The sequence below is a fragment of the Topomyia yanbarensis genome, chromosome 3 (genome assembly GCF_030247195.1).
Source record: "Topomyia yanbarensis strain Yona2022 chromosome 3, ASM3024719v1, whole genome shotgun sequence".
NCBI classification, from domain to species: Eukaryota; Metazoa; Arthropoda; class Insecta; order Diptera; family Culicidae; genus Topomyia; species Topomyia yanbarensis.
The window spans coordinates 2109141-2181229 of record NC_080672.1 but is presented as its reverse complement, the minus strand read 5'-3'; the positions used below and the strand labels follow the sequence as shown (position 1 = coordinate 2181229).

General features: G+C 37.7%; 2 protein-coding genes and 3 non-coding genes across 5 annotated transcripts; 1 reads left to right on the top strand and 4 right to left on the bottom strand.

Annotated features, from left to right (window-relative positions):
• Positions 1-21164: 21164 nt before the first annotated feature.
• Positions 21165-21237, top strand: Trnav-aac (transfer RNA valine (anticodon AAC)). The gene has a single exon. It is a non-coding gene; the product is annotated as a tRNA-Val (tRNA).
• Positions 21238-24576: 3339 nt separating this feature from the next.
• LOC131692967 (uncharacterized) lies at positions 24577-29869 on the bottom strand. The gene is made up of 3 exons (XM_058980409.1): positions 25526-29869; positions 24857-24985; positions 24577-24810 (listed from the first exon to the last, which is right to left on the bottom strand). Exons 1-3 carry the CDS (start codon positions 29867-29869, stop codon positions 24577-24579), a joined length of 4707 nt encoding a protein of 1568 aa, XP_058836392.1.
• Positions 29870-30043: 174 nt separating this feature from the next.
• On the bottom strand, positions 30044-30859 carry LOC131692966 (uncharacterized). Its single transcript, XM_058980408.1, has one exon. The coding sequence runs from the start codon at positions 30857-30859 to the stop codon at positions 30044-30046; it is 816 nt and encodes a 271-aa protein (XP_058836391.1).
• A 15011-nt stretch (positions 30860-45870) lies between these two features.
• Positions 45871-45942, bottom strand: Trnah-gug (transfer RNA histidin (anticodon GUG)). Its single transcript has one exon. It is a non-coding gene; the product is annotated as a tRNA-His (tRNA).
• A 178-nt stretch (positions 45943-46120) lies between these two features.
• On the bottom strand, positions 46121-46192 carry Trnag-ucc (transfer RNA glycine (anticodon UCC)). Its single transcript has one exon. It is a non-coding gene; the product is annotated as a tRNA-Gly (tRNA).
• Between the last annotated feature and the right edge of the window lie 25897 nt (positions 46193-72089).

Genomic DNA, 72089 nt, shown 5'->3' with positions numbered 1-72089 from the left:
AAATATAATCGAGAAATTTTATAGCAGATTCTAAACACAATGCATAGTCAGAGCACGGTTCTGTTGGTCGAAAGTGTGGGATATGTGCCAGACAACATAAAGCGAGCCAACCATACTCCCTTAATATTACTGAAGGGCGAAACACTTGAAAGATCCGTTGATACACACACTAGCATCCACGGACGTTCGGCTCGGTCACGAACGACATCGATCGCTGACCACCAGAGAGGTAAGATATGTTCCCCCGTAGCACGTGTTTGGCCAAGCTCCACAGAAAGTGAAATCCTGCCTCATTGTTCGCCATAGGCTGTGGTCAAAGTGACTTTGGTTAGGCATTAGTGATCTAAACCTGCAAATGCAAGTAATTTTGCACGCATTTTAACAAGTTTTGCACCATCTCGATATCATGATGGTACCAGTTTATTTGGCGATTTATTTCGTCACCGTACCCTTTAACCCGTAACTCTGGAACCGGGACTCCGATCGACAAAAAAAAATAACAGCAGCCTATAGGAGTGTTATACCGTTTCGTTTCAAACGAGGTTTGTGCAAATCGGTTCCACCATCTCTGAGAAAATTGTGTGACATTATTCGACACATAAATATACACACCGACTGGTTTAAAAATTGGAATATAATCCAAAAAAATCGTTTGGTGAATTATGAAATGTGGTAGAGGAACTTTAGTTCATTCAGTTTAATCAGGATTATTTTTTTCCGCCCAACATTACGAAAATTATCAGAAATGGCTAAACCGGTTTTCACAAATTTAAATTCGAATGAAAGATGTAAGATTGGCATGGGCTGTTATTTCATTGGCATCGGAGTTACTATTCCACCGATATTGGTCCATGTAACCCGCTTAAAAACTTGCTAATAACAAAATCGTGAAATCACGTATCCTTGTTAAAAAAGTGACGGTAAAATACGATGAAACTGGATGAAATATAACAAATGTTCACTAGACGAACAAAGGGACGAGTCTTACTCTACCCAAAATCAACAGTAACCTGGTACCTTTCCAGATTTTAATCTATGAAATTCCAATGTTATTTTACAGGCTGGAAATTGATACTGAAAGACTCTTAGCACATCACCAAGCATAACTTTTGGGACAATACAAATGATGAAGCGATAAAAGCAGCCCGAGGATTTTTCTGTGCCGTCAAAGATCGACGGGTTACCCGAGAAATGATCTTAACAGGGATATTTTTAAACGATGCGGCCACTTCTGGATGCTTTAGAACTCATCCACTTTAAGACTGGAGGGGAGTTGCTTATCTGCTCTTCCCGCCATCATATCATGTAATAAGTATACTTAAGCTGACCAACTCTGCCGAAAAAATCCGTACACCATTCGATAACGAGGCGTAATCGTTCACCACGCTCAGGTAAACGGTTCGCATAGGATACGGATTTTTTCGTAAGAGTTTGTCAACTTAGGTATACTTATATTACTATGAATGAGATGTGTTTACCCGACAGTCCCCCTTTTCATGGAATTCTGTGCTCTTTAGATGCCATCAAATAATATTCTGGTTGAGATATCACATCGCTTCGGTGATAGAGCAGTGGGTATACGGCCAAGTTCTCCCTGGATAGTGCTAAACTGATAAATCACTGCTCAAAATATATTTTTGCCTTATTATCCTATGTGTTAGATAGTTGATACGAATGTCTTCTTGATTAATTGGTGCATGTATTCATGTCTATACTACTAGCATCTTTTATTGTATTTATTAGTAAACTTCTAGACTCTATGAAAATGAAGATATGTTCTAGTACTGAGTAATAGTAAATTTCAACGGAATTCTAACACAGTCGAAATTCTTTGATTTGACTCCAAACACTATATCTTATCGTTATGAAACAATTTCATGATCCCCGGAACGATCATTCCGGAACAAAAAATCGCTTCTAAGTTGTCGATTTCCACCACGAACTAAGTCTGCTTGCAAACTGCAACAATTTATCCCTTCAAACAGCCACGAGTCTGTGCAATTTACCCCTGGTATTCGACCAAACGCATATCACCACACACAACCGTCATAACTTCATATTCCATTTAAAGGGTGGCCGTGCATCATCCCCATACCAGTCGCTGGCCGCTATGATATATCCCAACAGACTGTTCCAGATATCCTTTCAGCACCTCTCCCAACCGGGAGGACACACATAGAAACATGCTGTGAACTGAATGCATGTACCACAGTTTGATCCCATTCCCCCATTTTCAGTGAAACAAATCCTTGAACGTATGCCAACAACCTAGCAAAATTTAGCTACATCGGTTTGCTCCACCCACCCCACAACCAACCCTGAAACTATTTCCAATAAATTTAAACAACCTCTCTCTAGGTTTTATCAAACGTTGATCAGTGTTAATATATCCGTGACCATGAACACAGCAGTGTCCATCCAACCACCACTGGACACCACGGATAGGGCGCACCGAACGACAGATGAAGTCATACTATAACCCGACAAAACACCCCCCCCCCCTCCACTCCGTTCCCTAGCACGCAACGAGAGCCATCGATCATCATCGCTGTGGGGTCGTATTCCTGTGTGGCTGTATGCCCAGTGCATTGTTTTAGTCGGATAGGTGCGGAAAATTGCCGTCGCAACCCGTAAAATGGAACACTGCACAGCATGTCGTTGCTGGACGTAAACCTGATTACGGCCGGAAAATTGTCGATGTAAATATTTCACACCTCCGCTGTTCCGGCGTGCAGTTTCCGGGTCCCTGTTACGAGATTTATGTTGGTTTCTGATTCTCTTAGTTTAGGTCTAGTGCGTTGTTTGAAGTACTACTATGTCGCTGCAATTCAACTTTGTTTGTTTTTTTCCGATATGTTCGAAGGAATAAATTCAGAATCCATTTCTTGTTGAACTTTGACACAGCTCAGATGAAAAATTCCATTGGTTTGGGTCAGCAAAAAAAGTCCACTTGAACCATAAGCAGTCAAAGCGGAAAGACGCCGTCGAGACGTCCAGACGACAACGACGACGGCGGCGGAGAAAACGACAATGCTTACACAAGTTGGCATGAAGTTATGACTCCCTGATCATAGCAAACATTGCAAAAAAAATCACTAATAGACTCCGAGGCGAATTCAAAAATGGGTGATGGCAACCCCCAGGAGTAGGTGATGGCTTCGGCAAGGAGGAAGTTACTCTCGAATTGTACAAGGACAGTCTATTGGATCAGAAAAAGTGGAAAATTATGTCTAATTTCGCAGGGTGGGGTTCTCTGTTTGCTTTTTCTGCTAGCTGGTGGATTGAGCAAGGATAGTCGTCGTCTGTGGTGTGTTCTTTCGTTTATTGATCAGTAAGGAATCTCTTGGTCAGGGCACAAATGTTAGAAGAATAAATTATGAAACTATGTGCCAAAATACGGTAATGCATCAAAAATGTAGCATATCATATGCATATTATAGTATATTCGTGTTCAATCAGTCTCATTACGCACAAATTAATCTCCCTTAAGGTGAAGATATGTGCAAGCCAGGAACGCACGCTTGTTGCTAGGCACCGACTAGATTGTTTACATTGAATTCGAAGTGAAAATTCAAACGCACAAATGAGAGTTTTCGGCCATTTCCTTCGGTAATCTGCACAGTTACAGAAAATTTTAAGTTTTGTTAGTAAACGATTAAAGTTTCGCGGGTTTTTTTTGGCAGTGGTGTGTGATTAAAGTGAATTTGAAAAAGTGCAACGAAAATGAAAAGAAAAAAAGAGTGTTTCGAAAAAAAAACCCCAAATGAAGAGGGGTGATATTTTCGCACAAAATAAGAACTACAGTTGGTATTCCGTCAAAAACTCGGGTTGATTGTATAGGAAAATGTTCTAGCTTCCTGAAGTAGCAATTTCTTGGTACATCGGCAAGGTTAGTGTGTTGAAATATGTATTTTTATATTTGCTCATGTCAGATACATGGTAAGGCAGGGAAGCGGGGTATGTGTGGCGTAGGAGCTATGTGAGTGCACGCTGCTCTGAAAATCAAGCGAAATCGTCTTAGCGCACCAGCGGCTGCTCGTTCAGTGGATCATTTGAGCGACTTCCAGAGGGTTAAATACTTTTTTTATTACAATATTCTATTTCATGCAATTTCACCAAATTAGGGAGATTGCCTTCAATGTCACGATCATTACCAAAGTACTACTTTTTGGGTGGTTGTATTGGCAATTAAAACTTGGGGGTCATACTTTATCATATGTGTCCATATCATCTGCTGGAATTTTGCAGCGTATTATGGAATCTATACATTATACTGTACGAAGAACGCATCGAATTAGTCCAAAAACAATTTCTTTCGTACTTCGCAAATTGAATTTGATGGCATTTCCTATTCCATCATATGGAGCACGCCGCGAATTTGCCATTCTTTGCTTTATCAATGACATTATCTCTCCATGTGTACAATCCGCATTACTTATTTAACAAATGAAATTTAGGCCGCATTCTAAGAACACGTAAATTATTTCAAGAACCATTTTTAGGACAAATTATGCTGAACAACCAATAAAATGATGCGTTATTGTAATGGAAATTGTGAAACAATTGATCTCTCAATGTCTCGAAATAATTTGGTATTTTGGATTGGAATTGACAAGTAGATGTCGGAAAGCCATTTCACCATTTAGGATTTTTAAATGGCATCACACATAGATTTCCGTCATCTACCCGTTAAGCCCGTTCTGAAAGTATCATCAAGTTCTTTGTTATATAAAATTTATATGACCATGAACATCAATTAGACTCCCTATCTCATTCAACTTTGCCTTATGTCCCTCCATGAGTATGTATCGCATCCATCATAAACAACCGAGAGATAGCTGGTTTCGCTTGTACCTTCACTCTAAGGGCAGGGCCGTCTTAAGACCACTCGGGGCCCTTGGACACCATTGAGCTGAGAGACAATATTAATTTCTAACAGTTAAATGGAGGGACGCCCTACAAAAATTTCGGAAAAAAAACTAGTGTATGTTTTCGACCGTTTGCAGCTTTTATTGTACTGAAAGTAATTGTTCAATTTTTTCACTATCTTGACAGCAAAACATTTTGCAAATTTTGCATTGAATTTCTAAGCACAGGTGTCTTGCGTTGGTAACGATAAATCTGTTTTTTTTTTCATAAAATCATTCGAAAGGGGAATTCAAATCCTATCTGAGGTAGAGCTGTTAATAAGAAACATTTATTGAAAACTACAATTGTGTAGATTTGTTGTGACGGTCCGATAAATATTTACCGGTACCACCATTCGTAGCTGGTTTATTGAATGCGATAAAGAACTGTACATCGTGATAGTTATAGTCAGAAAACAATTTATTTAGTGATAAGACTACACTGGATTTTTGTTGTTGTCACGATTTTGGTAAATGAAGTAGTAACAAAACTATTTAAATGAAAAAAATGACAATAGTAACACCGTAGTACAGTAATCATTGCACAACTAATGCTTAGGTATCCATTATGGCAAAATGCTAAACGGTTCGATATTACCGTTACACTCAACAAGATTTTGTACAGATTTTCAAACAATTCCGATCATATAGAACACCTTACGTCAAATCGACAAGATTATTTTGTCGTGCAAGTCACGCCCATATTTAATTCGTTGCTCATCAGGCGTCTGCAGTTTTTTATCACGTTCGATATACTTATGTCTCGATCCTACCAGAGGTGCTAAAAATTGTATATGCCTTGTTAGTGCCGAATCAAATATAGGTGTGGCTTACGTGACATTCAATTTTAATGACGTGCCGTAAGGTTCTCTAAACCGTCGATCTTGTTTGGTACCAAGTGATGATTTATCTGTATCACTATATCATTCACAGATAGTTGTGTGAATGCAACGGCTGACTGAAATCGTCAAAACCTACTTGGGCTCCGACCAGGCTGGGTTATATGCATTTACAATGTATTCAATTAATTTGTTTGGTCCGTGCCGATAGTAGACAGATTTTAATGTACCAAAAGAATGCAGTACTTTCTCTTGTCACAGCAACATTTCCTTCCTTAATAACAATTCTATGGTTAGCATCTAAAGCATATGCTGGAATATTTGTTTAACGTTCAATGTTTATTGCACTGCTTAAATGCCAACACGTATATGTTTTCAGAAACACGTAAAAATTGCTCCATTCGAATAAACCACCTGAAATGTATTCTACTTCACCCCAGTTGTGCATCTAGCACTACTCATCCGTCTCCGCTCCATTTTTATATTTTTAAGCTCTGCCGGTGCAGATATCTAGCATGATTTTATATCAAACCCAAACTCGAGCCGCCAAAATCTTGAGACCTCTGGCCCTAGTCCAGAGTGCCGATGCGAAATAATGGTACCGTCTTGGAATTGGATGGAATTTCTTGAAATACCTAGTACATATATAAATATAACCATACCTACCTATTTGATTAAAAGTAGTTTCAAGTAATATAATCATTAAATTTTGTGAACTGCTTTTTAGAAACGAATTTCAATAAAAATGCGACAACTTTTTTTAGGAACAACGAACACTTTTTTACTTTTACAGCTGCGAATTATAAATGTGTGTTCTTAATCGAATGCTTTTCTGGTGCTGGTTGTTGGTCTGGAGGTGCTATGCGCAATCTTGAGTATAATAGTGGTTGGGGTATTGAGGTGTTTTAGTACAAAAATCTGCCAATTCGTAAGAAATAAGGTAGTATTTTTGTGTTTAACTAAAATAGTTTCAACTTTTTCGTTGCCCGTTTCGAACTAATGCGCCATTATGATTTGATGGAAAATATGGAAATGGGCAAAGTAGAATAAAATACAACAATCTGTATTTAATTCAGTAGAAATTTTTCTGTATGAATAACTATTTCGGGTTTTTCCTTCGTTTCCCGGAACCTTAACAACCTCTATTGTTTACAAAATGGTTGTACTTTTGCCAATTCAGAATTACTATTTTTGGTTCAATTTCTACGATGGATATTAGTTTTATTGCATTTTAATACATGTATCTATTGTTTTGCTCAGTGTGAGTTGATGGATTAACAGATGGTTGGAAATGTGTACTAGCTTTGATCGCTATTAATGAACTAATCTTAGAAGCAGCTGTGCAAGACTTTCCGTAATGTACAGTCTGTTTATAATACTGGCATGTAGTAATCTGACATTGATACATACACAGCGTTGTCTGACTAAAAGTAGTAGCTGGTATTTGAGTTTTTAAAGTCATCTGGAAACGGATTGGGCGGGCCTGCCGCATTCTCACCATAAACACATCGGAGATCATGATCCGAAAACCGTCATACTCAGCGACGAGACCAAATTACACATAGTAAAGCCTTCTAGGGCAAACTTTTATTCAATCTCAGTACTAAGTTCCTAGCAAGATTGATTTAAAATTAAAATGACTAAAAGCCTCGGTTCCATTTTCACCTTCAGCAAATGTTCCACCTTATGAACAGATGAGTAGACACAACAAATATAACTATCTAGCACGATGTTGCTCCGAAATGGAACCACGTTTGAACTTCTCTCTTCTCTCGCAATATAGAAACATCCAAAACGGGCAGAACTGTGTACAAATCTTTTGTTTTGAACAATATTAGTAATTAAATCCGAACTAGTTAGGGCGGACTTTACAAATAATTATGAAGATTATATTATTTGGTGTATATAGTTATAAGATTCTGCGAAGTTTGAAACAAAAAGCATACAAATATGATCCCTCGTTATGTGAAAATTTGATAATACCAAATCAACTCTGATGCAGTTAGAAATTGATTATGTCAAAAAGCTCTTTGACATTACCAGGGGTGAAATATGTCCTCATCACACTTTCGCTTTGAAAATTTATCACAAGTTAAGAATAAATTCTACTCCCGATAATGTAATCCTGAAAACATTCTCAATTTCAATTTTCAATTATATTTTTCCATGCTACCAGGGTCATTTAAAGAACAAAGAACAATATTGACAGTAGCATCTTGAAACACATCAGAAATGAATGAATCGAATATCAGTTTTCCTAGGATACTTCCTAGAGTTAGACATATAGGAAACTCAAGTAAGATTGTGTGTGGTATAGTCCCGATGATTGTGAATTATAATTCGTTAAATTATTAATTAACTGTTCGACATCAAAAAACATGACCTAAGTGTGATTAAACTCCGGTGATTTGCATTTCCAGATCCTGACCCCTGCGATAGCAGACAAAGGGTTAAGTCGCCGGTAAACTCTAAACTTGCTCATATGACCCTCTCCACGCTTTTCTGAACTTTCTTCCTTCAACTCCTTGCTCTCCCTTGAGTACTATGGCTCTTGATATGGAAAAATATACTTCACTTTCGAGTCCCTTGCTAATTGAATTTCTTAAAAAAAACATAAAATAAATTAGTTATTGAATTATAGTTTCGACTTCGTCTCATCGGAATCCGACACAAACACAACTCAACAGGAGATAAAATGATGATTGTATATGGTCTACATAAGGAAACATGGAATGCTCCGCGACAAAAAAGCGGTACAGCGAAGCTTACTTTGCTCGAGACCTTCCTATTAAATGTTGGTGATTTATGGAACGTATCCGTGAGGCAAGTCGACTCGAGCGAAATGAATTGGTTCTTTGATGAAGGGCATTCAGATGTTATATCGCCGTGTTTACGATTATCAGAGTGGTCCTATACAAGCTCCAATTTCCACAATTTTCTAAAAGTCACCATGATGCTTAAAACAGTTCTCAATGTAGTGATCAGGCAATATAATTCCAAAATTATTATTAGGCAATAATTAATTAAAAAGTCAGCATCAGTTATTTTTTAAATCCAACTAATCTTGGTTTGGGGGGGGGGGGGCACCTGCTAGAACATTTTTTTAGAAAACCCTGAGTGAACATTTCAGTGGCGTAGCCAGAAATTTGATATTTCGAAAATGCTTAAATTTAATGTAAGTTTGATAAATTAGTGAAAGTTCAGAAACAAAATTAGTCTAACAGTTGCCTTTTATAATTACGTTTATAATATGTCAATGAAGTCAAAGAATGCAAACACAAAGTGAACTTTTAAAATGAAATAATCGTTCAAAAATTTTTCTAACAGTCAAGATCACATAATCAACTTCGAAGGTTCAACCTCGAAGAAGCTTTCCAACGTAAAATGGCGCAGCTTTTGATACAATAATTTTGGCAATGTAATCATGAAGAAATAATTCTTCAAAAATAGTAAGAGACTTGGTGTCTTCAGCAAAGTTGTTGATAATGTCATTTTAAAAAAGTATGAAGGCTACATAAATGCAATATATCGAGATATAAAACGATATTTAAGAAATTTTTCTAAAGCAAGTTCTTTTCAATAAAACTTTAATGTAAGCTTCAGAGACTACTATGAAGGTGAATTTTATTGTTTATACTGAGAGGAACGTCACTTTAAAATAATTGTTATTGCTAAAAAGTTTGAAAAAATTGCAATAAATCTATCCGCAATAAATCCAATTTTGCTCGAATTCCAACCAATTTGGTGTAACTGGAAACTCTGCATGCTCTATTTTCGAATCTTTCAATAATTCTGACAACAAAATTTATGTTTTTGAAATGATTTGTTCCTGCAGTTATACCGCTGGTTAGTTTTATCGAGCACTTAAACGTGAATTTCGAGCGATTATTTTTTTTTCAATTACACATTTCAAACCATCTTCGGCCATTCCAGCTTGAGCTTGAGCTTGTGCGACCACCCCTGGCTACTACTCCGTTATCGATCTGGACTAGCTGATGTTGCACAGGGAATGAGTAATGTGCAACTCCTGGTAATCTTAAAGTGTTTATTCATCAATATCGGCGCCGCCGGCCAGGCCCGAACGTAGATCGCGGAAGAAAAGGGAAGGAATGTTAGTCTGATACTTGCTTTTGCTAGAGGCCGTATATACACTATTGCGCACTCCACAAGTATCACGGGAGAAGGATATTTGTTACTAAGTATAGAAAAGTTGGATTCGATTCCTTCATGACCGACGCCATAGAGGTGAGACTCCACTATCTGGACTAGATATCGATCCATCAACTCATGGACCGGGGTCCAACGGCTTTACTTTCCCTTCCGAAGGAAGACGTGACCACAGTTTTTTTCACCTCAGAAAATTCTCAACGACCTCGGCTGCGATTGAACCCAGACCAACTGGAATGAGTGGCGGTCACTAGAGATGGTCGACCCGAAACCCGGAATTTCTTGACGCTGTTTGTGTCTACATAGAACACCCAGCCTCTTTTTGTAGTATTAACTTTAATTACTTTACTAGGGCATCGCAAAAAAAATTTTTTTTTGAATTCTCAAAGGCCCCCCCTCTTATATTGTGACAAATGTCAAAGTAAGCTCAGATGCCAAATTTCATATCATTTGGACAATTTTAGACCCCCGCCCACTTCGCTTGAAATTTTTTGACATTGGTACTATGGGAAAATATGGAGGAAAAATACATTAAATGCAATAACTTTTGAAGTAGCAATCAGAAAATTACAATTTATACCTCTTTTGAAAAGAAATAATCTTAGTACTTGGATGGAGATATTTTTGTTTCTAGGAAAATACGGGAAAGTGGGGTACTGGGTCATTTTGGCTCCAAAATCCCATATTTTTAATGATTTTTCTGCTCCGTGATGCAAATCATACATATTTTGTAGTTTTTCCAATGTGAAAAAATCTCAGAAATCGAACGGAACCCTTTTGACCTTAGTCCGAATACGAAAAGTTGGGGTTATAGGGCTTTTTGTCATTCATATTAAATTTTATCATTTTCTCATGCATATATCTCTATTATTCTTCAACCAATTTTCATAAAATTTAACTTGTTGAACGTGTAAAATTCTGAGGAATATAACAAAAATAAAAACGTTAAAGGTAAAGTTCAGAAACATCAAACTTTTTGATATTTACTCTACAAATCTCATTTTTTTCATTATTTGTCCTAATACCTCAACTTCCCCTATTTTTCCAGGAATGAAACTTTTCTCATGTGATCCCTAAACATATTTTACACTAAAAGTAGTAAATTAAATAAGAATGTTGTTGTTAAATGGAGTTAATATGTGCGATTTTATGATAAAAATGTGAAATCGACACTATATGTCAGATAATTTGATGTTCCTGAATTTTACCGGTAACGAATCTATTTTTGTTATAATCCTAAGAATTTTTCACGTCCAACAAGGTATGGTTTATGAAAATAGAGATATATTCACGAGAAAATGATGAAGTTTAATATAAATGACAAAAGGCTATTTAACCCCATTCTCGTATTCGGACAAAGGTCAAAAAGGCTCCGATCGATTTTTGAGATTTTTTCACATTAGAAAAACTACAAAATATGTATGATTTGCATCACGGAGCAGAAAAATCATTAAAAATAGGGGATTTTGGGGTCAATATGACCCAGTACCCCACTTTCCCGTATTTTCCTAGAAACAAAAATATATCCATTTAAATATTAAGATTATTTTATTTCAAAAGAGGTATAAATTGTAATTTTCTGATTGCTACTTCAAAAGTTATAGCATTTAATGTATTTTTCCTCCATATTTTCCCATAGTATCAATTTCAAAAAAATTCATGCGAAGTGGGCGGGGGTCTAAAATTGTCCAAATGATGTGAAATTTGGCATCTGAGCTTACTTTGACATTTGTCACAATATAAGAGGGGGGGCCTTCGAGAATTCAAAAAAAAAATTTTTTTTGCAATGCCCTACTTTACATTACTTCGTGATACGAAAGAATGACATACTAAATTTTACCACCTTTAACTCGCTAGAATTCGTTATATTTTCGGATGCTCGACTATTGTATTTTTTATTCATGTATAACATTTCCTCTCTTCAGATTCGCAAACTGTCCGCATTATTTTATTTTTTAAACGAGTACGCATGAGAGAGCATTCAACAATAAGTGTTCCGCGTCTAAAATCTCTGTGCGATTTATTTTTCATTATAATCACCAATAAACCAAGTCAAAGTAAATTTATCGGAAAATAGATTGGTGCAAGCAAGTAGAAATCTACGGGAAGTAGAGACAATCTATCAATGATGGCACTCATATGGTAATGGTATACTAGCGCCACTATCAAATCAGCGGAACATATATGAAACAAGTACTTTCTGTCACATTTTGCCCCCAGGCTAGGCCGTTACATGATCCGGATTCCTTCATGAAAATACATGAATTTCCACTATTTTAAGGAATTGATCTTAAAAATATTGTGTGGTTTGTTCAAGCCATAAGCGGCTTTGTAGAAGTTTGTGGTCGTTCCGAGAACTCCATTGGAGATGTCGAAGCGTCTCTACTGGAGCGCATACCGTACTAGCTAATGATGTGACAGCAAGAATGCGTCCGAGAATCTTGATTGACACCGTCCGATACAAGTTTAAGTTTGATCGTACCAATCAGTATCGCGAGTGACGTCGTGTAAACTGTCGAATACCACTTGCCAATAGACAATGCTTAATTTAATATACCTGTAATAAACTATACAAAACTACTCTTGTAGAAATGGTTTTCGATAAAAAATAGAAATTTTGGTTAAGTATCTGAATTTGTCAACATTATGCCTTTTGTTTCCCCATGCGTTAGCTGCCGATTTATCCTACCTTTTCGTTAAGATATCTACAATTTATAAGTGTCTCAGAACATTACAAATGCGACGTTTAATAATAGTAAATATAAACGCCAATTCTGCTCGCCAGTAATTCGTTTTGCCATAGGCAAATATAATTAGACACGTATGGTACTTTTGGATGAGCCCTGGGTAATTCTTTTGGATGAGCTTTGGATTCAACTCAGGTGCCTAAATTTAAAAATTAACAAGACCGGTTCAGATCGGGTTTCTCGAATTACACTAGTTTGTAAGAAAAACGAAGCTTCAAGAATAAAGTATATGTGTCGATCATATGTAAAATTTTTAGTGCTGCAAGCGACCAAAGTTTAAAAAAGTGCAATTTTGACCATTTTTAAAAGTTACTCATTTTTAAATGATTTTTTTTACCGAAAAACAAATTTTTCTTTCGGACCTTTTAGAATCTAATGTGACAGATAATATGTTTACGTTAATTTTAAGCCTAATATCACTAACATCGGATGGAAAATGTTGATGCTGATGATCGAACATTAGACTTTTTTTACTTTGGTCGATTGTAATCATAATAAATGTACATTTCTCGACAAACATACGATTACGGCTTATAAGTCAACTGTCAAAATTCTCTTTGAAAGGAAATTCCGGACAAACCGTTACTGGCTAAACGCAGTCCATAGCAGTTAATTCAAGAGAAAACTTTTCTTTTGTTTACTATAAATATCTGTAATTGGCGGGTTTGTCTGAAATTTCATTTCAAAAAGAATTTTGACAGTTGGCTTTTAAGCCGTAATAATATGTTTGTCGAGATTTGATCTACGCATATTTTACATTTTCGGAAAGGGCACATCAATACCTTTCGAACTGTTTCGATCGGATCCTATTTGAACAAGATAATTGACAAATAACTAAAATAGTGCCCAAAAACACCATTTTAAAAGAAATGCTTCTTTGAAAAAAAAAAAATGGAATTGGTTTTCGTATTCAGCGATCCAAAATTAACTGAGGAAACACCTTTCTTCTTAGCTTATCACGATTACCTTAAAATTGTTAAAATCTGTTATATTAGATTCTGAAAATATGAAAAATTATTTTTCTGTAATAAAAAATAGAGCAAAAACAAAAAAGCGGAAGCAAAAGAAAATCTTTTTTTTAAACTCGAACTTTTTTGAAAGAGAAATAGAGTATTATTTTCGTATTCAGCAACCCAAAATTAATCTAGAAAACACTTTCTCGTAACTTAATTTTTCTTGTAATTAACATCACCAGTTTTTGTCGGATTTTCGTGATCTTAGGCTTAAAATTCACGTGAGAAGTTTGTCTGTGACATGAAAAAGATTTTTTTCGCTGATTTGTTTTTTTATGAAAAATCAACTAAAAATTAGTAATTTTACCAAACACTAATTTTTTTTGATTTTGGTTGCTCTTAACCCTAAATTGTTGATATTTTATCCTAACATGTTATACAATTTTGGAATGGACACATCAATACCTTTCGAATGGTGAGTCGTGTTAATCGGAAGATTTGTTCCTGAGATATTGACGAAAAACTGCAAAAAGTGCTCAAAAACACTTATTTCAAAAAATAACAAAAACGGTTCTTTGAAAAAAAAATGGATATGATTTTCGTACTCAACCACCCAAAATTGACTTAGAAAACACCTTTTTCTTAACTGCATGCAATTAACCCAAAATTTGTAAACTAGTGTTATAAATTTTCTGGTTCGGGTTTTTAAATTTTGAAATCATCGGGTTCGGGTCGGGCTCGGGTTTTACAAAATTTTCATATTCGGATTCGGGTTTTGCAATTTTAATATGTTCGGGCTCAGGTCGGGTTCGGGTTTTTCACATTTTAATATTTCGGGTTCGGGTCGGGTTCGGGTTCGGAAAAATTGAAACCTGACCATCTCTAGCGGTCACGCTTACCACTCAACCACCGACGCCGTCACAAACCATTTTCGGCCATTCCAAACCATTACCAAGCAATGTTAGAAATTCGAATTAATACCAAAGTAAACAATGCCGATCATTATTATATTTTGATTATAGATGCTTTAACCATAAGCTCTTTTGACTCTTTTTAAGGTTAGATTTCTAACCTTATGTGCGGGGATTGAATTGAACCCAGGTGAGCTGTGTATAAGGCAATCGTCTTACCACCTACGGTTTGCCCACTTTGTTCAAAAAATTGTTTGAAATAGCATATTTGAAAACTTTACCGAAGACATTAACGAACCACTTCATAATAAACTGTGAATATTTACTTACTGCATATAACTATTTTTTTAGCCGTACTTACGGCGCTGACGGCGTTCAAATCACTTCAACACCTAAAATAGAGCATAGAAAATATTTTAGAATGAATATTTAATTAATTCATTCATTCTTAGCATAGATTTCCTGTCCAGAAAACTAAAGTCCTAGTACAGATTGCAAGGCCATAGTGTTACTTGACGCTGCAATTTTCTGGGTAGTTATCTAAGCCTGTACCAAATAGATAGTACTCAACTCACCTTGATCCCTTTGTGACACCCAAAGAAAGCTCTTCAAGTCAGCAGAATCCATCAAAAAGGAATTTCCTGTCCGAAAGTTTTATGAAAGTAACCTTTTTTTTACATTCATAACGGCAACACTATGGAATTTGTCAAAATTAGCGCGCACTGTGTGCATTTTGTTGAAATGTGGTCAGAATTCAATATTGAATCCTTTGAGACATAAATTTCGAAACATTATTAATTTTATACATGGACCAATGCATCGACAGTACATTTTTTCATGAAAAAAAAACAATTTTTATGCGTATTTTTTTCGATATACGTTCAACTAATGAATGAAACATGCCGACATAATTGACCATTCATGGTTGTTCGTTTGTTGCAGTGTGCAAACACGTTTCATAAAAACTATATTCCATGGCCATCTACCCATAGTTTCGCCTATTTGTTGACACACTTTCATCGCTGTCAAACGGTTTATCTAGTGAGCTAATTGAAAAGGGATTATATCAAATTTATGGAACCGATGTTTCAAAAAATGAACAAATGCATTTGTCGGTATTTCCGGTTCCAGTAAAACTCTATATTCAATAGTGAATAAAGATACTAAAAGTAGTATATAATCGAAACTTATGCATGAGGCAGACATCATTTGTCTCTAAAGAACATTTGCAATGTGGCCAATCGTTTTTTTTACATTCAGTCTAATAACTGATCGCATCCGGCGATGGCTTCTGAAAAATATATTGCAGTCTTCACTAAGAGTGTGATGATGAGTTGAGTTACTTATTGAAGAGAAAAAGCAAGTTATTCAACTATCAACGTATACGCACCAACGAACGACAAACCCGATGATATGAAAGAGAGTTCAACAAACGTGTAGACATGACGTACGAAGAGTACATAAAACATGGCGTGAAGCTGATCAGCGGGGTGGCAAATGCAAAGGTCGGTAGGGAAGATTTTTTTCACCTAGTTATTGAATATGAGAGTCTCCCCTGAACCACCAACGACAGTATAAACGTCAATATCTCAGCAGCCAGAGAAATGGCTATGTGTAATACTTACTTAGTACAACAAAATATTCCGAAACACACCTGTAGACATCCGAATGGTGAAACGTGTTTTCAAAACAAGCAGGTTTTGACAAATGGCTATTACGTTGATGTTGTCGGTGTTAGTATCTTCCAAAAATCGTCGACTCTAACCGTGATGTGCTGGGAGAGAACTTTTTACATGCTTGGTCAAACAGTGACTGTTGAATCAGGATGCTGCAAAAGAATATGTTGAAAAGCTCAACGAACGAATATATGAGCTACTAATCAGAGATAAACTAAACACAGCAAGGTATCAGGTTCACGAGGCGGTCTACTACAGTCACAAAGTGTTAGGAAACATAAAAGGGCATCTGTGGAACGGCTGGATCGACGTTGAATGACCAATGGCGACAAACGAGAATATCCAGACTGCGAGTCGAATGCTTACAGCGGCTATACAGGCAACTTACACATTCAAGTGAGAGCCGGTATAAAAATTTATCGATGTAAGAAGGGGTACCACGAGAAAGATTTTTCGAAGTACGAGGTAGGCTTTTGCTGGAAAGATTTGCAAAAATTTATGTGACTATTTTCAGCACAAAAAAGAAAAGTTCTGCGGGATCAGATAGAATCAGGATGAGAAATCTGTTATCAAATTAAACAAAGACATCTGCCAGCGGTTGTCATGGAATGGACAATCAAATAGAGAATGAAAACACAGAAAAAGGATTGATGATGAAAAACAGTCTATGAATCTACCATCGAGAACGTATAGATAAGCATTGAGTTGCAAAAGAAACGAAATCACATCTGATCATAAGCCAATTTTCAACTAGATTGCCAGTTTGATTAGGGTCGTTATAATAGTTTTACAAATATCTTTTATAGCAATAAATGGCTACAATTTTTTTTTGAATTCTTAGATATATGTCGGTGAAAAAAAGTTTATAAAAATTGAGTAGCTAAATGATAATTTGAATACAACAGAGGCTTTGCAAAACTTACCTCCTCTCTACAGCAATGAGGGTTTCATACGAATATTTTTTACTGTACACTCGATGGCAAATTGTACAAAAAATCCTTACCGAAGGACTAAAATCACCAGATCTTTTATTTTTGAGATATTTCCTCTTCTTCAAAAGAAACTTTGCTGCCGGTTGCAACATTCTAGTCAAAGCACTGACTGAACATTGTAAACTCAATTATCACATGTTTCCTACTCAGCGTGCTGAGTATTATTTGTGATTTCGATTACTGAACTTCATATCATTTGATATGTAATTGCTCTACTGTAATACAATTGCGTAATCGGATTTTTGGTTCTATATACATAGACGAACTTTTAGACAGGGAGCTAGGAAGGATATGCTATTGTTCCTAACTCAGTGTGGCAAAGAGCTATAGGCTTTATCAGTAGGGTTAATTATTCCTCCGGGAATGAACAATTCAGGCTGTTTACTGTTTTGTGTTGATTGTATTGTGTTGTCATTTACCATTCCCGTTCCTTTTGTCTCCCTTTCTCTTCTCATCAGGAATATTATCAGGGGACATGGCTGGGCATCTCTGCTGTGTACCGTTACCTTGCCTTATATAAATCCGAAAAATCGAATATAAAACTAATGGCACTATCATAATAAATGAGCCACATGATGCTTTGACCAGTTCCAGTTACGCAGTACTCAAATTATAGGATATAATCTTATTTTTGCACAACGAGTTTGTTGTTGAGCATGTTGTAACTATTAGTGAAAAACGACTTTTTCAAATGAAACGCTAGATTTTTGTTTGGCATGTCTTGTCAAAGCAATCAAGGTAACCAACAGTGTTCCTAGAATATTTTCACTTTCAACACATTATTTTCCATTGAAGTGGTCCCTTAAATCTCGAACTAAATTTGTTTGTAAAATAAATACTTTATAATTACTTCTAGGAAGATTAACCGCCAAAATTATTTTATTAGAAGAGGTGCTGCTTTACGTTGTTATATTCTTCGAAAATACTAAACATCCTAAACGAGTGCTTATGTTCAAAATTATCACACCATTCAATTCAATACTCAAAGATACATCATTAATGGCCACCAACTTGAAATATTAAAATAAAATTATTTCCAACTCTGCTTGTAGGTTTTTTTCGAATCGTTGTCCCTAATCCATATTTCTGAACATCTCTACAAAAAAGAGCTCATGATAATTTGACAACTATGAACCTCGGCTAAGTGATCAGTTACAAGATCCAATTCCCACAATTTTTCAAGTTGTTTTTTTTTCAATCCAATTAATTTTGGTTGGGGAGGGGGTTTAACCCGAACCCCACCCCCCCCCCCTGACTACATTTTAAATGAAACTTCTTTGAAAATAAAAATTGATGCACACAGCTTCGCATGCGTGAACCACTATTGTAACCAAGCTTGCGCGCAAGGTCCGTATATTGATTGCTGACCGACCTTAGCGCCGGCTAGTGGCAAGTTGTTCAATGCTGATGGAATTTCAAAACGACAGTTTTATTTCCTACACACAATGAAAACTTTACTTGTATATTCATTAGGTGGCTTAAAACAGGACTTTTATTGTACTATTAAAAATCTCAAATCAGTATTACACTCTCCTCAAACGCTTCCTGTTACACAAATCATATCCCTGTACTGATAGCCATTTAGTGCATTTTCCTTGACTAACCACCTGTCAGAAGTATACCTTGTGTTCCCAACAGTTCAGCGGTGGAAAATTTATTGATTTTAAGACATTAACAATGACAGTAGCTCATTCATCTACTTATCTATATACACGTCGCTTTCCGCTTCACCACCAATTCCCTTTAACTCCATCAATAATCGTGCACAACCATAACTCTTTCCCCCGAGCCACCCACAATTATGTCGACAGGTGAATTATTGATAGCATAAATCCCCCTGAAGCACAGATTGAGATGATCCGCCGGGTTCTCGACGCTTCGTCTCGTGTTTGCCAGGCGGATAATAACTGTATCACCTACTCAGTCGAACCGTGCCGAATAAGCGATGCGTAGGGTGTCCAAAACCCATCAGGATACCGTGTGCTAGAAGAGAATTGACAATATACATATATTAGAACCACTCCTGCTTGTTAGTACAGAGTGAGTGAGAGAGAGGGAACAGTGGTAGTTTATCAAATAATAGTCAAAATCGGCTGTTTGTTTAATAGTTTATGTCTATCAATTATGCAAACAATCTGTGCTATGGATAACAATGTCGAACGTTGTTGGCGAGACCAGGTCGAACAGTGCCTACTACGATGCATGGTTGATGCCAGCTATTTCAACTCGTTTCTATTTTAACTAGTTTCTATTTCTTGAATTGTCCTGAATTTAAGCTTTCCACATACAAATATTCAAACAGGAATGGCAACACTTTCTGGATACAGTTATATTATATAGGAAATCCTTCTAGTTTTACTCATTCTCATACCAAAATTACCCACCCCTAGGTATCTTCAAGCACCGACCGTCGTACCACCCCACCCATTCACCCACACGATCCGGAAACCGGAGTCAGTATCAATATGTGTGTTGTAGGGAATAACCTAATAAATTAATTAGCCTCATCGTCGTCATCGTCACAGCAGTTGTCCAGGTGTTGGCTGGCTGGCACCGCAGGACATGTATGCACGCCGGGACACAAAACGGTTCAACCGAAGACAATGAAGGCATTCAACTGTTATCTTCGCTTCTGGGTACTGCAACATCTTTCCTACTCGTAAACTAAAAGGACACAGCCACCGTCAAACCGGTGTGGTAGCAAATTTCTAGCTAACCGGAGAATATAATCCAAAGACGGAGGCGAGTGTCCTACACTGTTGGGTATGAATATGGCAGGCGTGCTTCGAGCCTTTCCGAGTGGTTGTTCTATCAAACAGAAGGTTAGTGTGAGCGCTGACCACAGGAGATGAGTTTCGAAAATGTTTTCAAGTGTTTGGAACAAATGTATCCTAGTAGAATATGAATTCTAATTATTTGTTATTAGTTTTAGCGGTACTGCGACAGTAAGTTGATTTTGTTAGTTATACAATATTTTTGCATATAGTAGGCAACCCCCATCAGATCCACCCAAACAGCAATTGCAACAAGTTGTTAGTTTTATTCGACAGAGATTTGTAAATGTCTGTATGTGTTCTGCTATTGCAATTGCTTGGATTGAAGTACTGGTTCTGGAGCTATGGGTTGAAGAGTGCGGTCACATAGCAAATCGTCATATAAACAGGCATCACCAAATGATGTAATACCCCAGGTAACCAATAAGCATGCCAAATACATCTTGACGGCTACCTGATAAGCATTTAAGTCGTTTTAAATGCTATTTAAAAGTTACTTCAGGGAAAATATACGGCAACATTACTGTCTGTCTATCGCGCATTCAGAATGCTACTTACTGGCAAGAAGTTTTTAAACAATTTTTAATGCATATTAACAACAGCTATGCATAAAGAATGCTAATATACTGCAAATTATATGTTGTGTTACTTGGATTTGAGGGTCTAGATCACCAATGACCCAAATTATTCCTCGGACCCTCCCTCCTGAGTGCAGATGACACAGTCATCGCCAGCTATGATATCTGCAGATGATGACAGCTTCACAATCGAAACAACCCGTATCTAATCAATCAGCTAATTGGGTAATTTTTTACGAACTTGTTTCACGTTTGGGTACGTTGAATGTTTTAAAAGCCAGTGTCACTAGATAAGACTTAACGCCTTGGTTTGGACCGCACGCAGCGAGCAACAACAAAAAGCCTCTTGCTTCCACACGAAAACCCATCAATCACATTCATCAGCTTGGCGGTTTGAAATAGGCGTCGAACATTCTCCGTAGGCGAAGTTAGGGCACGATGAAGAAAAATATTTAGCTATTCACATAACTTGACAGTGTGCGACAGCGACACTGATTAGAGTTGGTATATTATATCGGGCCCTTGCAGTGTTTGATGTACTGCTATTATTGGATGGGACAAAAAAAAGTGATAATGTGTGTCAGTCGTGTCGCTTATAGCTGTCAGTTGCTAGGAAGTTTGTTTCCGTGGTGTAGTGGTTATCACATCCGCCTAACACGCGGAAGGCCCCCGGTTCGATCCCGGGCGGAAACAAGAGGACTTATTTTTGATGAATTCAGTAAGGAATTTCTATAATGCTAATACATATGTATTTTGTCATTTTGTTTGATGGATTTTTTAAATGATTCGAATTATCAATAATCGAATAACATATTTTTACATTTCTTAGAAAAGAAATATAGAATTCGCTCAAACTTTCAAAAAAATTTCCGAGGCCCGGATGGCCGAGTCTTATATACCAATCGACTCAGCTCGACGATTTGGGACAATGTCTGTGTGTGTATGTAATGGACAAACTCTCATTCGAGTTTCTCATCAATGGCTGAACCGATCTTATCCAAACCAATTTTAAATGAAAGCCTGGCAAACAGAACGCCATTAAATGGTTTTTGATTCTGATGTTTAGTTTCCAAGATATGAATGTTTGAAGGTACAAAAATCGCAGTTTTTTTAAAATTTGATGCCGACGACGAAACTAAACAATTTATATATTTTTAGAAAGCTTATACGAATACTTTTCGAACGAACTACAGATTGTTGAAATCGGACTATTATCAAAAATGCGGACGAATGATTATTATTTGCCATAACCAGAAATAAGACCAAAAACATTCAATGTATTATTAGCGCCAAAACGGTTAATTTTTGTTCAATACTACCTTCGGAGAATTTAAAGGATGCAATATGCCCTTTCCTTTTGTATTGTGATTTTACTGATGAATCCCGCTAAGAGTGAGATATTTTCCTAAATTTTCTTAGAGGTGATTATATTGAAATAATGTCTTCAGAAAATTTGTAGCGCTTACTTTTGCGAACTTTACTGAAGACATCAAATACATATTTCGAATGCTTTAAAAGTTATGGCTTGTTGTTTGTGTCCCCTTTGTCTATTTGTTGTTCAGTATAGTAATAATCCATTCAAATGAGCCAAATATTATTTCGATAAAGCGAATTTCGTATTTCATTTTACTATCTACAACAGCTAGAATAACCACCGAACAATTCCGAATTGTCTAGATGGAACTTGAACCCTTATCGGTTCAAAAAATTTCATTTGTGCGAACCTTCTGACTTATAACCATCGGATCGATCTGAAACATTTCTCGGAAAATGAAAAGCGAAAGGAATAACTCCAAGAAGTGGTGTAGCCAAGAGGATGTTTTGGGGTTTAAACACACCCCCTCTCCTCACAAAAAAAATAATTGGATTGAAGTTAAAAATTTATTGATGCTGACTGATTTAATTCAATATTACAATGATAATTATCTGATCAGTACATTAGAAATTAAAAGTCGCAATGATATAACATGCTTCGCAAAACCCGTTTCAAACATATTAGAATATAAAGATCGGAAATAAATTTCAAGCATAAAAATCGGACAGAAATCCTTCAGCATAAGAATCGCTTAAAAAGGTCTCACCCGTAAAACTCGGCAAGGGTGAACTTCCAGTATAAAAATCGTTTAAAAATAAATAAATAGCTCTTAAGAGCATCCGTATATATTGATGTTCAAGATTAAAAGTCAGCTAACAAGAACTACTTTGTAAGAATCGGATGTATTTCTTTCCGGTTTTTTTACCCGACTCTTACAAAAGAATGTCACTGTCCGATTTTTATGCTTGAATTTTATATCCGGTTTTTATATTCTAATAGATTTGAAACGGATTTTACGAAGCATGTTCTGTCCTTACGACTTTTATTTTTGGTCGCTCATTTGAAACATCATGAGGACCTTTGAAAAATTGAGGAAATGCGATCCTGATCTGTAACTGATCTATTGGTCTTGATCTCACAGTTGTCTAATAACATCAATATCAAATACTTGCGTACATTCCAATAGAAACTCATTCCAGAGTTCTGAAATCAATCATAATCATAATCATAATTTCCTATCATATTGAGTTAAGTTTTGAAGGGGTGTACTGTACTATGGATTGGGGTCTTTTTGTAATAGGAGACGAAACTGGAATTGCTTTAATGTCTATGAAACTTAGAACTGCTCACCTAAAAATTGCATAACTTAAGGCGAATGACCTACGAGGTTAAAGCCTTCAATTAAATAAACGAACAAACAAACAAACAATTGCATAACTTCCAACATTTTCTTTATTTTAGGAATGCGTCGAGTTGAAACGAAAACGTTATAGAATTTATAACGAGAAAACCACCTTCTAAAAGTAGGGAATTTATGAAAAATGACGTTCCAGACTTAATGTCTTCAGCAAAATTTTGGGAAGAGCTATTACAAACCATTTTGTTGAAGACATAAGGGTTCAAGGTATTAACATATTTTAGGCTATTTCTATTTAATTTAATTTTAATTAATTATTATGATTTTAATTAAATTATTATGATTTCACTGTTTATGATAGATCTCTTCTATTGTTTAAAACCATAAAATTTGCATTTTATCCAAAGCTTGAGCTTGTGAAGCTCACAATAGAAGTTATTTTAGAAAAAAAACTAGATTAAGGAGCACTTCGTAAATATCTTTTTATAACTCGATATACACCATATACGCAGTATTCATGCCTACAATAAAGTTCTTTTAATTGAAAGTCTCAACAAATTCGCTAAAGACAGATGCTCTGTTACAATTTTTTGAAAAACTGATTCTCCATAATAATCTTCAAAGATGGCAGTTTCGTAATTATGTTATTTGGACAGTAAATTAGATTTTAACCAAATCTTCACCAAACCGAATTTCTTACTACGCCGCTGACTCCAAGTAAGTAGTGACAAAGTCGTTCTACACTCATCCACAAGAAACTTCTTCAAATACTGCCTTTCTATTATAATACATTGAAGGCCCGATTTGCTCAGCCCCCAATTTTATCAGCTTCATATAAAAATATGTTTGAAGAGCTCTAGCAGACAAACAAGACTGAATTAGATTAAATTCTTTCTTGACCATGTTTTCCTTATCTTAAAGATGCAAATTTGCAAAAATTTAAAAAAAAATGTTTATAAATCTTACCAGGACCGTTGGCGAATTGATGTGTAATTAAAGTCTATAACTAAAAAGTTCGTTTATTCAAAGTAAATAGGTACGATGCAAATCGTGGTTTATTAGGAACTGAAACTGCCCTCGTATTCATTGCGATACGATGGGTCAGTGGTGAATATCGATCACGATCAATCCCGAGCGATGGGTGATCGTGCCTAATGGTATTTTATATATACTACCTACTAGTGATAAGAGTAATGAAAGGCATATATAATATAATTGTGATGAAACGAGATCAAGTGATCCTCGTCTTGTGGATCATGTTTAGTGTTGCCAGACGGAGCCGTTTTTCTTGGCTTTAACATGCCGCCGGCCTTGAAATCACTAGGATTTCAAACCTATCTAAAGCAAGTAATACTGTATACTAGCTAACTACTAACAAACTGGAACTGGAACGCTTCTTCAAGCAAATGGAGATTGCCTTCGCTGCGGCCTTGCACGATCGTTTCGGATTTCCGTCGGGTATACTGCTACTTTCGGATTGACGGATGAACGTTGCTTGATGAAAGTTGGACGATTGGGTTGCTGATACTGCACTTCGGTGTGCCTCTACTTCGACGGATGCTCTTCCACGGATGCCGTTGATGGTGAATCTTTGCTGTAAAACATAGGGGGCTTTTTAAATGGAAATGATGAACATTTACAGGACTTGCCAGGAACGGAGGCCTCCAGGCCTCCGCTGGTGCTCTGGGCACCGATGTCGCCGACTGGTATGCCGGGCGGATGGGGATGACGATGTTCACATGCTGCTTGAGATTGCTACTATGCTGCGTCTGCGTAGACGTTGGCCTTCAAGAACGGGTGATCAATCCATCTGACGACCTGTCGTTGCGTTGACAGCGAACCGAGAAACGGGCCCATTGCTCGGAGTACGAAATTTGATGAACTTGCAGCGTTGCTGTGACGATAATGAAGCTGTGTAACTAGAAGATAAGCAAGACCATGCACCGAAACCGTCTATCTACGTCTATCTTGACATCACAAAGGCAACTCTTCCAGGGTGATTGACGGGGTGGACTGGTGTGAACCGACGAACCAAAAATGATGACGACTGCCCCGGAACCGGGACAGAGATGCAGGGGTGGCTATGGGGGATGAACATTCCTTAAGTTTTTTGCAATAAATTGATGAATAAATACTTAACTGGGATGCGGAGGACCTCCCTTGAGAGACCTCCGCGGTGCCGCAGCACCATCGTTGGGAGGGATTCAGTTCGCCTCCGTAGGGGACTTCTCGTCGTTGTCCCGTATTGGAAGGACGCAAATTTTTGAGATGCTCCTTCTGAAGGTGCCATCCCTAGTCCGGACAGCTACAACTCGAATGTTTCCATCTTCGCCCGTAAACAGTTCTGCAACTCGGCCTAACCGCCACTTCTGAGGAGGCAAGTTTTCCTCCTTTACTAGGACCATCGTTCCAACTGTGATGTTGTTGCGTTGTCGAGTCCACTTTGTCCTGTTATGCAAATCTGACAGATATTGCGTCTTCCATTTCCGACATAGTTGTTGTACGAATCCTTGCGTACGTTGCCACTGAGAGAGTCGATTTTCGGGGATCTCTTGCAAATCTGGTTCAGGAATCGCCGTGAGTGGTCGTCCCACCAGAAAATGTCCTGGGGTCAGTACAGTGTAATCATTAGGATCGTTACTCAAGGGTGTCAATGGACGAGAGTTTAGAATCGCTGCGACTTGCTGAACAATGGTGTGTAGTTCATCGTATGTCAACGGTCTGGTTCCTATGGTCTTGCGAAAATGTCCTTTGAAGGACTTAACCGCCGCTTCCCACAATCCGCCGAAATTCGGAGAGCGCGGTGGGATGAATTTGAAATCTATTCCTTCTTCTTCCGATGCCTTGATCATTTCGTACTGAAACTGCTGGTTATACAGTTGCAGCCGTAGTTCCTCGAGCTCCCGATTTGCCCCAACGAAATTGGTCGCATTGTCACACATGACTAGTTGCGGTTTGCCACGGACTGCTACGAAGCGTTTGAATGCCGCCAGAAATGCTTGCGTTGACAGATCTGCTACGACTTCCATGTGGACTGCCTTGGTTGCTAGGCAAACGAAAATGCATACGAAGGACTTCACCGGCGTACTCCGACGAACTGGATAGCGAATGTAGAACGGTCCGCAAAAATCGATTCCAACTTTCAGGAATGCCGCTGCAGGAGTGACACGAACGGATGGTAAATCAGCCATTAGCTGCTCGTGGACTTTGGGTTTGTTGCGAAAACATTGAACACATCGATGGATGGTCCAACGTGCTAAATCGCGAATGCGAGTTGGCCAGAACCTTTCTCTGACCGAAGCTATGAGAAGTTGCTGACCGGCGTGAAACAGTTTACGATGATAATGCTCCATGACCAGCTTTGCCAGTGGGTGTTGATGGTGAAGAATCATTGGATGCTTACGATATTCTGACACTGGTGCATGAGCTAATCGACCGCCGACGCGGAGAATACCATCAACTAAACGAGGATTTGACGAGAGCAATTTAGATGATGACTTTATTGGTTCACCTTTCGATAAAGCTGCTATTTCTTCAGGAAAGCTCTCGTGTTGAGCAACTCGAACCAAAATCGTTACAGCATCATTATATTCCGTCGATGACAAGTGTTCTAGACGCCTGCTACTGCGGTTGCGAGGCAATGCATTGTAAGCGAAGCGACGAATCCGTGCTACTATCCGAACGAGATCCGGGAACGAGGATCTCAGCAAAAATATGTCACTTTGAGGCTTTGTTTGAACCGGAAGTGACGCAGATGGTTTTTCTTCTAAAAGAGAACTATCCAGCTCTGACTGGATGACTGCTGACTCTGGCCATGTAGAATGTGCTCGACATACCCACAGAGGGCCTTCAAACCACAGAGGTTGATACTGTAGTTGTGTGGGTGTAATTCCCCGCGAAATGATATCTGCCGGATTGTCTGCACCGGCGATGTGGTTCCACACTCCCTTCTTAGTGATATGCTGTATCTCTGATACACGATTGGCAACGAATGCTTGCCACCGGGAAGGTAACGATGATAGCCAGCACTTCACTATCATGGAATCTGTCCAAAAATATACCTTGCCGGGTGGTTCGAAACTACTGCATAGCTTTTCATAGAGATGGCTAAGCAGTAATGCTGAGGAAAGCTCCAATCTGGGGATGGATTGTTTCTTTTTCTTCCGAGTGAGATCTTCTAGTGGCGCAACTCGAGATTTGGAAGTAATCAACCGAACAGTGACTGACCCGTCGACTAACTTACACCTAAGGTACAAACATGCGCCGTATGCTATCTCTGAAGCGTCACAAAATCCGTGGATTTCCGTTGAAGCTAGGTTACTTCTGAAGCCCGTCCATCTTGGAACTGAGAGTGTGTCGAGAGCGGATAGATTCAATCGATACTCAATCCAGAAATTCTGAAGCTCTTTTGGCAACGGATCGTCCCAATCCGATTTAAGCTTCCAAAGCTCCTGGAGGAAAATTTTTGCCTGTACGATGACTGGACCGATGAGACCGAGAGGGTCGAAGATACGAGCTGTGTCGGCCAGTACTATACGTTTGGTGATGATTGGCTCAGTGCTCCAGTGCGGTACAGCAAATCTAAAACAGTCTTTGCCTGGCTCCCATATTAACCCTAGCGTTTTGACTGTGGATCTGGACGAATCGAGTTCCAGTATGGTACGATCGTCTCGGAGAAAAGGTGGAATAGACGAAAGAAGTTCAAAGCTATTGGAACTCCACTTGCGCAACTCAAACCCTGCCGAACTCGTAAGATCAATGAGTTCTGATGTGAGAACGGTTCCTTCTTCCAAGCTGTCCGTGCCCGTCAACAGGTCGTCGACGTAAAAATCTTTCTGAATGACCTTCGCTGCTGCTTTATGCGAGGTTGCACCATCACTTGCAAGACATTGAAGGCACTTGGTTGCGAGATAAGGCGCGGAAGCGGTGCCATATGTGACTGTGGTCAACTGGAAAATTCTCACTGACTCGTTCGGTGAATTTCTCCACAAGATTCGCTGAAGTGATTGATCTGCATCTGCTACTCTTACCATACGGTACATTTTAGCTATGTCCGCTACTAACACAAATCTCCAAAAACGAAAACGCAATATGATGGACAGCAAGTCCTCCTGCACGACGGGTCCTACCATCAGTCCGTCATTCAAGGATACTCCCGTCGACGAACGGCAAGAGCCGTCGAATACCACCCTTAGCCTTGTGGTTGTGCTATCGGGCTTCAATACCGCATGGTGAGGCATGTAATAGGACCGTGCACCGCAATATTCTTGGTCAATTTCTCGCATATGACCCATGGACAGGTATTCCTGAATGAACTCGCCATACAATCTTTTCAACGTGTCGTTTGCTTCCAATCGCCTTTCCAATCCGTGGAATCGTTTCAATGCTATGGCCTTTGAATCTCCCAGTTGCTCGATGATGTACTCCTTCTTGGGAAGCGTGACGACGAATCTTCCATCTGCATCGCGAACGGTCGTTCGTTCGAAAATCTCTTCACACGTCGTCTCTTCCACAGAATAGGTACTTCTACGGCTACAGGACTCTAGTTCCCAAAACTTCGCGAGGAGATCACGAAGATCGACAGAGGAACACGTGTGGGAAATAGTTTTGGGGATTCCAAGAATGCTACCGGGTATGCGTCCTGACACAACAAATCCGAAGACAGTTTTTTGCAATGTGGGTCCGTCTTCTGATAATTTCATCTTTTCCTTCAGCAGCAGATCGTAGTAGTACTCAGCACCAATGATGAGGTCAATTGGTCCGGGGTCGCAGAAATTTGGATCTGCCAACGTAACACCTTCCGGAATGGCGAGAGTCCTAATATTGACCGCCTGCATAGGCAGTTTGGAGGTGAGCTTCGGCAAGACGTGCAGCTGTACCTTCTCGGAATAGGAAGAAATGTGCAATGACCGAGGCGATACTGTAGCCTCTACGCTCTTTGTAGATTTGACTACAGAACCACCGATCCCTGCTACGGACAAATAGCTGGCAGTCTCAGCCAACTTTAACTTTTGAAAAAGAGTCGTGGTGATGAAACAGTACTCTGAGCAAGAGTCCAAGAGCGCTCTAGCTAATTGAGCGTTTCCATAAATGTCCGACACGCGCACTAACGCGGTGGATAATAAAACTTGACGTTTTGGTGTGTAGATGTTGGCGGGTAAAGAGTTTGTAATGGGAGTACGATCTGTGGTGGGTGGTGGGTGTGATTGCGAATGCGAATTTGTATTTGCAGTGGGAAATGAGCTTGTGGATGGTCCAGTGTACTGAGTGAGTGTGGCTTGGTTCTGGGCTTGTGGCTGTGTTTGTTGAGTGTTCGTTGTCTGTGGTCGATTCTGTACTCGTGGGACGGAGGAGTCATTCTGCGGGATTGACGCTGATGATCTTCCGCCGTTGGTTACTCCAGAATGTAGAAGAGTATGGTGTTTCTGATGACAATGCTGACAACACCCCTTCGTACAGGATCGAACTAGATGCGCAGGAGACAGGCAGTTCAAACACAACCGAGAGCGTTTCACCATATCATACCGCTCAGACACCTTCATTTTGATGAACTTCTGACACTTGAATGCTGAATGTTGACCTTCGCCGCAGAATGGGCACCGATTAGAAGATTGCACGGATGTGTGAGTGACAGTAAACTTGGGCTTCTTCATCTCACAATGCACAGGCTTTGCTGGTGCTATAGATTGAAGAACGGAACACTGATTCCGAAGAAACGTCATCAAAGCATCGTATGTGGGGACTTCCTTAGAACTATAATGTGCCTCCCAATGGCGCAAGGTTGATTGATCTAATCTGGAGCACATCATGTGAACTAAAATTGTGCTTCACTGGGACGGATCTTCTCCAACTTTCTCCAACATCTGAAGGTTACGATCAAATTCACTAATAAGTTGACTCAATGCATCGTAATGCTCACGCTTTATTGGTTCAATGGCAAACAAGGCATCGAGATGGGCTTTAACTATCAACTTACGGTTTTCATAACGCTTCTTAGGCAATTCCCATGCGATCGAGTAGTTGGCTACAGATATATCTATCGTGCCAATCTCTTGCAATGCTTCACCAACCAGCGACGATCGCAGGTACGAAAATTTATCGATTGCACTCAATTGATCGTTGCGATGAATAAGGCTCAGAAACATGTCACGGAAGGTGACCCAGTCGCTAGTTGTGCCTCCGAAACTAGGTAAGCGAATTTCGGGCAACTTGACTCGCGACAACGAACAAGAAGGAGCCTGTGCTGGAGCTGGCAAAACGTCAGCTGGGACCGGTATTGATGTTCCTGGTCTCAGGGACTGCAGCGATGACTTCAGCTCACAGTAAAGGTCTTCAGCGCTCTGAAGGATCTGAAAATTGTCGGCCTCGCGCCTTTCAGCAAGAGCTTCAACACGAGCAGCACGATCTCCTGGTGTTTCCTTGGTATCGAATGCTTCCTTATCATCGTCTTCGTCAGCGAACAACTCGATTTTTCTCCGCACCGAGTAAAATTTCTTCATCGCGGCTTCCAGCAGCTCTAATCGACTATCAACGTGACCGGCATGCCTTTCCGGTTTGAATTTTAGCAAAAACTGCTTTGCGCCGTTGAATGTGCTTTGTAACTGTCGCTCCTGCCGTTTCAAATCTTTTAGTTCACTGGACATTTTTATTTCATTCACTCTCGTACTATTTTCAATTAATATCACTTCTACACTGCACTCCAAAGTTTATTAATGTCATTCACTTCTTACACTTCACCTTTTCACTCGAACACCGCGAACCGCGACTCTACTCGACGTCCCCGAGGTGACAGAAGACTGAACAACCCAATAAAATTGACTGCAGCGAGGGGAACTAACCAAATGAATAACAAGCCAAAAAAAAATGCCAGCAGAACCAAGACCAACCGTCAATCTCAAACTCAGGGATCACAAAATTCGCATGCAAAGGAAAAATCAATTTATCTCCACCATTTTATTTTTTCGAACCACCCTACTCATCGGTGCACGTCTCATGCATGACGCCACCACAGATCACATGCAACAGTACTTCCCTTTTTCTTGGTTCAGATGTTGATCCTGGTTCCTCCGTGTGTCGAAGTGAGCCTTCCAAGCGCTCCGAAGCCCTGTGCACTTAGCTCTCCGTTGCTCTCCGCCGTCCCGTTCCGTTTGGTACAATGGCGGTTTTCAGCCAAGTGCGTTGAAACCACAATTGCGATGGCGGATTAACTGACGCCACTATTGTTCCAGACCGGCACTATTGTCTCACTTCCACGCGGTCACAATGTCTATTGTACCACTAAAAACTGTCGCCCAACGGTCCTCTGGATCAAAGGATCCGGCTCGAAGGACCAAAAAATGTTTATAAATCTTACCAGGACCGTTGGCGAATTGATGTGTAATTAAAGTCTATAACTGAAAAGTTCGTTTATTCAAAGTAAATAGGTACGATGCAAATCGTGGTTTATTAGGAACTGAAACTGCCCTCGTATTCATTTCGATACGATGGGTCAGTGGTGAATATCGATCACGATCAATCCCGAGCGATGGGTGATCGTGCCTAATGGTATTTTATATATACTACCTACTAGTGATAAGAGTAATGAAAGGCATATATAATATAATTGTGATGAAACGAGATCAAGTGATCCTCGTCTTGTGGATCATGTTTAGTGTTGCCAGACGGAGCCGTTTTTCTTGGCTTTAACAAAAACAATTTTGATAAATTTTTGCACTAGAAGACTATCAGAAATAGTTATTAGACTACATCAAGGGAAGGGAAGAATATTTTAACAGCTTCAGTTTATTATGAAGAAAAAAAAATGTCGCAATTTAGTCAATGTCCCCACCTTGTCAGCCTAAAATACACCATGGAGATGATAAAAACGGGTCTTTACTGTATTTATTATTCACAGTAATAGGTACATCGCATTTTTTGAGGATTTTTTTTTTTCAATTGCATCGAACTACACCAATTTTTTGATAGTTTTCAAGGGGTTATTTTATCGACTTCTTCAAAAATTCGGCGAACCAATTCCCATTCATGCGATAGTTTATGTTAAAAGGGTAGCCTAAATTAATTGCTATACTTAAGGGTTTATATGCTGGAGATAGAGAAAATAATAAATTTTCAGCTTTTCGTACACAATATTACAAAAGCTTCTCAAACAACTGTTCCTAATAAGATTATGTAAATTATAAAGTATTTGAAAAATTTTAATTGAAATGACGGAAGGTTATCGAAAAGTTTCGTGAAAATGAAAATTCCAGTAATGATAATGATTTTCCCCAACGAATTTCGAGAGTTTTTTATTTGTTCTTTAGCATTAGGATTAGGGATAATAATTCAGATCAAAGATGCTACTGGGAAGTCATTTTAAAAAAAAGTCGATATCAAAGTAATGTTTAAACTATGCACGCATGCACTTCGGAGGTAGCGAAATATCAAGAGCTGAAATGTCAGTGCTTATTTCTCAGCCGCGTTGGCAATTTGAGTAAACGCTATTGAGAGTATGAACTTCAAATCCATTCGAAAATTTGTTTTCCGAATTTTTTGACTCAGTACAACATATATAAAATTCAGTTTTCCCTACAATATGCATTGATTGAAGAATTTATATATGTTATTAATAGATCATTAGCAATAATTCGTTTGTATTACTATTTTATGGGCCATTCTTCCGCTTTTCCATTAAATAGGTTTAACCTTTGAGATTCCTTGCACTGATATTGTCCTATGCTAAATTGAGCGATTATCTGAGTCCTGCCACGGTGTTGTTCCGTGCCGAGGACTTGATCACTGGAGGGTCTAAAATATGCCAGTCGCGCATTTTGGGTTTTGCCCTTACTGTGTTGTGCGAATCTCTGACACAGTAGACCATTATTTTCTTCGCAAATCGTGGGAATCAGATGATCGTGTCCCATTTAAACCTGATATGGCTCGCTATATGCGTTAACATCCCAACTCGCTTGGTGTCCTCTAGTTGTTGTGCAATTTATGTTGGAAATGAAATGTACAGTTCTCTAATCAACAATGGTTAGAATAGCACAAATCAATCTCCAGCATAAGCGTACAGCAACTATGAATTTATCTCGACTCATGCACGAAGGTTTAAGCTTCCATAGCATTGGTTCAAGAACCGTATTTCCATTAAGGAAACTTCTATTTTGCAAAAATACTTAACACTGCCTTCATTGCTTACAACAAGACAGGCATGACTAACCTACGTGAAATGCCTCGTGCTTGCATTCTTGCAAATAAGGCTATTGACGCGTGTCTCATATCGGAGCTCACAACTCGCGATATCTGTGTTGTCACAGTCACACTGACTGTCGGAAACGTAGACAAAATATATATATATATTGTTCAGCATATCTACCGCATAACGAGTCATCTCCTTCTGATGAGTTCAAAAGCGTTGTATCATATTGTAGCAGAAATGGGCTTCCGCTCATTATCGGCAGTGATGCGAATGCTCACCACATCATTTGGCGCAGCTCAGACATCAATCTGAGAAGCTCTGAACTGATGGAGTACATAAGCAGTACAAATCTCCATATTCTGAATGTAGGAAACCGACCAACTTTTGCGAGGTCTGGGAGGGAGGAGGTGTTAGACATAACACTTTGCTCTGATAGAATTTTGCATGAGCTGGGAAATTGGCAGGTTCCAAATGAAACTGAACCGTCTCTATTCGATCATAAATATATATTTTTCGATCATTTTGATGTCACCTTCAATGTGGTGACATATCGTAATCCTAAATCTACAAACTGGGACCTCTTTTTAGAAAACTTGGCGACTAAATTTCATGGATATTTTCCAACAATTAGTCAACTAGACGACTTAGATGACGTCGTGGATACGACAAACTCATTCATATTAGCATCCTACGAAGAATCTTGTCCACTTCGTACTGTTAAAATCGACTAGGGGAACCCCTTGGTGGAGGGCTGAGCTTAAAAGAATGAAGAAAGTTATGAGAAGAGCTTGGAACCGGCGTCAGCGTGATGACTCCAGGGCTTTCAGGTCAGCTCGTAGTGCATATAAGAAATGTCTTAGATCTGCAGAACGGGCTGGCTGGCAAAGCCTATGCACTAATGTCTCTAGTCTGAACGAGGCTAGCAGATTAAATAAAATTCTCTCCAAATCGAATGATTTTCAGATGAACTCCTTGAAAACCAGAGATGGTGTTTATGTGACGGACGAAAAAGATGTTCTTAATTGTCTCTTCGACACACACTTTCCAGGTTGTATCGATCCGGAGTTGAACAATGTTCACAGATCTCATTCTGGTGATTCGGACTCGTGGGCGTTAGCACGCACATTGGCTTCCACTGAATCGGTCAAGTGGGCAGTTGACAGCTTTGCTCCATACAAATCACCCGGAAAAGATGGAATACTTCCCGTGCTACTGCAAAAGGGATTTGATATTCTTAAACATGTCTTGAAAAAGATTATGCTTTCCAGTCTTGCTACCGGGTATATCCCGAAAGCATGGCGAGAAATAACTGTTAGATTTATTCCCAAATGGGGGCGTTCAAGCTATGAAGCAGCCAAGAGTTTTAGGCCTATCAGCTTAAGTTCTTTTCTTCTGATAGCTTTGGAACGGATAATCGATCATCACGTCAGGAACGTTAGTTTAGTTGAATATCCACTGCACAAAATGCAACATGCATATCAGTGTGGGAAATCCACGATCACTCTGCTTCACGATGTTGTTTACAACATTGAGAAAGCCTTCTCGCTCAAGCAATCTAGCTTGGGTGTATTCCTGGATATTGAAGGTGTTTTTGACAATGTGTCCTTCCAGTCTATTCTGGAAGCGACGCGCGGTCATGGGATACCTGCATGTATCTCAGGTTGGATAAACGCAATGCTTAGTAACCGCATACTTTGCTCGTCACTGCGACAGGCTGAGATACGGAAGTTGAGTATTTGCGGTTGTCCTCAGTGCGGCGTTCTGTCACCTTTGTCATGGAACTTAGTAGCTGACGGCTTGTTGAAGAAACTCAATGAGCTGGGATTTCCAACCTACAGGTTTGCTGACGATTACCAAATACTAATTACTGGATTTTGCATCGGAACAATCTTTGACTTCATGCAACAGGCATTAAGAGCTGTCGAACAGTGGTGTCGACAAGTTAAATTATCAGTTAACCCAAGCAAAACTTCAATGGTTCTTTTCACGAAAAAGTGAATAACAATCGGGGTTCGTCCCTTGCAGTTCTTTGATTCTGAGCTACTGTGTGGAGATCAAGTCAAATACGTTGGAGTCATATTGGATTCCAAACTGAATTGGTCTGCTCACATTGAGTTCAGAGTCAAGAAAGCGTGCATGGCCTTCGGACAGTGCAGACGAACTTTTGGAAAGACCTGGGGTCTCAAACCTAAATACATCTATTGGATTTACACGACAATTGTACGTCCAATACTGTCATACGGATGCCTTGTGTGGTGGCAGAGGGGAGAGACAGTCCAGTCAAAGCTAAACCATCTGCAAAGAATGGCGTTGACTGGTGCTTTCACCACAACTACGACTGCTGCCCTTGAAGCCCTTCTAAATATCAAACCATTACACATAAACCTCAAACAAGAGGCACTATCATGTGCATACAGACTGCAGGTTACTGGGCTTTGGAACAGTAGCCATGTTGATCTTGCTACCAGTCATAAACGAATGTGGTCACAAATGGTTACATGCTCCCAGCGATATTACACTCACTTGTAGTTTTCCTTAAAGGACATTCCATGTGAAGATTCCCTCTCGAGAGGAGTGGTTGTCTAGCTATATCGAAAGACAACAAGAAACGCAAGTGGTCTGTTACACTGACGGTTCTCTTATGGAGGGATGTGCTGGTGCTGGTGTCTACTGTCGTGAAATGAGATTAGAACAATCTCACTCATTAGGTAGATACTGTACTGTATTCCAAGCAGAAATCTTTGCAATTATGTGCGGGGTACAATCGACCCTTCAACTGAGTTTGTCCGGCAGAGTTATAAACTTCTGCTCCGATAGTCAGGCTGCAATCAAGGCCCTTAGCTCAGACAAATCCCGATCCAAGCTAGTGATCGCGTGCCGAACCCAAATCGAAGATCTAAGCATTGTCAACACTATCTACCTTGTCTGGGTGCCCAGACATTGCGGTATTACTGGAAATGAATGGGCTGACGAATTGGCCAGGGCAGGTTCAGCGATTTACTCCGTTGGTCCTGAGCCCGCGCTGCCAATTTCGAAAAGTTGGATAAGGGAAAAAATACGGTCCTGGGTTTTGTCCAAGCACCGCAATTATTGGAGAAATCTACGCCACGCCGTGTCGCCAAACAAAGACGTTTCTAGAACAACCGTGCCCAGTGATTTCGAAAAATCTCCTACATTTTTCGTAGCTCCACTGCGGCATGCTGACCAGGGCTTTAACCGGCCACTGCAAACTCAATTATCACATGGCAACTATTTAGCGCGCTGAGTCTTTTTCATGTGATCTTTGTGAATCCGAATATGGAACCTCATATCATCTGATATGCAACTGTCCAGCGATAGCGCAATTGCGATTTCGAGTCTTCGGCCGTCCTTATATAGACGAAACCATGTTTGGACGACTAAAACTCAGAGACATACTAAAGTTTCTTATCCAATGTGGTAAAGAGCTTTAGGCTTATTCGCAGGCAAGTTGAACTACTTGTGAGTTTAACTTACCTGTTGTTTATTTTTGTTTTTGTGCTGTTATTTTCCCACCCTTCCAATTCTACTTCCATACACCTCCTTATCCTTTCCTTCCGCTCAAGAAATGATGAAAACACACGGCAAGGCACAAATCCCCGACTACATACGGGGAACGTGCCATTTAAGCCAATATGTGCCAGGGGCCCCGCGGAGTCTTAAGACGGCCCTGACTCAGTGGAGAGAAAAGGTCCATGAAATAGCTAACCCCTTCACGAACGCATGACCAACTCGAATCGGTGACCGCACCGTCGATCTCCACTATGTGAACAGACACGTAGACTCGGTAGCCGTTCATAAATCACTTGTCGTCAGAAATGTCATTTGCTCGCTTTAGACAAGATATCACAGTTCTGAGCTTCTCTGGGCGAAATTTCGAAAGATTTATCACGGCTGAATATTTCTGCCTCAGATCATTAGAAATCTAGCCACTTTCAAACAACTAGTGTCACCTGGTTTTACGAATATACAATATAAGATTTGCGACTAGAATTTACACAAAATGAGCGACTTTCAACCACGAACCAGCTTCGGTCGAATCATTTGGAAATACGGTTTCAGATGTTTTTAAAAAATTCTCACCCAGTTTAAATCTAGTGTAAACTGATTTCACAAATTCTCCCGCAAAAATAATCCTTCAGTCGCCTTCAAACACCTAATATTTTTTGCATTTGCTTTGACGCTTCTAATATAGTTCTTGCAGTGTTAAACCGTACTCTGGGAACAACGTCTTCATAATATCATGCTAAACTCAAAAAATGATTGAAAAGGAAAGCAGATTATCATTGTTTCAAAAGCTCTCTCTAGCACAGCAAATAAGTAATCAAATATAATCAGCGTTTTCAAAGATACCTATCCGGATGGTACAACTACAGTAAAGATCAAACCAGTATATGCTGCTTGGTGGTATCCGCAATCACAGAATTGATAAAGTTTATCGTACCTCGATTCGGTGGAGATAAAACCCATGTCTAATAGATAAGTAACATCAATATTTATACATCTAACGGTGTACTGGAATTCAACACATCTCAGTGCATAACTGTTCTGTTAACTTTCTTTGTACTATTTTATTTATGGAGAAGTTAAAACTGGTAATGATAATGAGTTCCTATAAATATTAAGAAAGAGATCTACCCGGTTTTATAAATACATAAATATAGAATATGAACTCTCAATACAATGCAAAATTGCCAATCAAAGCATCTATTTTTATATTATTTTTCCCAGCTCAAGAGTGGCAAATTTATCCCTCTCTTTACTAACTTTACTACTCCTTTTTCACAACCAGAGTACTCGAAACCGATTCTCATTCCCCTCAAACTTATGTCGAAAACAAAAAAAAAACGATTTCTCCATCCGCCCTACATTCCCTGCCGAAGAAAACTCAATCTCGGAACACGGTTGACCAAATGACCTGCAGAATTTCCTGCCAGCCTGATACCGCCTAAGCTCGTTTTCAGCGGAGTGTGATTGTGCCCCTCACTGAGGGGTTCCGTGCTACACATGCTCCAATGCTAAGGGGAATGGGAGCGCCTCGAACGGTGGTTCCTTCGTGCTCGGGAAATTCTGGAACACCAAGCAGCAGCAGCAGCAGCAGAAGAAGCAACCACCACCGGTGTGAGTCGTTGGAAAAACGGAGTAAATTTTTCTCCTCAACCGATGGGCGTCGAATGGCTTCGAGGGGCATTTTTTCTGTGTTCTATTCTCTCTGTGAATCTTAATTCTGTATTCGGTGTATACTGAAAATAGGCTACTCAGGGGAAAACTGATCTGATTGATGGGCAAACAAGAGAATGTAATTGAGAAATGCTCGGTGCTTTAAGCTGTAGTATGTTAGCGTAATGTTCGTTTGTGTCAAATTAAGCTTTTCTTTTCATATCTCCATAAATGGCTTTTCAATAATTTGGAAGAGAAAACATAATTTAAAAAATAGCCATTGTTGAATGCCCTTCACTTAAAATGAACTTTTTTACTACCCAGCATAATTTGTTTGTGTAACCACAAACTTCAATTTCTCAAACGACTTCCGGCTCAAAATTTGAATTATTCCACCCCGATAGCATCACCGAGATGACCAGAAAGCTACACCACAAATGGCACACACCGCGATTTTATCATCGTCTCGCTTCTCGGTAGTCATGGTCAACGAACCAGTAAACCGACCAACCCAAAGCACAGATGCACGAAAAAGAAAGATCTCCTTAAGTTCTGACCAATCGCAGTCTGAGCAGGCCATGCGTCGGTCACCAAAGCTCTCCAGTTTACACTGTCACCATGCGTCGTCGTCGTCGCGTCGCGCTCACCCTTCCGAGATACGCGATTTGTTAAACAAAGAGCACATATTCCCCCCGCTGTCTGTTGGTCGAAACTGGTTTACAACACAGACCCCCACCATCCCCAGATTCTTCACGAATCATCAGCTGCTGGATGGGGCCATGTATTCTCGCGGGGGTTTTGCGCTAATAGCTCATAAATTTATCATCACATATCGTGCCTCCCCCACGCTTGAACCTCTCTCAGTACTAACTAGAACCCGGAATAGCTGTGCAGTGGCTAAGGATCATCTTCGACCAGCGCTTGTGCCTGTTTGCTGCTGTAGCTACAATACTGAAGAATGCGCACGGCGAGCTATCCCCAAGATCAGTCGAAGGCGCGTACATAAATCTCCAGCTATTTTTGCTTCATGATACGCCACATCAACAATCGAATGAAGCAGCAGCGCAAAAGTGTTCATTTCGAGATCATATACCCTGCGAACGTGAAGACCGCGAGTACCAACACTCTGAACTGAGGCGACGACGATTTGGTCCGTTGTTGTTGTTGTTGGTAATCGTCGTCATCATTCCGAAGACGCGAGAGATGAAACTTCACGACAGCAATTGGCTGGTGTAAAAACTAACATGTTTGCAGGTCGGCAAGAAGCAATATACCAGCTGGGTTAGACCGAAGGGTTGAATCCGGGTTCTTGATAACGCTAGTTTTCAAAAATTCATTTGCGTGAAAACATATTAGGGCATTGCATTTTTTTTTTTTCTTTCAAATTTCAAAGACAAAAATCAAAGTGAGCTGGGATTTGAAATTTCAGATCAGTTGGACGATTTTAGATCTGCGCCTACTTCGATTGCAGTTTTTACTATTACCACTATGGTAAATAATTAATTTTGGAACAACCTCTCAGAAAATTAGAGTTTACTTTAATATTTGAAAGACAATGCTTGATTCATTATAAAATACGGGAAGTTGGAGCTTTGGGATACTTCCATTATGCCTATCGAGAGATTTTTTACCGAGATAAAATATTTGTGTTACTCTGCTGCTGCTTACCTTCTGCCTTCGATGCTTTCAACACAACCCATTGCACAGTGGTCCAGAATGCAAATTTAGTAGGAATTTTGAGATTTTACTAGAACTAAATAACCTAGCCTTATTAAGTCTTTGGAGAAGCTTTCGTAGTTTATGAGCCCCTTCTTTTTGTTGAAACAACAGTAAGGGCGGTTCTAATTTTACCAAGATCGAAAACTTTACTTTTTATTCATTTTAGCTAAAGCCAAACGACCTACAGCGAAGTTGTAGAACGACAAATTTTGGTAAAGTTTGATGAAGACATGTAAGCTCTATCATATTCTATATTTTACAACAAAATTAAAATCGAAGGTTGAGGTGTTTCTTAGTGTTCCTTAGAAAAACTTTTTAATTCAAATCACTTTTGCGGTATTGATTTAAAACTGAAGTAGTCTTCAGACAACTTCAAAATTGTTTTAAGGCGAATAATTTGTTTCATGGCATCACATATCTAACTATTTTCGTTGAAAAGTTATGAGAATATTTTTTTGCCAAAAATTAGGTTTTTTGGAATAATAATATTACTCATAGGGGCAAACAAAAGATAATTCTTTTTCAACCATAAATAAGGTTATAATTGAGCAAAAAATGGCGAATACGATATTTTTTTTAAATTTCATAAAATTAATTTAAAAATCTATTTTCGATATATTAAGTGCTTATATCTTTTGAACAACAGAAGCTAGAGTTTTGATATGTTAGAAAAAAATGTTCGTCTTCAAAAACTCTGAAAACATCTGAAGGGTAGATTGCAAGAAAATGAAAACTGAAAAAGTTATATTTGGTTTGGTTATGAATTGACCCTTTGTAATATGTTTAAATTATTTTCAGGGTGGACAATATAAAAAATATAGTTTCGTTACCATGATAAAATATTACATTTTACAATACCTTTCTATTATTTTAAAAAGTGGGTTGGGCGGTTCTAATTTTTTTAAATTCAGAAAATTAACTTTTTATGGGTTTCAGAAAGACTGTTGCTGTCTTCCAGATAATTGAAAAAAATGAAATTTAAGAACTGAACTTTTCATCTTACAAGATCATTTTAAAAGATATTGTTTCTTTAAAAAAATGGTTTTCTTTGTATAACTTTGGCAGTTTTGATTTTTTATTAAGATCACTTTAGAAATACTTTCATATATTCTGAAGGAACACAATTTGTCTTAATATACCGAAACGCTAGCTTCTCTCGTTAGAAAGTTATATACACCTGTTACTAAAAATAAACTATTTTTTGAGTAAATATTGCAAGGATCAAAAATATCGTTTTGCCATTTTTTGGTGATCGGTATTTAATGTTAAGTGCCCTAATCGAAGAAAAGTTTGAAAAAGTTATATTTATATATAAAAGTTCTCATAAATTTGAAACGAAAAAAGTTTGCTAGTTGGTGTTTTAAAGCAAATTATGTGCCTTGAAGTTGTCTAAAGGGTACTTTAGTTTAAATTGAAAACTACAAAAGTTATAGAAATAAAACCGTTTTTTAAGGAACACCCTAAAGCTTGCATTTGGATTTCTCGTGCAATGGAAAGTATAAAAGCTAGAGCTTGCATGTTTTCATCAAATTTGTCTAAAATCTGTTGCTCTACAACTTCATCGAAGACAGTCAAGCGTTATCTCGAACCGTTAAAAAGTTCAGTTTAAAAATTGTCAAAATTTGATCCACCCTAGCATCTGTTTGAACAAAAAAGGGCCTGGCAGAGTACAACAACTTTGCCAATGGCAAAGTTATTTAATTTTGGTAAAAAGTTAAAATTCCTGCTAAATTCACATTCTGGACTACTGTGCATTGGCGTAGCCAGTAATTCGATTTTGGGGTGGTGGTTCATAAAAATTGTTCATTTTTCAAAAATGCTAAAATTTAATGTAAGTTTGGTAAATTATTGAAAGTTCAGAAACATAAGTAGTCTAACAAATGCCATTCCCGTCTGCAAACCAGAGGAATCAATATGGACCTGCTTTCAAATCTGTGGATTATTTCTTGTGTAAAATACGTAGATAAAGTCAACGAAAGTGCACTTTTAAAGTGGAATAAATGTTTAAAATAAATTTCAACGGTCAAGATCACATAATTTCGAAAAAATCAACTTTGAAAATTTGACCTTTTCGAAAAAGTTCTCTAACATAAACAGCGTATCCTTTGATATAATCATTTTGGTGTTTATTATCCTAGAATTAATTATGGAGAATTAACTCTTCAATAATAATAATTAACTTGATGTCTTCAGCAAAGTTGTTGCTAATATCATTTTAAATCACTTTGTTGAAAATATGAAGGCTACATGAATTCAACAAGCATATTAGGCTATTAAACGTTTTTTAAGAAATTGTCTTGAAGTCAGTTCTCTTCAATATACCTTTTTTGTAAGCTTCAGAGACTTCTACCTTGAATAGAATGTAAAATTTATTGTTTATAAACAGCAGAAGAGATTTATCAAATACAGCAGTATCAGAATAAATTGTTTTAAGGGTATGCCTTCCCACATATTCTAACATATTTCGATTCTCTGAATATATTTGGTATTCAAGTCTTCAACAAAATTGTTTGAAATAGTTTTTTTTCGAAAACTTTGCTGAAGACATTAAATCTCGAACTAAATTTTCTTGAAGTGTAAATTCTCAGTAATTCCTTTTATTGGTTTATCCAAAATTATGCTGTCAGACGATGTGCTGTTTTACGTTGTAAAATTCTTCGATGATACTAAACATCCAACGTTAGTTTTCGAGCATTTATTTTACTTTTCTTCGTTTTTAAAGCTCACAACATAAAAACAAGTCATCGTATACGAAATTTTATAATGCCATTCGGCACTTAAATATACACTTGAAATCTGCTGTTTTTTTAAAATTCCAATCCTTCTTAGAGGCTTTTCATGCAATGACACTACAACAAAAATCAAATGATGACGAAAACCAATCCAAACCTGCTAGAGACAAACAGAAAGCGTATTTTTCCGTAATGTTAGTCTCGTTATTACCCATATTGAGTAACTCTATGCAATTATCCCCAATCCATATTTGGAACATTTCGTCAATAAAGAGCTCATAATATTTTATGCGAGTAATTTATTTGATATTGATTTGGTTCGACAATTGTGGAATCGAAGCTAAGAGATCAGTTACAAGATCCCATTCCCACAATTTTCCATAAAATTTACCCCTTGGATTAAGCATTACGTTCAGCAATGAGGTAGATGTTGGAGGGTGTTTAATTGATCATTTTTTGTTTGAATCCCAAAACTCTAGTGAAAATTTGACTTCTTGTGCAAGATTTAGGCTATACTGGTCGTGGTGAAAAAATTACCAGTTGCATTATTTATGCAAATGCAATACATAATGCCACGGCACTAACGATTAGTTACCATTCCTCACACGCCCCTTCTCTATCTCTTACTCTTCGTGTTCGTGGTAACTGTCACGGCTCATATCTATCTTGCTATTTATGTGTCCATTTCTAAGTTGTGTTATAAAATCTTATGCTAATCTGAAATATTGTTACTATTCAAGGTTTGCCTGCTTTTTTCCTATAAATAGTTTTTGCATTTTTGTATACAACAGAGTCCCTCACGGAAACAAACTTAATATTATATCTTATTTGGAATAGAAAATATTTATAGTCCTGCGACAATTTGCAATTTTTGCGTTATTTAATTTATGAATGGTCCTTTATGCATCTTGTTAATTTTACTTATTTTATTCATTTTATTAATTTTATTGGCTTAATGTATTTTATTCATTTGGTTAATTTTACTCATTTTATTCATTTTAATCATTTTGTTAATTCTAAAATTTTAATAATTTTATTGTTTTATTGATTTTACTGTTTTATTAATTTTATTAATTTTATTATTTTTTCCAGTTCATTAATTTTAGTCAGTTTCTTCGCTTTATTAATATTATTAAATAATTTTCTAAATTATTTTCAGTCTATCCATTTATTCTACTAATTTTAAAACTTTTTTTGAATTGCCTAATTCTTCACTCAAAGAGCTGAATCAATTTGATTTATTTATTCTATTGATTTGATTTATATTAATCATTCTACTCAATTTGTGAATTAGATAACTTCTTATCCAATGTTTACTTTAATAATTTTTTTCATTTCATTTGTTTTATTGATTGTCTAAATTTATTATTTTTATTCGAGGTATTATTCGTGCTGAATTCGAATCTGAGTTCATCCCACCACTAGTTGGGTGCCTACTACGCATGAATTCTACAAACTAATGAATGATCTCACAGTGATATTTGTAAGAAATGTCTCATCTCACTGTTAGGTGGTTTAAGTTGGTTTTAGAAGCAGTTCTGCTCAAAATAACTTTTCTAGCCCGCAATTCTTTCGACGCTATTTTTGACAGCGCAATTTACATATCATCAAGTTATGTATTTTTAGATATAACAGGCATACGTCCATATCTGTGTGAAATATTTCATTTTTTGGTTGAATATTTCATGAGATCAATATGTTTTAGGTGCCCAGATTTTGTGGCGAGCATGTCTTAACTGATAAAGAACGCGAGCGAAATGCGCAGACCGTCCCCATAAATTCTATGGTGGGTTTTGTCATCTAGTCATAGTAGGCCACATCGTTCTCTATTCAGCCCAACTCGACTTCAATTCTTCTTTTCTCATGAATTAAGTACACCCACCCTCAATCCGGTACACGAACTACAACCCTGTCGCACCGGGTAACGATCAACCAGAAAACACGGTCCACGAAGCGTCATCCATTATCGGTCTAATCATAATCCGCCAACACACCAACCAGGTCGAGAGCGGTCGAGTTTTCATCTCAATACACTCTAGACTGTGGCAGTCAGTGCGCGGTGGTGGCCCCAAGAGGAGAAGAGCCACGCGAGCGTATCTCCACAAACGGCAGAACTGACCGAAATCTTGGGGAAATCTGTGTGTAGCATGGGGAACCACCGGGAAGGGGTGGTAAGCTCAAACCATAACAGAGAGATTGTGAATAAGACTGAGACCAGGGCGAAGGAAGAGCATTGCTCCAGAATATGGAATATTGGATAGTGGATTGGATACATATGAGCAGTCGACACGCGAGAAGAAACCTGTTTGTCCCGGTGTTCCCCCGTTCGCCCTCCTTCCACGTCTTGCAAACGCCTTTTCTCTTGTGGACCACTTGGCTGTGGATGTTGACTGTCTCTCGCGCTCGACTGGATGTGTTTAATAAATTCCCCAACACAACAGCAACGACGGCGGCAAAAGCAGATTGAACCCTGCCCCAGACGTGTGTGTCACGGGGTAAGCGCGACGGGCGGGTTTCTCGGAATGAGAAGTTCAGGATTGTGCGCTATCTTCGCCTTAGGTTATTTTCTCGCATCTTTTGTATTCCGATACAGTTTCCAACGCTGCATTCCTTTCCTTCCATCCCAGTGGTATCTTATTCAGGTAATGGGTTGTGGGTGGTTGCTAAGGGTGTACAGATGGTAGTCAACACAAAGGAACAGAGTTGATTGTGCACCAATAGCTTTTCAGTATAGCGTAACTAAATGCTGATACGTAAAGGTTAATGAAATTTAATTTCATCTCTTCAAAATATCATTTAAAAAAAATTTCGTTCTCTCCGTGACAATGTTCCTGATGGGGAACATTGCCGTGACCAGGATTCGAACCTGGGTTACTACGGCCACAACGTAGGGTCCTAACCACTAGACGATCACGGCTATTGAGAACTGCGACAACTGCACTGAGCAATCGAGTACTGTTAATTTTTGTCGGTCACACAGTGGTAAACAAATATAAATTGGCTTGTTCGTTCGTGCCTTGCATGACTGACTTAAGTAACGGTTCTCGAAACACCATGACCGACCAATCATGAAATAAAATCACAAAAAAACATACTGCGTCGGCCGGGAATCGAACCCGGATCAACTGCTTGGAAGGCAACTATGCTGACCATTACACCACCGACGCCTGTGTAGTGCTAAAATCATTTTTTAAATCGCACCACGGCTACGGATCGGCGAGTTCATAATTCCACATTTTTATTAAATCAACCATATAATTCAATGCCATAAATTTGTCGTCTGCGACTGAGGGCTAAGCCGAGGGGGAGGGGATAAAAATCGCCACATTGCCACTGATCTCGTGTAATTTTTGTGGCCCATTCCGGGCGCAACCGAGGGCTCTACACTTCGCACCGTTTATAGCTCAACTCGTGCCTCTAGTAGGACGTATTTTTTGTGTGTGTTTCGCGGGTCGACTTATTGTTAATCGGCTTCATCATCGCCATGCAGCTCGCATACACACAGTGAGTGAGAGAGAGAGAGAGCGAGCCAGAGCGGTTTATACAAACATATTTACGAAACACTCAATAAATCATCCCGAAAACCAGCGCCAAGCAGGCCACAAATCGTCAGCAGGGAAAGAAGGAGCGAAAAATGCGCGCTTCGATGGCCGAGAATGAGGGATAATATAACGGATGGCTGGTAGAAACGGAGAGAGATTCGTGCGACTGATGGCCGATTTCGAAAAGTTGCACGTGGTGAAATATTAATGGTGGTTAGTGCGAATCAGTTGTTAACCATGCTAGTTTAGTTTTATTCGGATCTGGCGTGATTTTCGGTTCAACCGATTATCTACTGGTCAGAGCAGGCCATGACGCAGATTTTCAGCATTACCTGCGTGGTCAGTAGCGGATACTACTGAGTGGACGCATTCAGATAGTGTGATTTTTTAACTGGTAATTGTAATTTATTTCAGAACTTCCTGCTATTATAAAACGTTCTCCGTACACCTAGCAGTGTAATAGGACCATTTCAATTATACAATATTTATTTGCTTTTCGCGTTTGCACTCCCAATTAGTAGTTTATGAACTTAACTGAAAATCTGTAAAGAATACCTCATGAAGCTTTTTAAATTATAAAATAAATTCAATATCTCTCAACAAGTAGGTTACTGAATATTCTGATATCTTCACATTTTTCAGAAAAGCCTACCTGGAGTAAATAAGGCAAGATATGATATCGAAACTAATGATCTCTCAGAAGTTTCTGACAAAGAGTATTTCAATAAACAATTTATTTGAAAATTCAATTGGAGTTTAAATATTGGTATTATTTAATTAGGATAGCCTGAGGGATTCCATGAGAAACCGGCCGACCGCAAAATATGACCATCGTCGATTCGAACGAAACTTTGCAGGTGTGTTCGCTGTATGAATCTCCATAATATTCTCTGGCAATTGGAATATTTTGATACAAGAGTAATTTTTCAAAAGGGCGTAAACGTTTCTACGTGTATGAATTTCAAAATTTTTTTGTTCGATTACTGTATTTTATACAGCAAAACTATCTGAGAACAAGTTACAGGGAATGAATACTTCTGTCCGAAAAAAATGCACTGAAATAAATGTTGTGTCATTTTTTCAAAAAAACAAAAATTTATAATAAAAATTAAAATTGTGAAAAAACCCATTTTTTAATTTTTTTATGTTTTGTTACCAAAAACCTAAAGAGAAAAGAAACATTTTGATTGTGATTGCATGATGGAGAAAAAATCGGTAAAAAAGTTTTTCTAACAATAACTTCGTACATGTTTTTAAATTTCATACTAATTGACATACAAAATTGTAATTTTATTACAGAATATAATTCTAAGCACCATTTAAAATCAAAATGCATTTAACAAAAATCTTCCAAAATGCGATAGTTTTCGAGATATTTGAAATTTTGCTACTTCAAAAACAATTAATTCGTGTAATTATGCTCTTTTTAAAAGTAATTCGCGTTACCCCATCAAAAAATGTCAAAAATTTAATGTTTATCTTTTCAAAGACGTAAAAGCAACCTTTTTAGTGTATTTGGATCATGGAGAAGCTTTCAATAAAAAAGTTTTCCTAACAACAACTTTTGACATTTTTTTATTATTCTTACTATTTGCAGTCCAAAATACAATTTTATTTTTGAATATGATTCTAAACGCCATTTTAAATCGAAATGCTCTTAACAAAAAATTTCTAAAATGTAGTAGTTCTCGAGATATATTAACTTTTGTTTTAACAACACAATTATTTTGTTTTATTACGACATTTTCAAAAGTTAGTCGCGTTTCTCCATCAACAATAATAGGTTTTTCAAAAGGCCCGTAAACTTTCGTGCAACTTTCTCTTTGACATCAAGGCGATATTGTAAACCATTTGAAAGTTACATGAAAGCAACCAAAATATATTTCAACCACAGGGTCTGTTGATTAAACTATATAGCTGAAGCATATGTTGGTTGTTTTCATGTAACTTTTTCTTCATCTTTAACTAATTTTCTCAATATAAATATTTTTTTTCCATTTTTTTGGATATCTTACGAAAAACTTGATATTCCTCATATAATCTAGAGTTACTATTCATCCCAATTTTTTCTCTCGTTCCACTGTTTCATATTTTGATTTTCTGCATTTTTTGTTGTTTCTTTATCCATTTCACTCAGGCTTTTAATCTTTCTTTTTTTCATTGTATTCTTATTTTACATTTTGTTTTATAGTTTTTGCTACATATTTCCCTTTCCCATTCTTGCTGTTTTTTTAAATGCGGTATTTTTTTTATATTCGTCTCACTTTATAGATTCATTTCATCTTTTCATATTTTTCAATTTTTGCGTTTTATCTATCGTTTTATTTGTTTTCTTTTTGCACTCGTTTGTTTAATTGATTTCATTAATTATTTAATTTATTTCACTAAATTTTAATCCCAACGATTTTTTGTATTTTTTCGTATTTTCCAACAAACTTATTTGAGTATTTTCTCCATCCGCACGTTTTCCATATTTTTCATTATTAAATATCTCCCATTTTCTAAAAAAAACATTTTTTCTATTTCTTCGTTCTAATTTTTTATTTTGTAATTTTTTTTTTGTGCATTTTCCTGTTATCCTTTTATCAGTTTTGTAATTTATGCTTTTCTTTTCTATGGATTTTTTCAATATTCGTCAATTTTTCTTTATTGTTATGTTCCATTACCTTTAGCCCATTTAAACAATTTCGTACTTCATGTTTTCCATTTTGTTCATTTTATCATTTAAATATTTTCCCCATTATTTTATTTTGATCTTTTTTATGCATGTTTTCTATTTCATCTAGTTTTAAGTTCTACTTTATATGAATTTATTTATTATATAATATTTGTTTACTGATTTTCTCTTATTTTTTTTGTAATATTCCTTTTTTTTCCATTTCGTCCAGCATTTTTTATTATTCCATTGCACTTATTCAGCTCTAAATTAGTTTATTTAAAGATATAATTTACCATTTTCCGTAGCTATTTTATTTTTATTTATTTATCCCATTCCCGTTATCATTTCTTCTATTTTGAAAAATTTTCAACATTTTTTCCCATTTTCCTGTTTTCATTCTGTCCGTTTTTTATTTTGTTGCCAATTTTTATATAGGAACATTTTGTATTATCGTTATTTCTACGTTTAACTCAAAGGATCTATTTCGTTCATTGTTGTAGCTTTGCTTTAAATTTTTTTTGGTATGTTCATTTTTCTTCTTTTTGTCATTTTTTCTGTTTCCATGTTTATGATACTTTATTTTTCATTTTGTCGTTTACCTGTTTTTCATTATTTTGACTGTTTTGCAAAATTTTTCAATTTCTTCAATTTTAGTCCAATAGTCTTTTTCATTTCTTTTTTTAACCCTCAAAAAGGCAATTCTCTAGTTTCAATAGACTTGTAATTTGAAATACAAATGATCAAGCATTTTCAGGCTTTCGATTCTCTCACTGATCAACAGACAAAAAAGAGGCCATTGATTTCATTGGGTCTTATGAGCGATGCTTCTTGAAGTCACAATTTCAGCTTGCCTTTTTGAGGGTTAAGTGGTTGTTTCAATTATTCAATCTGTTTTATGTTGCTATTTATTCATTTTTTACATACTTTCAAATTTCAACATTTGTCTTCATTTTGTTCATTTTCTGTTTTTTTTTTTAATTCAGTTCATTTATTTCATAGGTACAAATGCGTTAACTTGGCGATGACTTCATTTTCTGTAGTTTCTTCGATTTATGTTTTTTAAATTTTTGGATGTTGATAGGTTTTAATGTATTTGCATGTTTTTAATTATTTTCCGTTATTTTAAATGTAACTTTTCGTTTTGTTCCAAGTTATCCATTTATTATTTTTTTCTTGTTTGTACCCAGGCGTAACCAGTAATTCTATAAGACTCCATGAGTATGTACTGCGTCCACAATTTGATAACAGCCACTGATTACGTTCACGTAGTTTAAGATTTGTAATTCGGGAACCATCCAGGAATCTCGGAAAAGTTCAATACAGGTCGGACTCGATTATCTGGGGCTTTCAAAAAAATCTCACCCCAGATAATCGAATCACTCGGATAATCGAGCCAAACGTTTTCTTGTGTTGTTATATGAAGTTAAGCTTCATTGGAAATAAAATGATCAGGGTAAATTTTCCTATTATGGTAAATGTAAATGTACCTATTTTGGCCCAAGTCGATTTTCTCAGTATTTCAAGATGTGGTTTGTATTTTCAGCTAATTTTCATTTATTATTTATATTGGTAACGAATTATCGGTATGTACCAGTTTATAACTATTTGCGCAAGCATTCTAAGACCAACTTCTTAATAAAGTGTGTCTTTGGCAATACAAGTCAAACTCGATTACCCCGGGGTCGATTTTCCGGGGTAAATGATTCGATTATTTGTTTACTAGAAAGAAAAAAAACTTGTTATAATCGACCTAGTGGTGCAATTGTGCCTTTCTCATTTATCAAAGCTATGATTTAATAGCTGGTTACATTCAATATAACATTGTGGAAATATCTATTACATTCATATTACACTTGGTAAGTATATATGAGCGCATGACTGCCCCGAATCTGATGAGCACCATGTCGATGCTGACACATTTGAAACAATCAAAAATAGAATATTTAATAAGCTTAATCAGCGTCAGTTAAATGTTGGCTTTATGCTAACATATTTTGAAATACGGGGTGGTGGGGGAGAGTAGGGTGATAATTAGTGGAAGGGAAGGATGCGTTGGGAAGAACCTAACATATTTTGGTATACGGGTGAAGGGAATGCGGGTGTAAGGTTGATCTGAGATTGGGAGTGGGTGAGAGAGTTGGAGAAGGGCGTGGGAAAAGGAGGGGGAGGGTGGATGGGAGGATACCAAGCCTAAATGCATGTTATACCTTCCATTTGAGACTAGGTTAGTGAAAATTGGTTCGATCATCACCGAAAAGGCTTTAGTTCTGGAATATGTCCGGAACCCGGGACTTCCGGAATTATCGATAGTGGAATATTTATTCTAAGAATTGTTGATTCACTTTCAGTAATCTAGGCCAGCGAATCGGAGTAATTTGATGTTAAGTCGGTTCAACTAAAATTTCAATAGCACCTCGACACCCTACCGGGTAGCTCGTACGTAAGCTAGATCCACCGCCGGGGATTAGACCGAGCACACCGTGTCGTATAGCTAGCAGTGGGTCGATGGAGCGCCAGTGAACCGGAAGCTACGCTCCACCCGGAATCGCTGGATGGATCTCAGCACTGACTGGCTTGCCCGTTGAGTAGGCTAGGTGTACCGCCGGGGACTAGACCGAATAGACGAAGCGGAGAGCTAAATAGCAAGGTACATCGGTGTCGGAAGCAATCTACCGCCGGGGTATTCACGGTAGGGTAGCTTCGCCGCCGTGGACTACCCAACAGAATCGTGAAGAAAAGGGGGGCAATTAGCTCTCGAAACAAATACCGGTACCGAGAGAAATTCTGTTGCCGGGGAACTTTCAGTCGGAGTAGGATAATATCCGAGTTGATCTCTTTTTCGAATGGGAAGCTAAGTTTGAATAGATTGATTTTCTATAAAACATAAACTTGCTCACCGAAAACTTGCGTACATTTGAACATTTGCTGAAAATGATTTTTTTATATTGCGTAAAGTTGCGTTGTGTTGCTTTGCGTGGTACTTACTTAACGGAAGGCCACGACTCAGTGACACTCCCATAAGTACCACGGATTGGATAGTGGGTGGGTTGTTAGTCAGGATTTGCCTCAAGCAAGCGATGCGACTGAGAATATATTTTCGTGCATACAAAGTTTGAATAATTGATTGATACGTAAATATTGTAGATGTGAAGGTGTTTAAACTCTGAGTAACCGTTTGTTGAGAGTTTGTTTGATCGAAAACAACTTGAAATCCGGACAGCCGGCTGTCGGGAGTGTTGTTGATAATACAAAATGGACCATAAACAATGAGTTTAAAGGTGGTATTGTGGACCATTCATAAATTATGTCACGCAAAGATTACCCAATACTAACTAACTTTCTCTCATATTACTACGCTCCTTATCCCCTTGGTCTAATATGAACCAAATGATTTCGGGGTTTCCTTTTTTGTAGGAGCACAATATTGCCGCTGCACGCAAAGTGTCCATGTTCTATGGAATTTTCTATAAATATCCAGAAAAATTCCATCTTCCCCGATTTCTATTTTTGGGTTTTATCCGGGTTTTTCACAAATTATTTTAACCCGGCCGAAACATGGGTTTTTTCGTTTTATCGAATTTATTATGATCATTTAGCGTTTTTTAAAGAATCTTGCATTTAAATTTGAGAGACCGAAAATAAAAGTCGCAAGGATAACACATGCTTTGTAAAACCCTCTTCAAATAACTTAGAATGTAAAAATCAAATATAAACATTAAGCGTAAAATCGGACAGAGATCTTGCAGCATGTCGAAAAAGTCGGCAAGGATGAATCTTAAGTATAATCTGCTCGCAGGAAATTCCATTACATTCAAAATTAAAAGTAGTTGTAGGAGGGTGCGCGACGTTTGACATTAATACGTTAGGCATAAGTACGTTAAGCATACATACGTTATGCACAAGTACATTAGGGATAATGGACGTTAGGTATAATGGACGATTGGCATAATATACGATAGACATAATGGACGGTTGGCATAATGTACGTTGGGCATAATGGACGATAGGCATAATTCACAAAAATATAAAAATAATCGTACGGCTTTCGTTATTATAGACATATCAATCCTACACTTGTTTTTTCGGGTTTAACGAGAGTCTTCAAAATGAAAAATACCATGCGATATATTTATCCTTTGCAACTGTAGGGTTTATCTATTGTTCCGCGGACGAAATGAAGAAAGTATCCCTTGATTTAAGTCAACAGTTTGGTACAAGCATATAACCAATACAGTTGCATCCAAATATTTTAAAAAGCCAAATGATGAACAAACATTAAGTTTTGGAGCTTATGGAAACTTGCATTGTTATGTACAGCATCAGCCTTAGGGTACAGATTTTACGTTTGTGACGATACCTTTTTCGTTTCGATACCTCGTCACAGTACACAAATAAACTCTCTCTCTCGTATCAGACAATTTCCGTAGTTCTAATTTGATGGTCTCAAGAATATAATAATTGAACTTGAAAATATAGGAGATAATCAATATTGAAGCAGCAACATTCTTATATTCGTTGATTAAATAATAAAATGCATCATTCTTTCTTTCATGAGCTGTTCTTCAAGAGTACATATTTTCTTCTTGGACATGTACGTATGCACCATACATGTATGTAAGAGCTACTCTAAGTTGATGTACGTTATTCATACCTTAAAGGGTTATATACAAAGTTGTGGTGATAAAATGAGCTAAATTCGTGCTTTTTAGAGGGTTTTCTGAACATTTTATTTGAAAAAGCGAAAGACAGTTCGTTAGGAGTACTATCAAAGATAGAAAAACAAGTTGAATTACATTGTTTTTTACAAAATTCAAAAGCTTTTGAGCGATTTCGCGGAATGTCATAATTAATCTTCTTAAGACAGATGTCTTCCGTTTAATTCCACAATATTATTAATAATGAAAAACAACTGCTTTTTACCTAGTATTTCAACTATTACTTGTAGTCGCAAGCTGAGTTTCCGCACACCGCGCATTCGGTCTGCTTCTTTTATTTGAGTTCAGATTTATTCAAGTATATACAGTAGAAAAAAATTTTAATCGAGTTTGATCAGCTTCCAGAATAATTCTACCACATCAAAAAAGTTCAAACATTTACGCTCTTATCATTCTAGGGCAGCACCGCCAAAAAAATATTTTCTTGAAGTGATAATTTATGCCTAACGTCCATTATGCCAAACGTATATTATGCGTAACGTCCATTATGCCTAACGTATTTATGCCTTATTAGGCACACCCGTTGTAAGAACCGGATATATTATTTACGATTTTTACACTGAAGGTTTTTTAATTTACTTTTGCATCGAAGAGCTCCTCTCCGACTTTTACGCTTGAAATTTATATCCGATTTTAACATTCTAAAATATTTAAAACCGGTTTCACAAAACATTTTCTGTTCTTGCGACTTTTATTTTCGGTCATTCATATAGTCCGCAGGCACATATTCCAGCTCGGTTTATATAATACAGCGAACAATAGTCATAATTACTCTGACTAGTGAAAATCTGAATAATCGTGTGATGCCCAAGCTACTTTTATCCTGCTTGTTACACATTTTAGGGGTTGTTCAACCTTTAACGAAATTTAGTAAATACCTTAAGTAGGTAGGTGAAAAGTGCTATATGCTGAAAGAGAGTGGCTTTAACATTCATCAGTAGTAGCCACCGCAATCAGAACTTTCACAAATTGCAATGTGAAATCTTTCGGCATCAACCACATCAGAAACATTAGCAAGATTTTTAGTACGTTTAGGGGGATTCACAGTAAAAATCGCAATCGACTCAGTGTTGGAAAGCTAACATTTCATTTATTGAACCATGCATAAAATTTGTAAAGAAATGAGAAATCAGTGAGCAGACAAAGAAAGGCTTATCAGAATTGTCAAATTCAAGCTAAACTTAATGACAATAATTCTCGTAAAAAAAATGTTTGGATAACAATACATTAATGTTCAATTATTAATATATCAAAAAATGCAAAAAACTTTGGGTTTTTCCCCAAAATTATAAAAACCCGATTTGGTACGTCACTGAATACCTCGTACAATCGTGCGTAAAACGGCCGATTGCGTCAAAGCACACGACGTGCTCCCCATCCCATTTATGTCACTACTTGTCATAGCTCCTCCTCCTAATAGGTCCTTTATAGGTATTATCACATGCATATTGAGATCCCGTCATTTGAAATTTTCCATCTTATTCGAGTAAACGTTGCGATATTACAATAAAGACGCGAAACAGAAAAAATATCGATACTGCGCTCCTAAACGATATTAATACCATGCACGAATCAAACATACCCCGTCTCTAAATAGTATGTACCTATTCTTAGTTCAGTATGACAATAAAACATTTGGTAATTGGTTTTTAATTGATCATGCGAATTGTCAATTCTCAACCCTCATACGTATTTCAAAATTCATCATTCACTCAGACAAGACCATGCGTATTCCCCAGGCGCATTGAAGACCCAGTGGATTCGTTTCCTAGTTGCTCAAATAAACACTAAACTAACAAATAAATTAGCTTGCTCAGTCTAAAGAAATGTCAGCTCGATTGGCATCAACTGGCGGATACGTGTTCCCGTATTATGCCATCAAATCAAATAACATTTAAAATTACATACGACAAAGTATGTGAAATTCAGAATATAACGAAATAAAGACTGCATGATTATTTGCATTGAAAAAAGATCCGAAAAAAATAATTGGTAAATTTTCAAAGATAGTACTGCTGATGAATCATTTTAAAAAATAGCTGACCACCGCCTTTTTTAATTTGCGTAAAGTTGAGACAAAAACCCAAGACGGAAGATTATGAAAAATGATGTTTACAGTATTAGCAGGTCGGGATTGTCTGAGCATTTGATTGTTGTTGTATTATCAATTATGTGAATGGCCGCTAAACTGGATTGAAGTTAATAAAAATTTCAATATATTTCAAGATAGTAGCTATTGTTAGTGTATGTTTGAGAGCTGAATCGAATGACGAAATCAAATTTCCTGTTCTAGGTACTAGTATTCGTTGTCAAGTTGTGAGCTTAAATAGTGAAGAAAAGTAAAATAAATGCTCTAAAACTTTTTTATGATCCTTTGAAAGTGTCAAATTTCGGTGAGAGGTATCATTTAAAAAAATGTTCAGCATAAAGCAGCACATCTTTTGATAAAATAATTTTAGCGGGTAATCCTCCTAAAAGTAGTTATAGGATAGATAGGATTATAGTTAGAGTCTGGAGAACTGATGGTACTGCGTTGCATACAAAAAATATACGTGGAAATGTAAAACATGGTGGTGGGTCGGTCATAGTATGGGGTGGAATGGAGTTCATCGAAGGGATCATGTACAAAGAGATATTTTGGAACGTAATATACCAAAATCTACCAGAAAATTCCGATTGGATAGCAACTTTGTGTTCATGCACGATAATTATCCCAAGCACAAATCGAAATTGGTAACACAATATTTGTCCGACAGAAATATTAGGGTCTTGAATCATCCTCCCCAAATTCCAGATTTAAATCCCATAGAACATCTTTGGGACAAAATTGGAAGAGAAATTTAAAAAAAGCATATTTCTAATAGGAGTCAACTGAGAAATGAAATTGAAGCTGTGTGGAACACTCTTCTTCCTGAATTTACGCAAAAGCTGATCGAATCAATGCCTCTACGCCTGTCCGAAGTCATAAAAAAAACAACGGCAAACATACCCGTTATTGAATACATAAGTAGATCAAGAATGCCATCCAAGTCCCGTGATGATTCAATCGTTGGAAGATACCCCTGAAACCTAGTCGCGAAGCCCTCTTCGTAGAGGTCCCAGTTCGTAGATTTGGGGTTACGATATGTGACGATTATCTTGTGAGACATTTAAATGATCAAATAAGATGTACTTATGATCAGATAACGACGGTAAAGCCAGTTTGCCAACCCATGTGTAATACAGTCAGAGCAGAGAGTTACATATCTAACACCTCTTCCCTTCCAGCTCGTGCAAATGTTGGGCGGTTTCCTGCACTAAGAAAATGCAGATTTGTACTACTTAAGTATTTCATTATATCCCCTGCCAGCCTGTTTTGATGCTATATCTAAGTTGCAACTGAATAATACGTGTTTATATACCACCAAAAAAGTCGCACTAAATGCACAAAATTGGCATATGCGTACCGAACTGGAGGCGATATACGTAGATAGCGATTAGAATTGACGATATCTGACAAAAACATACACGTTAAGCGCGATAATTTCTAGTATGAAAGTGAAGTTAGAGGGTGTATTTGATATACAAAACAATATCAGATTATATAAAATATCCGTAACTAGCATACGATTCCGGAACACTATATACGATAAATCTGATTCGTCGTTAAAGAAGATCAAATGTCAAAAACAGTAATTAGGCACATCAATAATCTCCAGCATATCAAAAACACGTAAAAAAAGGGCTCTGCGAAGCAAAAACGAACCGATGCCAAACCAACCATAGATACTCTGATATTAAGATCGGATTCGAACATATGACGTTTGGAGTTTTGATTTTTTTAAATATACGAGTCCCAATCAAGAGTCGCGAATTAATATACTATATAAGCTGAGGTATTCTTGATTTGCATAGATGAGAAAAGTATAAATACACAATTAGGTGAGATAAAATAGGGTTTTCTACCACTGTTTGCTATGAAGAGGAGAAGACGTAAGAGATAGAATTATTTTATTCTTTAGAAAACTAGGGTTGATATTACAAAGTCTGGACCAAAGTATTTACAAATCTCACCACACCACTTTATAGCCTCACGATACCTTCAACGAAGGAATCATTTGCATCAATAAAATTCTAGAACGGCGTTTTTCCCATCGCAAGGAGGTACCGTTAAACGATCAAGTGGTCTTCTTATTTTGGGTCGCAACAGTTTTCGATATTTGTTGTTGTTTCCATTGATCTTAAAACGTTATATGTTATTTCTTTTTGTGCCGCGCTCCTGTCCATTTATCAACGCCCGAAGGCTCAACTCGAGCCACCCAGTGTTGACCTCCGATGCTCCGCGACAAAGTCCGATCGTGATCGGAGTGAGAAATTCAGCGAGAAAAAGCAGAGTAAAAAAAAAGAGACGTTCACCCGAAAAGAAGTTTCTTCCCTGACTCCTCCGCCTTCCCCCAGATACCGACGATCATCCACTTGACGACCTTGTTAGCCCTGCAGTGACACTGATAAATAATTTCCCGTGTTTCCAAAGCGCGCGCCGGACCGATTCCTCCTCTGCGTTTGTTCGGTCAGGTTTCGGGATCCTTCTTGTTCTGTGTTCGGCTTCGGGAAGCTGCACGCGAGGGATCACTGCATGTACATTCAGACGACTCGAGAGGAGAAGATCACCCAAAGCAGGCCGCGCAGTGGCTTTACTTGTCCTCTCGCGGACCCGGGGGGTTTTTCCCCTTTACGAACGATGGCATCCACGACGATGACCGGTGCCGGTCGGTGTGTAAGGCAATCACAAGCGATATTTGACTTCAATTTATTGTATTTTCATTGCGCGAATCTTGTATGAAATCATAACAACGTTGGTGGGGAATGCGGAATGAAGAATGCAGAAGTCGCTCACTCTGCCTGTGTATGACAATGTCTAGGGATGCTTATGATTTCATCCGCCGTGTGTGATGTACGTTCGATTGTATCAAAAAAGTTGAGTTTAATATAAGCGGCTGCAAGTTAAGTCGGAGGATTGAGCAAAAACTCAGACTTAGGTACTTGCGTCAAAATCACATCTACGGAAGCACCCTGTGCACTGACACACATCGTGAGTGAAGTTAATCAAAGCAGCCTTTGACTCACAGGCAAGACGTGATTCCTTTCTAACCTGCAGTTTCACATCAACGGATCTAAGTTCGTGTTTTGCAATTGAACTTTCTAATCGACTTTTACACCGTAATAGAAATGATGAAGTTTTTAAAGCAGAATCTGTCCTTTACTTAAGACCATTCGTCTCACCTTTAAAACCTTATTCTAGTTTACACTTTTATGATAAAAAAACATGACCATTGCACTGAACAAAATGGAATGAAAAATAATACAATTATTCATTTTTTATTTCATGAGCTGTTCTTTATGTCAAATTTATGAATGCAAAAAATATAGATTTGGACCCAGAATGTTCAACTTATGTGTCTATTGTTTCCCCTTTTCAAAATATAAAACTTTACTACCACCCAGTTCGAATTATAGGGGGATCCCTAACCATAACAGATATGAGGTTTGGGAGACAACGGCACAGCAGCGGCAGGCCAGGCGAATACCGGCGATAATAAGAGTAAGAACAGGCAAAAGTAATTGCAAAAATATCGTCGACTCGCTGGCCATTTACTGGCTGCAGCCGTTTTCAACCTCATGCGGAGATAATGAGGATCAGTGAATATTTCCTTTATGTTTTCGTTATTCTTGCTATCATTATTGTTACTGTTACCCCGATGTCTCTCGGTCTGGTGGGAGCTTCGCTCGACCAAGGTTTCCCTTTTTTCACCACTTCTGATACATACAAGTGTCCTATAACTTATCGTTTAATGTCTGTATGAGCTTGAGGATTGTTGTGTTGAAATTTAGCGGTTTTCTCATTTCATTTTGTCGTACAGTGATATCCACCCAGAGTCTTATGTCTGATTGGAGAGAGTTAATAAAGTCAAAAGCGAAATTACTTGAGGAATTATGTCTATTTATGACATGACATGGTCAAGAAGTTCGTATCCGATTGATGACGGAAAATAATCAGATGATATAAAATGTTTTGACAACAATTATTTGTTATTTTTTCAGTGCTGGTAGATTTTCTAGAAAGTGAATAAAAATAAACAGAACTAAGAAGCCATAACCTAGGAGGAAAGCAAGAAAACTTTCAACAGCCAAAACCAATCAAGGTAGGCTACGCTTAAATGAACGCATTTCGTTTATTGTGTCATCGATGCAATCGTGCTACCGGCGCGTGACTTCAATCGTCTAAAAGAAATAGAGCTTTGACCAGGTAAAGGTCAGCTGATTGAATGTAAAAATTACATGCACAGTTAAATACTGGGGCCGAAAAGGCAAGAAATTTCTACGTGGTTTCTTGCAGATTTTTTGCTTTGATTTAAAGAAACAGTCAGACGACCCAAGTGTGAAAAGTTGCGAAAACTCGTTTAAACTGTATTCAATGTGAATCCCGAAAGGTATTACCGTTTCCAGGACGAATTTGTGAATTTTTTTGGAACTATGTGTCCATCTGAAAAATAGGATTTTTCTGCTAACCTTCTCCAGCCTCGTTCCAGCTCAATTTCCCAAAACTTTCCTTCCACCGAATTTTAAAAGCCGTCATTGATCTGAAGCTGGATAATGGAATTGCATCAAGAAACATTTCTGAAGTAACGAATATAGCAGGGCGAAATTCTAAAAAACTTGTTGTAAGAATTAATGTATGGAGAAAAAGAATTAAATTACTTCATCTTCTAATAATCGTGTGTAATTTACGATTTACAGCTCCAGGTCTCTTCCCATAAAACCGTGATACGTTTCACTTATCTCATCTGTTTATTTGATAAGGCCGCGATACCGTGAAGCATCAAGATGCCAATTTTTGCGTTTTATATTTAAAATTTCTAAAATGCTACAATATGAGAACAATTTATCTTAAACTAGGAATACTGTTCGTAAATCGTACATGTACTTCGAATCATGAACCAGGTCACGAATCCATGAATAATAATTTATAATTTTGTGAACTATTTCCGACCGATGTGACCGATATCGCCATGGACCGACTAGACGAACGTAAGCAGGAAGGTGAGCTATCTTGAACAAGCAAATATGATTGTTCGCTGCGTACTTTTTGCGAAAAAGTATATTGTCAACGTACCCGCCCGGGAAGTAGAGATTGATGGCGCAGTCTCCTACATGAGCCTTCATTGTGAAGATCTGCTGAAGTATAGGGTTGGCTCCTGCAATAATACTTTGCTTAGGTCAGTGAAAATTCTGGATTGCATACAATTGCGTTCAGCAAAAATTGAAGTGTATAAAAAACAACTCATTTTCCATCAACCTCATTTCGTTCGGTTACCCGTTCGCTCTTTTTGTACCACAGGCGCGGTGTTGGAAAGGGTCAAACTTTTTTATCAATTTTTTTTCAAATGGCTGCAGTCTAAAAATGACAAATCCTACAAAAAAATGACAGTTTGGACAAGGAAAAGTTTTTTTCAAATAACTTTTTTTTCCTTGAAAGTGCCCAACTTGAATTTTTGAGGGTAGGTAGAGAACATAATTGCCTATCTTGGAACAAAATTTCATCCAAATCAAAGATGGGTTTTTGTGAATCGACTTTAAATATTTAAAATCGATTTTTTTCAGTGCAAGGGTCGATGAAGAATTTTTCCAATACTTTTATTCAAAAAATTTGACTAATTTTGTGAAAATCACTCCTACAACATTTTTTTTACAGGATTTGTCATTTTTAGACTATAGCCATTTAGATGACAGTTTAAATCATTTTTGGAAAAACAAAGTATGCAAAGTGGCTTTTTGTGACAAAGTCTTCATATACAGAAAGTTTCATTGAAATCTGAGAGGGCGCTGCCAACTCTGAATACGATTTAGCGCGAAATTCGTCTTCGAGAAAAAAAATGCTAAAGAGAGCTATTCCGACTAGTTTGAACGATCCTGGGCTTACTAAAGAGCGCGAGTTTGATTATTTCATTGAGGCTACATCTTATAATGTGCCAATAAATTTCCGCATTTTGTCTCCTAAGCTTTAGTTAGTACTACGTCCTTATTACCTTGTTATCGTATTCCCGAGCCAGTCACTACCTCATGACAATGGGTTCACAAAAACAGCGGCTTTTATCGTACAACACCAAATCAGGATGATCAAAATATTTTGAATCCTATTAACATTAGTATCGAATTGCTACGATTTGCAGGCCTAGGGATTAGTCACTAAAAAGATCACATTTTCTTAGTTCCAATCTTTATTTTGTTTTTTGAATGAAGGTGCCATGGTTAATCACAATCCCAAAAGACACAACTCCAAATGCTGCATCCAGCATTTCCCAATCAACAGCTAGCACAATCATCGAAAAAATTCACATGCACAAGAAGAAAGAAAGAACATTCGATTGCAAGTAGCAAGACATACTGTACGATAACAACATGAACGTGTACAACATGACTGAAATGAGAAGCACAGGATGATGAAGCAGATGCGAAAAGCGGTCTGCATGCTCATTATCTAATTGCGTGAGCGAAATCTTACCGATATCCACTAATATATTTTCCATTATCATTTTTTTTTTCATTTTACAAACATATAGGGTAATGAGCCAATTTTGACCATGTGTGTTTTGATACCGCAAACAACTTTGTGAAAGATTCCAAGAAGATAGGAGAAGGTCTAAAAAAGTTATGAAAAAACTAATTTTAAGGGGTCTTCCAAATAATATGTTCCATAACTTGTAAACTATTAAAGGTAGATATATGGTGTCTTCAGCAATTTCTTTTGTAGTAATATTTGCTACAACTTTGCCGAAGAAACAAAGTCTCTATCTTAATTAGTTCGGAAAATAAATTTCATATATCACTTATAGGTGAATTAATCACTGGACGATATACTCCTATAGATGCGCAATCATAAGAACAACAACTTTTCGAACAAACTATACTTCTAAAGTCAACGATTTAGACGCTATTAATTTTGAGCACGAAAACGACGTTTTAAAACACTGTGCGTTGGTCATTAAAGGGTTAATAAACACGTTAATAATTAATAAACACATAAGGACCACTGATGTAATCGAATTTTTATTCGATGGCTTATTTTCTGACATTCCACTAACTTACCCCATATATACCGCCAACTTACTGCGGGGCTGGGGTAAGTTGGCGGGTTTTCCGCCTTACATATTTTAATCTGTAAAAATGGAGACAATACATCAAACATTTCAATTATATTCAGAGATATTTCCAACAGACTCTCCTTTCATGCAAAGTGTTCAATTGTAAAGGATCTACATAAATCAAAGCGATAAAAAATTAAAACTGAAGTGCAAACACCGCCAACTAGTCCCGGTCTCCCCTACGAGCAGTAGATATAAGAAAACTATTAGGATCTCGAAAATCGTTATTCATTTGATAAGGTTCAGTATGATGTCCTGACAGAAAACACAAATTGCGTTGAGCACCACAAATCGTGTTCGCGATATAGTTCACAGAATAAAACTGCACTCATGAACTCGAATAAAATATCACGATAACGTGAACTCAAATTATGAAACTCGTGACTAAGATCTTGAAATCATGAGCATAAAACACACCACTCGTGACACAAATGTCAAAAATCGTGACTAAAATCCTGAAATCAAGAACGTAAATAAGCATAAATCTCTATTCGTTACTAAAATATCACAAAGTGAATAAAAATTACAAAAGTCACGACGCAGTTCCTGAAATCATGAACATTAATCACATTACTCGTGATTAGAATATCAAACATCGCTACTAAGATCCTGAGATGATGAACATGAATCACTCTACTCATCACTAAAATATGGCGATAACGTGAATAGAAATTACGAAAATCGTGACTTAGATCCTGAAATCATGAACATAAATCCTTCCATTCTGACAGAAAAATCCAATAGTAAACTCATGAATGAAATGGCACGGTTAAGTGATGAGAAATCACCAAAACCGCGAATAAGCTCTTGAAATCATGAACAGCGTTTAACTGTCGGCTGTGTATTTCCAAATTATGAACAAGAAGCATAACAAAAACGAAACATGTCCTGAGAACAACAACAGTAACCCAACCAAACATTCGAATGTAACGCCATGTATATATTTGGGGCGAACGAGTTTTTGGAAACACAAATTGTTTCATGAATACGACGTTTATTATTCACAATTTCCGGAACTTGGTCACAATTTTCGTAAATCATTCAGTTCACGAAATCGTGATCTTTCGTTCATGAATTGATGAACGAATTTTTTTTCGTGTAGATGAATTCAAACAAGTTTAAATGTTTATTAATTGCAATTCCATAAGAGACCCCCGTTTAGTTAACTCATTGAGCCGATTTTGAATAAAATAGATTCCAAGATCAAACCAGTTAGCGCCAATCGCTTTAAGAAATAAAATATAATTTGCTGCTAAAAATTTCACCGACCGTAAAAATCACATTGTTTACATGTTTCAATTAGGCAAATTTATTTATCGATCGCTCTGCGTCCGATCCGTCTTTGTATCTTTTGACTTTTTCTTCCTTTTTAGGGGCAACACTAGCAACGCCTAAGGAAACACACACTTTCGGTGAGAGCAAACCCGTGATGGCGCAAGCAACCGAACCGAACAGCATTAGCAATTCCAATAATCCTCCTTTTTTTCGGAATGGCAAGCATAGAAGGGACCCAAATCGATTCCTATCCCTCTGCCGAATCCGCCGCCACAGCAGGCGGTGAACGGTAGCGTAACTGAACTGTCGGATTGAGGGAGAAAGGTTGTTTTCGGGTGAGAATACGCGTGTTTGTGACGAGATGAGAAATTGCAGGATCGATTCCAAGCCAGACCACCACCCCCGCACCCGCTTCGCGCATTAGTGTGGTGGAAAAAACGTAGTTAGCCATGATCTAAGAGTGTTTCATTTTTCGCTTTTCTTTTTGCTACTACTCTACTCGGCGAAATTTATTCACTTGGACTGATTTATGGTTACGCATTTGCCAGCTTTTGCGGTCTGCTTGGAGAGGTCAACTGGTTGGTAGGGGGAATGCGAGCTGGTTGAGGTGATTTATAGAAATAGTATTCAATTATGGACTGCCGAAGTAGCTGACTGGCAAATCGTTCGGTCGATTGCTGGTATGTTTGACTCGGTTACCATAAGCAAGAAGGTGTTATTATTGGATTGGATTTGATGCATGCTTGAAATTTTAAGCACTGTTTTTTTCGTTTTTCTATAATGTTTGATATGGTTTTAGTTTGGTTGAAAATCTTACATTCTGAGTCGCTCTCGAACTGTGTAATTTTTCCCTCAAATCTCCACCCAGCCGACAATCCTCTACAAATCTCCCATCTTCTGTCGCTGGAGTAAGTTCTCACAACTCTTCTGGCCGGTCGAACATCACAGTTGCACACTCTAAGAACATTCTCTGGGAGCCCAGGCTGGCCTCGCGATCACTTCCTCTTGCTCGCCGGTGCTCTTGGCGGAGAAGGTCCCCCGGTACAATTTCAGAAAACCTCCCATTTATTGAGTCTATCGCTCGTTCCTCTCGACCGTGCTCCACCAATTTCCGTACACTATTTTCTCCTACCAGCAGTTACTCACACAGTTCGTTCGTTCGTTATTCATCTGCTATAGGAAAGCTCTCCCCCCGTTGGAATGTAACCGAAACAAACAGCAAGCGGTGCGTTCCTCTGTGGCTATTATCATAATCATTTCCCCTTTGTAGAAGCTTCTGAAAAGTTTGGAACAATCTCCCATACTATGGTGGATACATGCGAGAGGTTTAAAACATTGCAATGGTAGGGTTCCCCTTTAACAAAATCGGGTGGGAGAGCCGTGTGGCACTTTCGCGAGAGATTGCTTCCAGTCATCGGCCAGGGCAGCATGATCTTCAGCAGGTTAATTCGGATATCATCCCCCTTGCATGACGCGGATTTCGAACCGAGAGAATGGTCTTCATCTTTGTTAGTTCGATGTCAAATATATTGTTGGTAAACCACCCAGTCACAGCTTCAGGCAAGCTGCTCTTCTCTTAGACTTTCGTGAACTTGTACGCGATATGAAAATCAACAACCGTTTAAATTTAAGCGTGGGTTCGGGACTCTATTGTTGGGTGCTAGCAAAGCCGTTTATCGTTGCTCGGGCGGCTCTCTAGCGATCGTGGTGAAGTTATAAATTATAATTATATCGTTGGATGGCGATTGTGGATGGGTTGGCGGGTCTCGAAAGCGTTAGATTGTTATGTCGTGATTCGAAATATTTTGTTCTCACATTCGCACCGATTCATCCGACTTTTTAGACCTCCGAAGGTGATAGATGAGAATTAAAGTTCTAATGACACTTTACTCGCAAATTCGACTCACTAGCATGCAACAATATAGTACCCCCTAATAAACATCTTAGTTACTTTGAATATCAGTGAAACACCATTCATTTTGAAGGATACTCACCAACATATATAAATTTACTTTAATAATGAAATATATTGCATTTTCAGGCACGTAACAAGGGGGGGTAGGGAAATAAAGCCAAAGGGGCAATGTAGACCAGTTTTAATTTTTGAAATAATAAAACAATATGCAAGGTGTTTATTTCCGTTCCAGTTTTGCTTTTAACCTCCTATATAAGATATTACGCTGCTTAATATGTCTTACGGGATATGAACAACATACAATAATAATGCTTGCAAACCTGGGATAAAATCTAATCGATGTTCCTCAGATGGCTTTACTTTTAGGTTGACTACAAAAGTTCGTTTCAGTTTAACCTTTTTAAAACAAAAATCAATTCTGAAGCTGCTCTAACCTAAACTTTCGCTAACCCACCAACATCTTCAACGCACCACCACATTCCAGTAGACGCAAATCCAATTAAGTTTACCCGTGCTTTGAACATACAGAAACATGCCAGATGCCTTAGTGCCAAAAACACATAACGTATATCCAAAATATAAAACGTGTGTGACAATAGGCTCATTACCCTACGTACATACATAAAAACATTTGGCATCTCAACAACCGAACGCGCACATAATCATACAAATAAATTCATTTGTCTCAGTCCCAACGCAAACACAAACGGCATATAAACACCCTGTAGTGTTCAAACCAAAGGCCTCCCGCCTACCCACTTTGCAAATCATCGTGTATACACGACCAGGCCCGACGAGAGGGGGGGTCAGGGGGGGCAACTACCCTGGGGCCCGGGTCTGTTTTGGGGGCCCGCATTTTTAACCGAATTAAATTTATTTTAATTTAATTGTTGAAGTTTATTGTTTCTGTTGACACTGCAAATATATTACAATCAAATACGTTCCAATGGTTTTCTGAAGTAGGTGAACGTAACCCAATCAGATTCATTTAACAGTGCAATTGAACCATTCTGGTTTCATTTATCGCAAGTGTTTTTCAAAGTGTGCAGTATGAAGTGGTATACAATTTATCATATTCCTAGCTAACTGTCACTAATAAAAGTTGGATATTCTCGGAATAGGATTGATGAGTAGATGACGAAAATCAATGTATTTTGAAAATCAAGATGGCGAATTCCAGTTAAGACATCATTATACTAAAATATTGACGTTTTCGAAATAAGATAATCATATAATCGATATAGGTATAGTGATTTGTGATGCGAATGATATGATTATAGAAAACTTTTCTCAACCAGAAGACGCTATATTGGCCTTCAAAAGGGCATCGCTCATCTACTCATCAAACCCGCTTAAAAATACCCTCATAGTTTATACAGATATTGTTCGAAATAGCTCCAAGCTACCGTACCATCTACTCGTCAAGCCCTTTTCAAAAATTCCCAGATTGTTAGGGTTATCGAGATTATTGTTCAATCGGAAGTCTCCATCCTGGATTTCAAAAAGGTACCAAATATCCATTTTCATCATGTACTTGTCAAGCCCGTTCCGGAAATACCCATATTGTTAGGGTTATCGATAATATTGCTCAACCAACGAATTTTAATAAGAATGTGAAGCGAACTTTTTTTACGATCTAAATCCCAAAAAACGAACTAATTTAATTTACGAACCCTTGGCTTGGTTCGTAAATGGAGGTTGCAGTGTACACATTTGATGCAGAAAATATGGGAATTTAACTAGATACTTATTCTACCCATTAGTTTCCACCAAAACTTGAAATTCTTTCTCTCACAACTCTCTGTCTCAGTCTTTTAACAGCAGATTTCGCTGTTGGATCCCAGTCATCGCATTCGGAATGTTTTCTCTCTGAATGTCAGCGCAAATGTAACAACTGATTCCAAAACCGATTTCCAATGGGTGACATACAATTTCATCTCAGTCCAGATTATCGTATGAAAGTTAGCTTCAGGGCAAAAAAGATTATGCATAAAATTACTGCCTGCACCACAGTCTGAAATATTTGAAAATATCCAGCGGGTTATGCACCTATTGGAAAATCATTCAATATCAGTGTTAACCTTCCGGTAGAGTGCGCGTCACTCAGGAAATCAAACGAAAGCGTCTTTGAACACCAGCGCCTACTCGTTCAGTGAGCCATGCACGCGACTTCAGGAAGGCCAGACATAAAGGAAGGCTAGACATAAAGTGTATAACTTTTGAACGGGTGCTTATGGACAAACAATTTTACCTTTGTTTTTTAGGTTAGAATAATTGATAGTATAATTACAATTTTTGCCGATAGTGAAGTCACACGGGTTCAAAAACAGGCCAAAATTAAATCAAAATCAGTTATAAGTCTTTACACAGCATTCACAGCTATCTGGTCTCTTCGGAAAAATACCTTAGAACATTGTTAATGCGAAAAATTAGAAATAAAAAAGTTATGAGTAAAAATAGGAAATGAAGGAGTTCACCATAGAGAACTTCTCATAACTCGATTACTATGAGTGACAGAGACAACATGTCTTCTGCAAAATTTATAAAAATACTCTCCTCTACAACTTTGTCGAAGACAGCCAAGCGCCATCTCTTTCGGTTCAAAAGTTAAATTGTCTATAGCCTACTATGATCATTTTTTTAAAAAGATAATATCACCAAAAGATAATATACACACACAAACATAGTAGGATATGTGAAATCACTAATGTGGACAGTTTTGACTCCAGTGAATTAAGTACCTCAAAACGCTGTTTTGAGCCACTGTGCAAAGTGGCGTTTACAGAATTTTGACAACCTGCTTGGTTACTGAGATATAGCGAGAAACGTGCTGAGAAATTTTTCATTTTTTACTTCAATTGACTGTGTCTAGGGATTGGCTCAAATTATCTTGATGTAAAAGATGTTTTTATATGTAAAACTATCTGAGAAACACAATGGCATACTCATTTTCAAAACAAAAATGCACGAATTGTGAGAAAAATGCAAGTTAAGTTTTAAACTGGAAATGTAGCATATTTGGCAACACTGTAACCAAAAATAACTATTTTTTTCTAGATTCCCTCACTCATTTCCTTCAAAATGCATCTCATCGATTGTTCATAGACCAAATGAAGCCAAACATATGAATAAAAGTTAATAATTGCTGATTTTTTTCTATGGAAAATTTTCCATGCACGATTATGACACCCTACAAATTTTGTCATCAATACACGCCTATGGCACTTGTAAGTGTGACTTTTGTTCACATTTATAGTGAAAACTCGCAACATACTCAACCGATCTTCGTAATATTTGAGAGATTAATACAGAATAGATAGAAGCATCAATTGCCTTCTTTGAACTGTTTGTGCAATTTCTAAGTTTCAAGATATTCAATCTCAAACTTTAAAAATCGTTTTTCTAGAAATGTGCTAAATGGCGCTTGTCATAAGATAGCACAACAGCGACGAGCTAGCATCGAAACAAGATTCAGTTTGCACCTGAAACCGAACATATGCGAACATGAATGCGTTGTACCGAAAAGCAAAGGACGAGGGAAACAATTGAATTTTGTTTCTCTTTCAAGCTCACGAAGGGATGTCAATTTTTCTAAGCTCTGATTCTGGGCAGCATTATTGTGCGTCAAGGGAGCATGAACAATGCCGATATGGACTGTATGGCAATGCCACAAAAAAGGTTTTCAATTGGAATGGTAAATCGGACGCAAGTCATTCTAATGGCCAGACACAAATATTCCTTTATTAATTTTTATTTTTTCCATCTATTACATGTTTAAAATACTGACGACTCTGTTAAGCTAACGCGTTGAATCGTGTCAAATAAACAATTTTCATAACAAATAGTTTAATTGAAACGGTTGCATCCGTATAGTTTCTCTAATCGATATTGAAATAAGAAGTCATATATGGTAGGGCCCGTCAGTACTTCAAACCCCGGGGCCCGGCGCGGCTCTCGACGGCCCTGTACACGACTCGAACTTATTGCGTGCTCTTCACTGCATACACGAATGAGTTCGTCTATGCAAATTTTGCCATTCCATCACTCCCATGTACCACTTATTGCATCGTTCGGATATTAATGTCCAGATCCTGCTCGTGCGAAAATCGAGCAAAGACTGACGCAAACGAACACGCGGTACTTCTATAAATAGCCTCCAGTATCTTTTTTTTACTTTATTTTTATTTACGTGACTTAAAAAATAATATTCGTTCATCACGCCACTTAGTATACATTTACATTTCATTGAACAATTTTAAATGCTTTTCAGTAAGTTTTCTTCTTTCAAAATTTTAATAAGTTTCTCTTCATTTGCTATTCCTAATATTTTACCTAGTGTTTGATTTCTAAAATGTTTTTCTCTGTTGTGTTGGTTTTGCTGACAGCCCCCGAGTAGATATCTCACCGTGAGGTCCTCACCGCAGAACTGAGGTTTGTCTTCTCGGTCGAGAAGAAAGTTCTGCATCAGCTTTTTATGTCCTATCCTTAATCTAGTATTTGGGTCATTCCACGCGAAGTGATCAAAAAAAGATGCAAACTTGAAATCGACCTTCACGGATTTGAACCAAATTCATCTAGGGCCAATATATAAAAACCCCAATTTTTGTGTCAATTGAACCACCCCTCGGGTCATGGGAGCACCCCCCCCCCCCCCCCCCCCATTTTGGCAAATTGCCAAAAGCCTTGATTTTCTTTTGATCATATCTCCGGTTGTATTTACTCTAGAATCAAACCGCAAGTTGGCTTTTGAATAAAATTGTTCAAGAAGTCTAGAAAAAAATTATGTTTTGCCGGCAGTGCTGCCAACTATAGAATTTTTTCAGCTAAATATTAAAAGTCAATTTTTCTCTCAATACATATATTTTAATTTTGAAAATTTTAATGCCATCGCGTTCGCGTTTTTACATAAAAAACACTTATCATCCCAATATAATATGAGCGCATCCTGAGATATACCGTTTTGAAGGGAAAAACTCCCACTTTCTCATATAAAAATCCATTTTTATTGGCCAAAATTGAGAAAATTTTCGAACGATCATAAAAATTGACTCTGATCTGCTAGAAGCAAACCAAAAACGTAGTTTTTCATCATTTCTCGTCTACTTCACGAAAAATTGTGTTTGAACACAGAATAATCAAGATGGTTTATTAGTGTTGTGCGCTTGCGATTTTATATGGGAAATTGCGGTTTTTTCTATTCAAAACGGTGTATCTCAGGATGCGCTCATATTATATTGGGATGATAAGTATCTTTTATGTAAAAATGTCTGAGGAACGCGATGGCATTAAAATTTTCAAAATTAAAATATATGTATTGAGAGAATTTTTTTTAATATTTAACTGAAAAAATCGCATAGTTGGCAGCACTGCCGGCAAAACATAATATTTTTTCTAGACTCCTTGAACAATTTTCTTCAAAAGCCAACTTGCGGTTTGATTCTAGAGTAAATGGAACCGGAGATATGATCAAAAGAAAATCAAGGGTTTTGGCAATTTGTCAAAACGGGGGGTGCTCCCATGACCCGAGGGGTGGTTCAATTGTCACAAAAATTTGGGTTTTTAGATATTGGAACTAGATGAACAATTCCTCCAAATTTGGTTCAAATCCGTGCAGGTCGATTACACGTGCCTTGATCACTTCGCATGGAATGACCCATTTGCAGTTTGTTCTGCATAACTAGTCATATCTTTCGATGACTTAATGCTTCTGGTGAAAGTATCGCTGTTTCTCCATTTCATTTCCCAAGCCTGCCGGAGTAGTGATTAGGTAGATTTA

Excerpts from the sequence above, each read along its gene's own strand:
- LOC131692967 (XM_058980409.1), bottom strand. The coding sequence starts at position 29,869 with ATGAAGAAGCCCAAGTTTACTGTCACTCACACATCCGTGCAATCTTCT. Across the intron at positions 24,986-25,525 it reads AAGATGGAAACATTCGAGTT|ACGCAGCATAGTAGCAATCT; the intron begins GTAGCTGTCCGG and ends ACGTCTACGCAG. Across the intron at positions 24,811-24,856 it reads CTCCGTTCCTGGCAAGTCCT|CAAAGATTCACCATCAACGG; the intron begins GTAAATGTTCAT and ends TATGTTTTACAG.
- LOC131692966 (XM_058980408.1), bottom strand. The coding sequence starts at position 30,859 with ATGTCCAGTGAACTAAAAGATTTGAAACGGCAGGAGCGACAGTTACAA.